Source organism: Apteryx mantelli, chromosome 11 (assembly GCF_036417845.1).
Source record: "Apteryx mantelli isolate bAptMan1 chromosome 11, bAptMan1.hap1, whole genome shotgun sequence".
Taxonomy (NCBI): domain Eukaryota; kingdom Metazoa; phylum Chordata; class Aves; order Apterygiformes; family Apterygidae; genus Apteryx; species Apteryx mantelli.
In genome coordinates this window covers 18,481,763-18,553,195 of record NC_089988.1, presented here as the reverse complement: position 1 = coordinate 18,553,195, position 71,433 = coordinate 18,481,763, and positions in this window count along the sequence as shown.

Sequence of the window (71,433 nt, the reverse complement as noted above, 5' to 3'; positions counted from 1 at the left end):
GGGGAAACACAAGGTCAAGGGCAGATGGATATTTCTTCTCCCCAGATTAATACCCTTCCTGAAGATTTCCACTTTTTCATCATGTTCATTGAAGTAGACTAAAATAATCACCAATGGGCCCTCTCTGAGCACTGAAGGAAGACTGATTCCAGCATTACAAATTGTCACATCGGAGCATGGTTATGTGCAAGAGGTGGAAATGTCCGGCTCTGGAAGCCCCAATTCCCATCTCTTAACAAGGCACGACACAGAGAACGGGGCAAGAAGGGAGCTCATTAACAGCAAGGAGGAGGCTGATCTCCCCCCAGGCCAGACCCCGTCAGTGCAGATGTCTCTGTCAAATCCAGGTCTCTGCACTTCCCTTTCTCATCCAAAGAGGGAACTAAGTTGTCTCAACTGACTTGTTTTGAGATACCTTTCCTAAAGATCAGCTAAGGTCCCGCAGGAGCCACCGCCAAAATTTCCAGCACCACATGGCAACGCAGCTACCCCAGGGCATCTCAGGCAGCAATAGCCTCTCTATGTGGTCAAATGAATCAAGCCCCAAAAGGAGATCCTAGTCATAAGTTGAAATCTTCTCAAATAGTAACTCACTGCAACAATTGACAAGAAATCCTCGTTTCCAAAACTTCAAAACACAGTTCTTACCATTGCCAAATAATTTTTTCTTTCTTATGAATTGGCAGCACCATGTTCAAGCACTACAGGAATTAGCCTGTCAATGCGAGTGTATACATACATACATACATATATATACACACACACACACACATATATATACATACGTATAGATACACACACACACACATTATTCATCAGAATACCTTTGCTACCAACGCTCTGAATGGAGAAACTTTGTTCAGAGGAACTGCTTTATTTAAACTGTCATGTTTCAGCTCTCTTCTTCTGCCTCTCTGGCCTTTCTTCTTCCTCAGCCTCTTCTCTCTTTACAGAGCTCTCCAGGGAACGGTTCACTGAATCACAGCACTTAGGGTGGATGAGACCTCTGGATGCCACCTAGTCCCAGCCACCCTGGTCAATGCAGAGGGAACTAGATGAGGTTGCCCAGGGGCTCCCCCCACTTATGCATTCTCCACAAGGGTGCTGAGAGTGCGCTCCATCCATTGTGCAGACCATTCATCAAGGTGTTGAACAGTCCTGCCCCACATGTTGATCACTGAGGAATGCCACTAGGAACTGGTTGCCACTTGGAACTTGTACCACTGATCACAGTGTTTCAGCCTGATGGTCCATCCAATCTTCCACCTGCCTTCTGGTCCATTGATCCAGGGCAGAGCTCAACAATTTGCCTCTAAGGAGACTCTGGGGGACTGTGCAAAAGGCCTGGCTAAAGGGAAGGTTCACAAAATCCCCTGCTTTCCCCTTGTGCACACGGGCATTCATCTGATGGCAGAAGGCAATCAGGTTGGTCAGGCATGCTTTCCATTTCCCCTTCGTCAATGCATGCTGCCTCTTCCAGGCCTTCTCCTTCCTATGCTTGGAGATGGCTTCCAGGAGGATTTGCTGCATCACCTTCCCAGGGACTGAGATGAAGATGACCAGCCTGTCGTTCCCCAGATTCTCCCTCTTGCCCTTCTGGAAAATGGGTGTGATGTCTGCCTTCTCCCAGTCATCAGGAACCTCCCTGATTACCCTGACATTTCACAGACAATTGGGAGTGGTGTTGCAGTGACTCCAGCCACCTCTCCCTGCACCCTGGGGTGCTTCCCGTGTGGTCCCATGGACTTGTGTGTGCCCACTGGGCAAAAGTCCACCCCAGCTGCATTGTCCTCTACCATGGGTGAGGCTTTGGTAACACAGATGCTGCCAAATGACTCGGGGGCCAGGGAGGCCTGGCAGTATACAAGACAAGGAAAAGACAAGGGAAAAGAGGCAATGAGCTCCTCAGCCTTTCCCCTCTCTTTGTCACTACTTCCCCTGCCCCACTGAGCAGGGTGACGACATTTTCCTTGGATGGCTGCCTTGTGTTGCCCATGTACTTACAGAAGTTCTTTTGGTTACCCTCCCCATCCCTTCCTAGATCTTTCTCCAGCTCCAGCTCCAGCTGAGCTTTCGCTTGCCTAACTCCATCCCAAACAAGATGAAATCCTCTCTGCTGCAGTCCAGGGTGGTGACTCTGTTATTCCTCTTACTTCTCCACCATCTCACAGTCACTGCAGTGACAGACAACCTCCACATTCACATCCCCATCCAGCCTGAGCTTCAGGCAAGAAACCAAGGGGAGGATGGCACCATCTACTTAGAGGCGCAAACTACAGAGGTACAGAAATCACACTGCAGAAAAGCTTGATCTTCTCCCCTCACCGCTGAGGGGATCCAGGCAACGGCCTTTCAGGTGGTTAAAGGGGGATGCAAAGAATTTCCATTGTAATGTAGATATGCCTGAGGCAGTGCCTCCCAGGCTGCCCTTACAGTCAACAGGAAAAAGAGGTTGCTCACCTGCCTTCTTTTAGATGGTCACATAAAGCACAAAGGACTCCTGTCCCAGAGACATTTACTCTGTGCTTGAACTGGGGCCTGAGATCATAGGTGTTCAGGATAATTCAGGTTGAAGGGACCAAAGGAGGCCAGTAGTGTAACGTGCTGCTCAAAGCAGGGGCAGATATAGGGTTAGAAACCAAAAAATGCCCCTGCCACAGGACTTTCGTCAGTGATACAGCAGGAGAAGGCAGTAGAGGGTGGACGGGGTGATCCCATGGACAAAAGGGTTTCCTTCTTCCCCTTCTCCCGAGAATGAAATCCTCAGCTCTCCAGAGAGAAGAAGCTGGGAAACAAACTTTGCCACTAGCATGGAGGTGGAGAATCTCCTGAATCCCTTACAGACAGAGGCTGATCCAAAGGCCACCACCACAATGGCACCAGACCCCCAGGCATGCCTGCCTTGCTGCTGGGCACCCTGCAGCCCCAGGCAGGAGGTGTGTGGGGAACAGAGTGGTGTCTGCCCCCTGCAGCCCTGGCCACCCAGCAGGTGTGGTGGGACCCTGCTCCTCTAGATGAGACTGGGCTCTCCTGCATTACCCCAGTGTGGAGCCTGTGTCCCCTCCAGCCGGGAATACAGCCCGGCAGGGAGGACCAACATGGGAAACACAATCTCTGTTCTGGGGTGTGAAGAGAGAGGGCAGGTCAGAGGGGGATCTGCTCATGCCCTGGGCAGTGATTCCCTCCCTGCAGCCAGGACAGCCCTCCTGATGCCCTGTAACCTGTGGGCCCAGGATGGGTGACTCCCATCTGCTCTGGCTCTAAAGATTTCTCAGCCCTTCAGAGCCAGGATGCAAAGCACCAGTCTGGGGACACCTCAGCAGTCGAAGGGTCTGAATGCCTGGTGTGTTCCTGAGAACTTCTCTACAGTCCCCCAGCACTGCTTTGACTCCTGTGCCCATGGAGCAGAGACTCCTTTTGAGGATGAACTCACTCACTGTGTAACTCTGAGGACAGGCTTGACCAGGCAGTCCAAATACCAGCAAGGCCTCAACCCCACAACAGTGTCCCCTGCCCAGCACTCCACTTTCCAGCCCCTTCCTCCTAGAGGATTTGGGTTGGGAAATACCACCAGAGATCTGCAGGACCACGATCTGCTCTGAGCTGGGCTAACTTGATAGTTAGATCAGGTTGCTAGGTGCTTTCTCCAGGAGAGTTTTTTAAAGATTTCCTGTCCCCTGCCCCAGTGCTGCTCAACTACCATGGTTGTTTCTTTATTTTTCCTTCAGCTCATTTGAAATTTCCCTTACTGCATCTTCTCCTTGTTGTCTCTTGTCCTTTCCTCCCCTTGGCCCCCACACAGACCATCCCACCAACTTTGACTGAGGACAATCACAGCCTCACCTACAAGCACAGCCTTGCTGGGATCTCCTGGGACCACGCTGGCAGGCCATGGTGGCCATCTCCAAGCTGAGCTATGTGCTGCAGATCCCTATGTGGTCTTAGACGAGAACATATGGAGACATAACACGACCCAGGTCAGAGCCTGTTGGCTGATGCAAGGGCTGAGCCAGGGGCATCAGGCATGAGAAGAGAAGACCTCCAGCAGCTCCTGTCCACAACCTCGCAGGGAGTTATGCAGCCAGTGGTGCTCCTGAGAGAGAATGGTGACAAAGGACGGGGACACTGTGAGCTGCAGTGCTGGGCACCAACCATCTGTGCTGGGTCTGGGAGTCCTGGCAGGTGGTGCTGGTAGCTGTAGCCCTCGAGAAACCCCTGATCCTGCTAGCAGCTGTGAGTCTTTTCCGTGACCATTGGGAACTTCCTGGAGTGTCGTGGCTCCCATCAGCACCTCATCCCTCCCCTGGCCCAGCCCTGCTGCCTTGCACATGTCCCCACAGCCCCACTGTGCAGGCACAGGAGAGGGTGTGTTCTGGGGTGGGGAGACATCCCTCCAGCATGGCCCCCTTGACAGCCCTTGGTGTCCTGTCCCCCTCCGCCCTCCTGCCTGGCAGCATCACACCACTCCCTGGCCCCTGCCCAGCCCTGGTCCTGTCCCCCTGGGCTTAGCAGAAGGCCATGCTCCAGGGTTTGCTGGGGTCTGGGCTCAGAGAGATGCCAGGAAGTGTGGCCATTCCCTCCATACAGGTGCTGAGCCCAGCAGGTAGATGAAATTGGTCACATTCCAAGATCACCCCTCACCAGGACCATGGGGAATGGCCAGTGCTGGAAATAGCTGATACGAGGGGCTGGGTGTGTGAGGAGTTTCCAAGGGCAATTTCTACTCTCTTTTCAAGCAAAAACAAGATCTTTGTTCTGACAGACCCTGTTTGAGGCCCACCATGGGAGGAGGATGGTCTACAGGCCCTGTAGATGTCCCCAGGACCTCCTCTGCATGCTCCCTGTCAGCACTGCAGAAGACCCAGGAGAGGGCTCATCCTCCCAGGAGTCATGGCTGGACATCCAATCCTCCAGCTGAGCACAGAACCCTTTCTGGATGTAATTTTTCATGTAATGGCCAGCATGCAGGGTGGGTGTGATTGTCTCAAGGCCATGAGCTGGAGACAGGGCCTGAGGGGCAGAAGCAAACTGATATGGTTCCTGGATCCTGCTTCCTTCAACTCAAGCCCCCACAAGGGGTCGCAGCCTTCTTTTTGGTGCCACCCCTCAGGAGGGACAATGGCAGTATGAGGTGGGAGGGTGGGGAGCATTCATCCTTCTTCAGCCACTTCCCAGGCCATGTGGAGGGCCAGGACAGCAAGGACTTCTGGCTCTGCACCATGAACTTCCTTTAGTGTATCCACACTCTGCATGTTTTCTTTGAATTATGTATCAGCATTTTTCTCTAACGGTGCTGCTCTGCAGAGCGAGCAGACTGTGGGGCCACAGGACCACAGGGTGACTCTGCACTGGTCATGCTGGTCAGGGTGAAAGGCAGATCCAACCAAATGGCTATCATGGCCTCTAATCCCTCCAGGGGACTGCACATGTGGCAAGTGCTTGGAGGGACTATGGTGTATTTCCAAAGGTACTAGTTGTGTCCAGGTGCACCTCTAGATCCTGCCCCTGGTATTTCACAGAGGGTGACAGGAATCAATCTCCAGTCTCCCTTCCCCATGCCAGCTGGGTCCTCACTGCCTCTCCTGGGATTGCAAAGTCCTCCTTTCTCCATGGATACCTGGGTTTAGTGCTTTACCTTTAGGTGACTCCACCTTGGAGGACCTCTCCCTCTGTGAGGCTCTACTCACTACCTATGCCAGGCACACACTGTCCCAGGAGATGCCCTGTGCTCTCCTGGCACCTCCAGCTTCCCCTCCAGAAGGATGGACATCTGACATTGGGCCTTAAAATGTGGGACAGCTGTGGGTATGTAAATCCATGACCATTCATCCCCTCCACTGTCACTGGACACTGATGGGTGAGTTCTAAATCCAGCCCTTGGTGTCTAAGAGCTCATTACATGATTAAGAGCTTTTTGCTCCTGAAATCATGGAGAACCCTGCGTATTAGGCCTTTCTGGGGTGCAATTCCTTGGGCCTATTCTTGACACCATCTTTGGAAAAGAAGTCCAGGCTTCAAGCACTGCACTGGGTAGAACCTACTTTATTTCAGAGATACTGTGAGGGAGTCAGCTCTGACCCACTGTTGGGCACAACTTTATATGGGCACCAGGTGAGACAGAGCAGTCTCAGTAAAGGTGGAATGAATCCAAGCATTTGTGTAGCAACATAGAATCACAGAATCACAGAATCGCTGAGGTTGGAAGGGACCTCTGGAGATCATCTAGTCCAACCCCCCTGCTCAAGCAGGGTCCCCTAGAGCATATTGCACAGGATTGCATCCAGGTGCGTTTTGAATATCTCCAGAGAAGGAGACTCCACCACCTCTCGGGGCAACCTGTTCCAGTGCTCTGTCACCCTCACAGTGAAAAAGTTTTTCCTCATGTTCAGATGGAAGTGTCTGTGTTTCAGTTTGTGCCCGTTGCCTCATGTCCTGTCGCTCGGCACCACTGAAAAGAGTCTGGTCCCATCCTCTCGACACCCTCCCTTCAGATACTTGTACACGTTAATAAGATCCCCTCTCAGCCTTCTCTTCTCCAAGCTAAACAGGCCCAGCTCTCTCAGCCTTTCCTCATAAGAGAGATGCTCCAGTCCCCTAATCATCTTTGTAGCCCTTCGCTGGACTTGCTCCAGTAGTGCCACATCCCTCTTGTACTGGGGAACCCAGAACTGGATGCAGTACTCCAGATGGGGCCTCAGCAGGGCTGAGTAGAGGGGGAGAATCACTTCCCTCGACCTGCTGGCAACACTCTTCCTGATGCACCCCAGGATACCATTGGCCTTCTTGGCCACAAGGGCACATTGCTGCCTCATGCTTAACTTGGTGTCCACCAGCACTCCCAGGTCCTTCTCCGCAGAGCTGTTCTCCAGCAGGTCAACCCCCAACCTGTACTGGTGCATGGGGTTATTCCTCCCCAGGTGCAGGACCCTGCACTTGCCTTTGTTGAACTTCATAAGGTTCCTCTCTGCCCTGCTCTCCAGCCTGTCCAGGTCTCTCTGAATGGCAGCACAGCCCTCTGGTGTATTGGCCACTCCTCCCAGTTTTGTATCATTGGCAAACTTGCTGAGGGTGCACTCTATCCCTTCATTGAGGTCACTGATGAAGAAGTTGAACAAGACTGGACCCAGGACTGACCCCTGGGGGACACTGCTAGCTACAGGCCTCCAACTAGACTCTGCGCCACTGATTCCCTCCTGCTTTCCTTAGAAAACTAGCTGCAAGCAGACACAGAAGGGTTTGTCTTAATTGCAAACGAACAAAAATAAAATTTGGAACAGCTTAATAAAAGATACAAGACACTCCTCAACTGTATCCAAGTCCAAGCTGCCTCCAGTGAGGTCCACTGTCCACAATTAATAAAATTCCTTGAAATGTTTTCGACAGATATATTGGAAGGGATAGACCAAAACACAACAAAGGGGGTGGCTAAAGAGACAAGGAGACTGCTGAAAGAAGAGGCAAGCCTTAGACTCCCAGCATCTCAGAGCAGCAAATGTAGAGTTGGGAGGTACCTGAAAGGATAAAGAGCAAGGGGAAAAGGAAAACTGGGAAACTATGGAAATTGCATATGTCCAGAGAGTCTGATGCAAAGATGCCTTTAGAAATGACCAGTTTAATCAGGACATGTGGAAATATGTGAGAGAGCACTGAGATTTTATCCACAGCCAAATAGAGCAGGGGAAACACAAGGTCAAGGGCAGATCAAGATTTCTTCTCCCCAGATTAATACCCCTCCTGAAGATTTACACTCTTTCATCATGTTCATTGAAGTAGACTAAAATAATCACCAGTGGGCCTTCTCTAAGCACTGAAGGAAGACTGATTCCAGCATTACAAATTGCCGCATCAGAGGATGGTTATGTGCAAGAGGTGGAAACGTCCGACTCTGGAAGCCCCGATTCCCATCTCTTAACTAGGCAGGACACATAGAACGGAGTAAGAAGGGAGCTCACTGAGAACAAGGAGGAGGATGATCTCACCCCAGGCCAGACACCCTCAGTGCAGATGTCTCTGTCAAATCCAGTTCTCTGCACTTCCCTTTCTTGTCCAAAGAGGGAACTAAGTTGTCTCAATGGAGTTGTTTTGAGATACCTTTCCTAATGACAAGCTCAGGTCCTGCAGGAGCCACCTCCAAAATTTCCAACACCACATGGCAACACAGCTACCCCAGGGCATCTAAGGCAGCAGTAGCCTCTCTCTGTGGTCAGATGAATCAAGCCCCAAAAGGAGATCCTAGTCAAAAGTTGAGATCTTCTCAAAAAATAACTCACTGCAACAGTTGACAAGAAATGCTCGTTTCCAAAACTTCACACTATTTTTACCATTGCCAGATATTTTTTTCTTTCTTATGAATTGGCAACACCATGTTTATGCACTACAGGAATTAGCCTGTCTATGTGAGTGAATATATATATATGTATATACAGACATTATTCATCAAAATACATTTTTTACCAGCACTCAGAATGGAGAAACTTTGTTCTCAGCAACTACTTTATTTTAACTGTCATGTTTCAGCTCTCTTCTTCTGCCTCTCCGTCCTTTCTTCTTCCTCTCACTATTCTGTCTTTACAGAGCCCTCCAGGGAAAGATTCACTGAATCACAGCACTTAGGGTGGACAACACTTCTGGACATCACCTAGTCCCAGCCTCCCTGGTCAATGCAGAGGGAACTAGATGAGGTTGCCCAGGGCCTCCCCCCACTTATGCATTGTCCGCAAGGGTGCTGAGAGTGCGCTCCATCCATTGTGCAGGCCATTCATCAAGGTGTTAAAGAGTCCTGCCCCAAATGTTGATCACTGAGGGATGTCACTAGTAACCGGCTGCCACTTGGAACTTGTACCACTGATGACAGCGTTTCAGCCTGATGGTCCAGCCAATCTTCCACCTGCCTTATGGTCCGTTGATCCAGGGCAGAGCTCAACAATTTGCCTCTAAGGAGACTCTGGGGGACTGTGCAAAAGGCCTGGCTAAAGAGAAGGTTCACAAAATCCCCTGCTTTCCCCTTGTGCACACAGGCATTCATCTTATGGCAGAAGTCAATCAGGTTGGTCAGGCATGGTTTCCATTTCCCCTTGGTCAACACATGCTGCCTCTTCCAGGCCTTCTCCTTCCTATGCTTGGAGATGTTTTCCAGGAGGATTTGCTGCATCACCTTCCCAGGGACTGAGATGAAGATGACCAGCCTGTCATTCCCCAGACCCTCCCTCTTGCCCTTCTGCAAAATGGGTGTGATGTCTGCCTTTTCCCAGGCATCAGGAACCTCCCTGATTACCCTGACATTTCATAGAGAATTGGGAGCAGCAATGCAGTGACTCCAGCTATCTCCCTGCACCCTGGGGTGTTTCCTGTCTTGTCCCATGGACTTGTGTGTGCTCACTGGGCAAAAGTCCTCCCCAGCTGCATTGTCCTCTACCAGGGGTGAGGCTTTGCTAACACAGATGCTGCCAAAGGACTCAGGGGCCAGGGAGGCCTGGCAGCAGACAAGACCAGGAAAAGACAAGGTAAAAGAGGCAATGACCTCCTCAGCCTTTCCCCTGCCTTTGTCACTACGTCCTCTGCCCCACTGAGCAGGGACATCACATTTTCCTTGCATGGCTGCCTTGTGCTGCCGACATCCTTGCAGAAGCCCTTCAGGTTATCCTCCCCATCCCTTCCTAGCTCCAGCTCCAGCTCCAGCTCCAGCTGAGCTTTGGCTTGCCTGATTCCATCCCAAACAAGATGAAGCCCTCTCTTCTGTACTCCGGGGAGGTGACTCTGTTATTCCTCTTACTTCTCCACCATCTCACAGTCACTGCAGTGACAGCCAACCTCCACATTCACATCCCCATCCAGCCTGAGCTTCAGGCAAGAAACCAAGGGGAGGATGGCACCATCTACTTAGAGGCACAAACTACAGAGGTACAGAAATCACACCTCAGAAAAGCCTGTTGTTCTCCCCTCACCACTGAGGGGATCCAGGCAATGGACTTTCAGGTGGTTAAAGGTGGATGCAAAGAGTTTCCGTTGTAATGTAGCTTATGCCTGAGGCAGTGCCTCCCAGGCTGCCCTTACAGTCAACAGGGAGGAGGAGGTGTTCACCTGCCTTCTTTTAGGTGGTCTCATAAAGCACAAAGGACTCCTGTCCCAGAAACATTTGCTCTGTGCTTGAAAAGGGGCCTGAGATCATAGGTGTTCAGGATAATTCAGGTTGAAGGGATCACAGGAAGTCTGTAGTGCAACCTGCTGCTCAAAACAGATTCAGACAGAAATGTCAGAAAGCAAAAAAATGCTCCTGCCAAAGGATTTCCTTCTTCTCCTTCTCCTAAGAATTAAATCCTCTGCTCTCCACAGAGAAGAAGCTGGGACACAAACTTTGCCACTAACATGGAGCCAGAGAAGCTCCCTACTCCCTTACAGACAGAAGCTGGTGCAAAGGCCACCACCCCAATGGCACCAGAGCCCCAGGCATGCCTGCCTTCTTGCTGGGCACCCTCCACCCCCAGGCAGGAGGTGTGTTGGGAACAGAGTGGGATCTGTAGCCTGCAGGCCTGGCCACCCAGCAGGTGTGGTGGGACCTCACTCCTCTAGATGAGACTGGGCTCTCCTGCATTTCCCCAGTGTGGAGCCTGTGCCCCCTCCAGCTGGGAATACAGCCCAGCAGGGAGGACCAACATTGGAAACACAATCTCTGTTCCAGGGTGTGAAGAGAGAGGGGAGGGCAGAGGGGGATCTGCTCATGCCCTGGGCAGTGATTCCCTCCCTGCAGCCAGTACAGCCCTGCTGATGCCCTGTAAGCTGTGAGTCTGGGAGACGGGACTCCAGTCTGCTCTGGCTCTGAAGATTTCTCAGCCCTTAAGACCCAGGATGCAAAGCACCATTCTGGGGACACCTCAGCAGTCAAAGGGCCTGAATGCCTGGCGTGTTACTAAGAACTTCTCTGTAGTATCCCGGCACTGGTTTGACTCCTGTTGTCCATGGAGCAGAGACTCCTTTTGAGGATGAACTCACTCACTGTGTGACTCTGAGGACAGGCTTGACCAGGCAGTCCAAATGCCAGCAAGGCCTCAACCCCACAACACTGTTCCCTGCCCAGGACTCTGCCTTCCAGCCCCCTTCTCCTAGAGGATTTGGGTTGGGAGGAACTGCTGGAGATCTCCAGGACCACGGTCTGCTCTGAGTGGGGCTATCTTGACAGTTAGATGAGGTTGGTAGGTGCTTTCTCCAGAAGAGTTTTTAAAGATTTCCTGTCCCCTGCCGCAGTGCTATTAAACTACCATGGTTATTTCTTGATTTTTTCCTTCAACTCTTTTGAAATTTCCCTTACTGCATCTTCTCCTTGTTGTCTCTTGTCCTTTCCTCCCCTTGGCCCCCAGACAGACCATCCCACCAACTTTGACTGAGGAGAATCACAGCCTCACCTCCAAGCACAGCCTTGCTGGGATCTCCTGGGACCACACAGGCAGGCTGTGGTGGCCAGCTCTAAGCAGAGCTATGTGCTGCAGATCCCTATGTGGTCTCAGATGAGAATGTATGGAGACATAACATGACCCAGGGCAGAGCCTGTGGGTTAACACCAGGGCTGAGGCAGGATCAGCAGGCATGAGAAGAGAAGACCTCCAGCAGCTCCTCTCCATGCCTGGACAGGGAGTGATGCACCCAACAGTGCTTCTGAGAGAGGATGGTGACACAGGACAGGGGGCACTGTGAACTGCAGTGCTGGGCACCAACTATCTGTGCTGGCTTTGGGAGTCCTGGCAGATGGTGCTGGAGCCTGTAGCCCTTGAGAAGCCCCCAACCCTGCTAGCAGCAGTAAGTCCCCTCCATGACTGTCAGGAGCTTCTGGAGTGTTGTGGCTCCCATCAGCACCTCATCCCTCACTGGCACAGCCCTGCTGCCCTGCATGTGGCCCCACGGCCCCACTGTGCAGGCACTGCACAGGACAGGGTGTGTTCTGGGGTGGGGAAATATCCCCCCATCATGGTCCCCATGACAGCCCTTGGTGCCCCATCCCCCCCGCCCTCCTGCCTGGCAGCCTCCTCCAGCCCCTGCTGAGCCCTGTCCCTGTCCCCCCGGGGTTAGCAGAAGGACATGCTCCAGGGTCTGATGAGGTCTGAGCCCACAGAGAGGCCAGGCAGGGCTGGACATTGCCTCCATGCACCTGTTGAGCCCAAGAAAGAGATGGAGTTGGTGACATTCAAAGATTACCCCTCACCGGGACCATGGGGAATGGCCAGTGATGGAAATAGCTGGTACGAGAGGCTGGGTGTGTGAGGAGTTTCCTGGGGCAGTTTCTCCTCTCTGCTCATGCAGCAACAAGCTGGTCTGCATCTTTGCACTGCAGCACCCTGCTTGAGGCTTTCATGGAAGGAGGATGGTTGACAGGCACAGGAGATGGCCCCAGGACCTCCTCTGCATGCTCCCTGACAGCCCTGCAGAGGACCCATTCCAGGGCTTGTCCTCCCAGGGCTCACAGCTGGACATCCGGTCCTCCAGCTGGGCATGGAGCCTTCTCTGGGGGAGACTTTTGGGGTAAGGATCAGCATGCAGGGTGGGTGAGATTGTCTCAAGGACATATGCTGGGGACAGAGCGTGACAGACAGCAGCTTTGGAGGAAGAGCCCAGCCTTCAGGCACTGCACCTGCAAGAACCAACTTTATTACAGAGCTACTGTGATGGGGTCAGCTCTGACCCACTGTTGGACACAATTTTATATGGGTACCAGGTGAGACAGAGCAGTCTCAGTGAAGGTGGAATGAATCCAACCATTTGTGTAGCAACATGGTGACAAATAATAATAACAACAGCAATAATAGTCATAATAGTCATAGTCATAATAATCCATAAAATAAAGTGAAAAAACAAAGCTCAGTCCTGGAATGGGATGCAGGGGGAGTCATTTGTGGAGAGCAATGGCAATGTTACCACTGCTGAAAAATGTCCATGAAATCACTTTCCTCAGGGCATCTTTGAGCTCCTTGTTCCTCATGCTGTAGATGAGGGGGTTCACTGCTGGAGGCACCACCGAGTACAGAACAGTCACCACCAGATCCAGAGCTGGGGAGGACAGTGAGGGGGCTTCAGGTAGGCAAAGATGACAGTGCTGACAAACAGGGAGACCACGGCCAGGTGTGGGATGCACATGGAAAAGGCTTTGTGTTGTCCCTGCTCAGAGGGCATCCTCAGCACAGCAGTGAAGATCTGCACGTAGGACAGCACAATGAAAACAAAGCACCCAAAGAATAAACAGGCACTAACCGCAATAAGCCCAATTTCCCTGAGGTAGGAGTCTGAGCAGGAGAGCTTGAGGATCTGGGGAATCTCACAGAAGAACTGGTCCACTGTGTTGCCTTGGCAGAGTTGTACTGAAAATGTGTTCCCAGTGTGCAGCGCAGAATAGAGGAAAACACTGCCCCAGACAGCTGCTGCCGTTTGGACACAAGCTCTGCTGCCCATGATGGTCCCATAGTGCAGAGGTCTGCAGATGGCAACAAAGCGGTCATAGGCCATAACAGTGAGAAGAAAATACTCTCCTCCTAAAAAGAAGACAACCAGGAAGACCTGAGCAGCACATCCTGAGTAGGAAATGGCCCTGGTGTCCCACAGGGAATTGGCCATGGATTTGGGGACAATGGTGGAGATGGTGCCAAGGTCAAGGAGAGAGAGGTTGAGGAGGAAGAAGTACATGGGGGTGTGGAGGCGGTGGTCGCAGGCTACGGCTGTGATGATGAGGCCGTTGCCCAGGAGGGCAGCCAGGTAGACGCCCAGGAAGAGCGAGAAGTGCAAGAGCTGCAGCTCCCGTGTGTCCGCAAATGCCAGGAGGAGGAACTCATTGAGGGAGCTGCTGTTGGACATTTTGCTATGTCCAGGCACGGGGGACTGTGTAAAGAAGAAAAGGCATTGAGAAGTTAGGAGAGACTTTACAATGAAAGAAACCCCCAAATGTTGCAGTTCTCACACAGCCCCCCACATTGCCTCTCTCTTTACTGAGAAGATCTTTGTGCAGCTCCCATGCTTGGGCTCCGCTTTAGCATGGACAGGAGGAGAAACAAGGAGCAGCACCATGATCCTTCTGTCAAGGGAGGCAAGAAGAGAGAGACAGACAGGAACTCAGGAAAGCCTTCACCTTACCAGCTCGGCATGCCGCCTCACAGGCAGTGGCATCGCAGGACTGTCACTCTCAGTCCCTTCGTCGGGCACCTCTCCTCTGCCAGAGGGATGGCTGCAGAGAAGGCAGCTCATGCCCTGGACCCCATGGCTGTCAGGGCAGAGGCTCTGCTGGCAGGGAGAGGAGACACAGGGAGCTTGCTCAGAGGAAGGTGTCTGCATCGGAGGGACTGACCACTTACCATGACTTGCCCAAATCTGTCCTCCCATGACAATTCTGTTGGCACTTCCCTCTCATTCCCTGCCCATCTCTGCTTCCTGGAGATGTTCCTGCTGCCTGGAGTTTTCTCTCTCCCAACGTCTTTTCCCTATCGATACTCACAGACCCTGTCCCACCCTCCGTGTGCGCAGTTCTGCCCTACAGAAACCTCCCGGATCAGGGCACTGTCCAGGGCATCTCTGTGCTCACAGGTCCTAAGCAGCAGGTCACATAAACCCTGATAATTCCATAAAGGTGCTGCTGGTGCTGCTGTAGGTGGAGGTGGGGCTGAAAGGGTTTGCTGAGCTTTCTCACAGACCTACTGATCTCTGAGACGGAAGGTCAGTGAGTCCCAGGTCCTTGTCAAACCAGAAAACTCTTTCCTTTTTTCTCCCTGCCAACATTAGGAACCTGGAAGCCCTGGAAGTAAAGCTCCTTCCCTTTCAAGTAGCCTTTTTTGCACCTTCCTCTGCGGTGCGGGGACACTGCTCTGAATCACAGCCCTGCGCAGACCTGGGTGCGTATCCCAGCTTCACAGCACTGCACCATCCTTGGGAGAAAGTAGCAGCAAGCCCTGTCCCTCTGACAGCATGGCAGGGAATGCCTGCTCTGAAGCATCTCCCCCTCCTCTGCAAAGGAGAGTTATCCTTTCAAAAAACAGTCATGGGATGGGATGGGTTCAGAAGACCCCTCCAGGAACCTCAGTAGCATTGCCCTGCAGCCAGAGACTTACCGTGTGAAGGGCTGTGAAGATTTCTCCCACAAGGAGCTCTCCTCTCTCCTTCCTCTCCACACTGCCTTGCACTTCTCTCTGCCTTGTCTCCTCTCATGTCAGCAGCAGCAGGCAGTGCCCAGAGCCCTGCTGCTCTTTGCAGAGGAGCTGCTCCTGCACACAGCTGTCTCTGGGCAGTGCTGCCTGGTTGCCATGAGCTCCCTCCATCCCCGGAGCCTGGCCTCACTCAGGAGCAGAGGCCCAGCTGAAAACATGACTTTCTCTGTCCCTTGTGCTCCCTCCTCCTGGGAAATGTTTACTGAAACTAACTAAAATAATCACTAATGGTCCCTCTCTAAATGGTATAGAGTGACCAGTTACAGCATTGTCACTTGTTTCATCAGAGGATGGTTTTCTGAGAGGATGTTCATCTACGAGTGGTAGAAATGTCCAGCTCTGGATGCCCCGATTCCCATCTCTTATCTAGGCAGGACACACAGAACAGGGCAAGAAGGCAGCTCATTGACAACAAGGAGGAGGCTGATCTCACCCCAGGCCAGACCCCGTCAGTGCAGATGTCTCTGTCAAATACAGGTCTCTGCACTTCCCTTTATCGTCCAAAGAGGGAACTAAGTTGTCTCAGCTGAGTTGTTTTGAGATACCTTTCCTAATGACAAGCTAAGATCCCACAGGAGCAGTCTCCAAAATTTTGAGCACCACATGGCAACACGGCTACCCCAGGGCATCTAAGGCAGCAATAGCCTCTCTCTGTGGTCAAATGAAGGAAGCCCCAAAAGGAGATCCTAGTCATGAGCTGAGATCTTCCCAAAAAATAACTCACTGCAACAGTTGACAAGAAATCCTTTTCCAAAACTTCACACTATTTTTACCATTGCCAGATATTTTTTTCTTTCTTATGACTTGGAAGAACCATGTTCATGCACTACAGGAATTAGACTGTCGATGCGAGTGCACATGAATATATACACATATTATTCATCAAAATACATTTGCTACCAACACTCTGCATGGAGAAGCTTCATTTGGAGGAATTGTTATGTTTCATCTCTCTTCTTCTGCCTCTCTGGCCTTTCTTCTTCCTTGCCGTCTTCTCTCTTTACAGAGCTCTCCAGGGAACGGTTCAGTGAATCACAGTACTTAGGGTGGGGGAGACCTCTGAACGTCACCTAGTCCCAGCCGCCCTGGTCAATGCAGAGGGAACTAGATGAGGTTGCCCAGGGCCTCCCCCCACTTATGCATTGTCCGCAAGGGTGCTGAGAGTGCGCTCCATCCATTGTGCAGGCCATTCATCAAGGTGTTAAAGAGTCCTGCCCCAAATGTTGATCACTGAGGGATGTCACTAGTAACCGGCTGCCACTTGGAACTTGTACCACTGATGACAGCGTTTCAGCCTGATGGTCCAGCCAATCTTCCACCTGCCTTATGGTCCGTTGATCCAGGGCAGAGCTCAACAATTTGCCTATAAGGAGACTCTGGGGAACTGTGCCAAAGGCTTTGCTAAAGTGAAGGTTCACAAAATCCCTGCAAAATCCCCCTTGTGCACACGGGCATTCATCTGATGGTAGAAGGCAATCAGGTTGGTCAGGCATGCTTTCCATTTCCCCTTGGTCATCCCATGCTGCCTCTTCCAGGCCTTCTCCTTCCTATGCTTGGAGATGTTTTCCAGGAGGATTTGCTGCATCACCTTCCCAGGGACTGAGATGAAGATGACCAGCCTGTCATTCCCCAGACCCTCCCTCTTGCCCTTCTGCAAAATGGGTGTGATGTCTGCCTTTTCCCAGGCATCAGGAACCTCCCTGATTACCCTGACATTTCATAGAGAATTGGGAGCAGCAATGCAGTGACTCCAGCTATCTCCCTGCACCCTGGGGTGTTTCCTGTCTTGTCCCATGGACTTGTGTGTGCTCACTGGGCAAAAGTCCTCCCCAGCTGCATTGTCCTCTACCAGGGGTGAGGCTTTGCTAACACAGATGCTGCCAAAGGACTCAGGGGCCAGGGAGGCCTGGCAGCAGACAAGACCAGGAAAAGACAAGGTAAAAGAGGCAATGACCTCCTCAGCCTTTCCCCTGCCTTTGTCACTACGTCCTCTGCCCCACTGAGCAGGGACATCACATTTTCCTTGCATGGCTGCCTTGTGCTGCCGACATCCTTGCAGAAGCCCTTCAGGTTATCCTCCCCATCCCTTCCTAGCTCCAGCTCCAGCTCCAGCTCCAGCTGAGCTTTGGCTTGCCTGATTCCATCCCAAACAAGATGAAGCCCTCTCTTCTGTACTCCGGGGAGGTGACTCTGTTATTCCTCTTACTTCTCCACCATCTCACAGTCACTGCAGTGACAGCCAACCTCCACATTCACATCCCCATCCAGCCTGAGCTTCAGGCAAGAAACCAAGGGGAGGATGGCACCATCTACTTTAGAGGTGCAAACTACAGAGGTAGAGAAGTCACACCGCAGAAAAGCCTGTTGTTCTCCCCTCACCACTGAGGGGATCCAGGCAATGGACTTTCAGGTGGTTAAAGGTGGATGCAAAGAATTTCCAGCATAATGTAGATATGCCTGAGGCAGTGCCTCCCAGGCTGCCCTTACAGTCAACAGGCAGGAGAAGGTGTTCACCTTCCTTCCTTTAGATGGTCACATAAAGCACAAAGGACTCCTGTCCCAGAGACATTTGCTCTGTGCTTGAAATGGGCCCTGAGATCATAGGCGTTCAGGATAATTCAGGTTGAAGGGACCACAGGATGCCTGTAGTGAAATGTGCTGCTCAAAGCAGAGCCAGATAGAGGGTCAGAAAGCAAAAAATGCCCCTGCCAAAGGACTTCTGGGGGTGATAGTGATGGAGAAGTCAGTAGGGGATTGACGGGGTGATACAAGTCCCATGGACAAAAGGGTTTCCTTTTTCCCCTTCTCCTGAGAATGAAATCCTCAACTCTCCAGAGAGAACAAGCTGGGACATGAACTTTGCCACTAACATGGAGCCAGAGAAGCTCCTGAGTCCCTTGCAGACAGAGGCTGGTCCAAAGGCCACCACCCCAATGACACCAGACCCCCAGGCATGCCTGCCTTGTTGCTGGGCACCCTGCAGCCCCAGGCAGGAGGTTTGCGGGGAAGAGAGTGGGGGTCTGCAGCCTGCAGGCCTGGCCACCCAGCAGGTGTGGTGGGACCCTGCTTCTCTAGATGACACTGGGCTCTCCTGCATTTCCCCAGTGTGGAGCCTGTGCCCCCTCCAGCTGGGAATACAGCCCGGCAGAGAGGGCCAACACAGGAAACACGATCTCTGTTCTGGGGTGTGAAGAGAGAGGGGAGGGCAGAGGGGGATCTGCTCATGCCCTGGGCAGTGATTCCCTCCCTGCAGCCAGTACAGCCCTGCTGATGCCCTGTAACCTGTGAGCCCAGGAGATGGGACTCCGATCTGCTCTGGCTCTAAAGATTTCTCAGCCCTTAAGACCCAGGATGCAAAGCACCGGTCTGGGGACACCTCAGCAGTTGAAGGGTCTGAATGCCTGGTGTGTTCCTGAGAACTTCTCTGCAGTCTCCCGGCACTGGTTTGACTCCTGTTGTCCATGGAGCAGAGACTCCTTCTGAGGATCAACTCGCTCACTGTGTCATTCTGAGGACAGGCTTGACCAGGCAGTCCAAATGCCAGCAAGGCCTCAATCCCACAACAGGGTCCCTTGCCCAGGACTCTACCTTCCAGCCCCTTCCTCCTAGAGGATTTGGGTTGGGAGGGAGCACCAGAGATCTCCAGGACCACGATCTGCTCTGAGCTGGGCTAACTTGACACTTAGATCAGGTTGCTAGGTGCTTTCTCCAGGAGAATTTTGAAAAATCTCCTGGCCCCTGCCCCAGTGCTGCTCAACTACCATGGTTATTTCTTTGTTTCTTCCTTCAACTCTTTTGAAATTTCCCTTACTGCATCTTCTGCTTGTTGTCTCTTGTCCTTTCCTCCCCTTGGCCCCCAGACAGACCATCCCACCAACTTTGACTGAGGACAATCACAGCCTCATCTCCAAGCACAGCCTTCCTGGGATCTCCTGGGGCCACATAGGCAGGCCAAGATGGCCATCTGCAAGCACAGCTATGCGCTGCAAGTCCCTATGTAGTCTCAGAGGAGAGTGTATGGAGGCATAACATGACCCAGGCAGAGCCTGTGGGCTGACACGAGGGCAGAACTGGGAGCATCAGGGGTGAGAAGACCTCCAGCAGCTCCTCTCCACTCCTGGGCAGGGAGTGATGCACTCGACAGTGCTCCTGAGAGAGGACAGTGACACAGGACGGGGGTCTCTGTGATCTGCAGTGCTGGTCACTGACCATCTGTGCTGGGTCTGGGAGTCCTGGCAGGTGGTGCTGGTGGCTGCAGCCCTAGAGAAAACTCCTATCCTGCTAACAGCAGTGAGTCCCCTCCGTGGCTGTTCGGAGCTTCTGGAGTGTCGTGGCTCCCATCAGCACCTCATGCCTTCACTGGCCCAGCCCTGCTGCCCTGCATGTGGCCCCATGGCCCCACAGTGCAGGCACTGCACAGGACAGGGTGCATTCTAGGGTGGGGAAATATCCCACCATCATGGTCCCCATGACAGCCCTTGGTGCCCCGTCCCCTTTTGCCCTCCTGCCTGGCAGCCTCCCAGCAGTCCCCAGCCCCTGCTCAGCCCTGATCCTGTCCCCTTGGGATTAGCAGAAGGCCGTGCTCCAGGGTCTGCTGAGGTCTGAGCCCACAGAGAGGCCAGGCACGGCTGGCCATTTCCTGCTGCTGAGGCCAGCAGGCAGACAGAGCTGGTCACATACAAAGATCACCCCTCACCAGGACCACGGGGAATGGTTGGTGCTGGAAATAGCGGGTATGAGAGGCTGGGTGTGTGAGGAGTTTCCTGGGACAGTTTCACCTCCTTGTTCATGCAGTGACAGGCTGGGCTGGATCTGTATTCTGGCAGACCCTGTTTGAGGGCCCCCATGGGAGGAGGATGGTCTACAGGTCCAGGAGATGGCCCCAGGACCTCCCCTGCATGCTTGCTGCCAGCCCTGCAGAGGAGCCAGAAGAGGGCTCATCCTCCCAGGGATTACAGCTGGACATCCAGTCCTGCAGCTGGGCATGGAGCCTTGTTTGGGGGTAACTTTTGGGGTAACGATCAGCATACGGGGTGGGGGACATTGTCTCAAGGAAATGTGCTGGGGACAGGGCCTGACAGACAGCAGCTTTGGAGGAAGAGCCCAGTCTTCAGGCACTGCACCTGCAAGAACCTACTTTATTAAACAGATACCGTGATGGAGTCAGCTCTGACCCAGTGTTGGACACAAGTTTATACGGGCACCAGGTGAGACAGAGCAGTCTCAGGAAAGTTGGAATGAATCCAACCATTTGTGTAGCAACATGGTGACAAATAATAATAACAACAGTAATAATAGTCATAATAAAAATAAAGTGAACAAACAAAGCTCAGTCCTAGTACAGGACACAGGCGAAGTCATTTGTGGAGAGCAATGGCAATGTTACTACTGCTGAAAAATGTCCAAGAAATCACTTTCCTCAGGGCATCCTTGAGCTCCTTGTTCCTCATGCTGTAGATGAGGGGGTTCACTGCTGGAGGCACCACTGCGTACAGAACACTCACCACCAGATTCAGAGTTGGGGAGGAGAGGGAGGGGGGCTTCAGGTAGGCAAATGCGTCAGTGCTGAGAAACAGGGAGACCACGGCCAGGTGAGGGAGGCACGTGGAAAAGGCTTTACACTGGCCCTGCTCAGAGGGCATCCTCAACACAGCATTGAAGATCTGTACATAGGACAGCACAATGAAAATGAAACACCCGAAAGCTAGACAAAAACTAACCACAATAAGCCCAACTTCCCTGAGGTAGGCGTCTGAGCAGGAGAGCTTGAGGATCTGGGGAACTTCACAGAAGAACTGGTCCACTGTGTTGCCTTGGCAGAGTGGTATGGAAAATGTGTTAGCAGTGTGCAGGAGAGCATGGAGAAAACTAGTGCCCCAGGCAGCTGCTGCCATTTTGACACAAGCTCTGCTGCCCATGAGGGTCCCATAGTGCAGGGGTCTGCAGATGGCAACAAAGCGGTCATAGGCCATGACTGTGAGAAGAGAATACTCTCCTCCTAACAAGAAGACAAACAGAAAGACTTGAGCAGCACATCCTGAGTAGGAAATGGCCCTGGTGTCAGAAAGGGAATTGGCCATGGATTTGGGGACAGTGGTGGAGATGGTGCCAAGGTCCAGAACAGAGAGGTTGAGGAGGAAGAAGTACATGGGGGTGTGCAGGCGGTTGTTGCAGACTATTGCTGTGATGATGAGGCCGTTGTCCAGGAGGGCAGCCAGGTAGACGCCCAGGAAGAGCGAGAAGTGCAAGAGCTGCAGCTCCCGTGTGTCCGCAAATGCCAGGAGGAGGAACTCATTGAGGGAGCTGCTGTTGGACATTTTGCTATCTCCGGGCATGGGGGACTGTGCAAAGAAGAAAAGACATTGAGAAGTTAGGAGAGACTTTTCAAGCAAAGAAACCCCCAAATGTTGCAGTCCTCATTCAAGCCCCCACATTGCCTCTCTCTTTCCTGAGAGGAGTTTTGTGCAGCTCCCGTGCTGGAGCTCTGCTTTGCACTGGCTGAGTGTGCTGTGAGGAGCAGAGATCCCATGGGCCGAACAGGATTCAATCCTTCTGTAAAGCTGTGGGCACAGAATGGGGATGATTAGTTCTGACAGTCAAATTTTGGTCAGGTGAAATCCACTCATCGTGTAGAAGGGCTTTTCAGCATCTTCACTGTGAATTCTAAAGAATGAGGTTTGAGGAAGAGAGTTTCAGGGACTTTTTATTTTCTTTCAGATGGTCTTTTTACCGCTGGGGAGTTTTTCTCAAAGGTAGAAATCCTTGGCATTTCCACTATGAGTCCTGAGAAAAAAAGATGCACTGTCCCTTGTTGCAGAGTGAGGACAGCTAGTCTGTCTAAGAGTCTCGTTCCCAGCTGGCCAGTGCTTCCACCTCTTTGAGCTGGAGGATGATCACACTCACATGTTGCCCTAGAAAGAAACCAGCCCCTGCTGAGAGCACACGAGTCCAGTTTCAAAGTGCACAGCTCCAAACTTCTCACCCTTTATCCGGGCACCTGAGGGAGCTCTCCACACTCCCCTTGTAGCCAAGGACACACAGGACTCTTTTCAGCTGCCTCCCACCGCCATCTCCATACTCTCAGCATCTCTGCACCTTCCTTATTTGTCTCTCAGATATCACAGAGGTGCTATGAGACAGCAGTGCCTTTCTAGAGGGCAGCACGCAGGCTGCCAGGACACTATAAGGAAACGGTCAAAGGACTGTTAGGACTGGAGATGGGCTCTCCCTAAGGGAGAGTCAGCTCATTTCTCAGCCCCACTGACTGCATTTTCTGGAGCTCCAGAAGTCAGAAGGGGGCTGGGACAACCGCATTCCCACGCAGACCCCTCTGTTCCACAACTCGCAGCATCAATGTCTGACCTCCAGCTGAAAACATCCAATCCCAGAAAGCCCAAGAGCAAGAACAGGAGCAGCATGGACAGGAGGGGAAAAAGGAGCAACACCATGATCCTGCTGCCAAGGGAGGCAAGGAGAGAGACAGGGAGGCATTCTGGAAAGCCTTCCCCTTACCCAGCTGGGCATGCCACCTCGCAGATGGTGACATTGCAGCACAGTCGCTCTCAGACCCTTTGTCAGGCAGCCCGAAATGGGCCCATAGCAGGAGAGATGCCCCTCTCCTCTGTCAGAAGTCTGGCTGCAGAGGGGGTGGCTCATGCCCTGGAGTTCTCTCTCATTCCCTGCCCATCCCTGCTTCCTGGAGCTGTCCCTGCTGCCAGCTCTTCCTCTGTCACAACATCTTCTCCCGGTCAGCGCTCACAGACCCCATCCCACCCTCTGTGTGCTCAGTTCTGCCCTACAGAAACCTCCCGCATCAGGGCACTGTCTAGGGGCATCTCTGTGCATGCACGTCCTAAAGAACAGGTCACATAAACTCCTATGAGGTCACAAAGGTGATGTTGATGCTGTCTGTAGGCTAAGGTGGGGATTAAGTGGCTTCCTGAGGTTTCTCACAGACCTGTTAATCTCTGAGAGTGAAGATTTAGGACTCCCACTTCCTTGCCAAAACAGAAACCTCGTTCCTTCATTCTCCCTGTCAAAATTAGGAACCTGAAAGTGCAGACACCTGAAGGAAAGCTCCTTCCCTTTCAAGCAGCCCTTGTCTTGATCTCCTCTTGAAAAGACCCCTTGCACATCTCCTGCGCATGAGCTAGAGCTGTGAGCAGCCCTGACACACGCAGCACCCTCTCAGCAGGGGAGAATGAACCTGCCCTGCTGAGGGTCACTCCTCTCACCCAGAGTTTCTCCCCATAGTGCTGTGGGGAGCTCCCTGGGCAGGCTGAGGGCTGACCCTCGCCGGCAGCAGAGTCACTGCCCTGGGCACACAGCACCCTGGGGCACAGCAACACTGCTCTGAAACACAGCACTGCACAGACCTGTGTGTCCTCCCTGGCTTCACACTCCTGCAGCCACCCCTGGCAGAAGGGAGCTGCACGCCCTGTCCCTGTGATGCTGTGGCAGAGGATCCCTGTTCTGAAGCATCTTCTCTTCTGCCTATGCACTGAATGTGCCGGGAGAGCGATCCTTAAAAAGCCTATCAGTTATGGGATGGGAGGGGTTCAGAAGACCCCTGCAGGAAGCTCAGTAGCATTGCCCTGCAACCAGAGACTTACAGTGTCAAGGGCTATGAAGATTTCTCCCACAATGAGATTTCCTCTGTCCTCCCACTCCACACTGCCTTCCACTTCTCTCTGCCTTGTCACCTTTCATGTCAGCAGCAGCAGGCAGTGCCCGGAGCCCTGCTGCTCTTTGCAGAGGAGCTGCTCCTGCACACAGCTGTCTCTGGGCAGTGCTGCCTGGTTGCCATGAGCTCCCTCCATCCCCAGAGCCTGGCCCCACCCAGGAGCAGAGGCCCAGCTGAGCTCATGAATTTCTCTGTCCCTTGTGCTCCCTCCTCCTGGGAAATGTTCACTCCAGTAAACTAAAATAATCACCAATGGGCCCTCTCTAAGCACTGCAGGAAGACTGATTCCAGCATTACAGATTGTTTCATCAGAGCATGGTTATCTGCAAGAGCTGGAAATGTCCCACTCTAGAAGCCCCTATTCCCATCTCTTAACTAGGCAGGCCTTTTAGAAAGAAGCAAGAAGGGAGCTGATTGACACGTGGTTCAGGTGCTGACTCAGATGAGTCAATGTGGGCACCTCATTCTGGTTGGGACGGTCCTGGGCTGGAGGGGGATTCAGATCCCTCCTGTGAACTTCACAAACACACAGAAGGTGGGATTCCCCTTCCCAAGCTGAAGTGAGCATAACATAGATGTCTGCACACAAGCTCCTTCTCTAAGCTCTGGCTATAATCCCTGGAGATGGAGGGTGGGAGTCAATTCCCCACACACAAACATCTGATGACATTGGAAGAGACAGAGGTGATCCAAGGCATGTGCCAGTGTCTCTTTGCTCTCATGGAGCAACTGGGAGACCCACATCCTTCTAGAGCATGAGGTGGGGGCCAGGTAGAGAATTTCCTTGGCCATCTCAAATGACACTAGATGCTCACTACTGTTAGAGCACCCCTCACTATGATGCTGAGACACATGGAGATGCCTACAGTGCAAACTGCTAATGCAATTCAGTGCAGACACTTGATGTAATGACATAGAAATAGGCTGGCAGGGCCATGCCAGATGCCTGGGGTTTCTAGCACAACCGCCTGGGACCTATGGGAAAACCATGCCCCTCTGGAGTGGTTGCTGGGCAGACAACACAGGTTATCTCAGGCTTTCCTACCTGTGCCCAGACAACTGGATCCCACTGCTGCCTTTAGGGAAAGTCCATCCCGACTGCATTCAAGTGTGCTGCATAAATGTGAGGCACATCACACCAAGGTCTCTGCTCTAGTCTCTGCACTCTCAAACCCTTCTTGCTCCTCTCTGCCTGAACCTCTTCTCACACCAGGACGATATGGACCAGGACTGGGCTAATGATGACCTCAGGGTGCCAAATCACAGGCTGCCCAGGCCCAGGGTCTTCTTCAGTGGCACCTTGTCCTGCCTGGAGATCGGTTCACTTCTGCCACAGGCTCCAAGGTGCTACAAATCAGCTCAGGCAGCCCAAACCCTCTCCTGTCATTCCTGCACAGTCCTGCTCTGTTTCTCGCTGGCCTTGGGCACTGCAGGCTTTGCTCTCTCAGTGGGAACCTCCTTTCACCATTACATTGCCACCTGCTATCTATGCCAGCATGTCTCTGCTCTGAAGTGGGGCCATTGCACACACAGTGTCTTTGGCTCTTGGTAACAGGTTTCACCATGATCAGTTTGCTCTCTGTGCACAACTGGTGTTCTGCGACCCTAATATATGCAAATGTATGCAGCCTGGGGTAGAGACAGGAGCAGATGGAGATGTACAAGCTTTCACAGGACTGAAACATCACTGGAATGACTAAAGTGTGGTGGGATCACTCACATGACTGGAGGGCAATGCTTGTGGGGTACAATCTCTTCAAGAGAGACTGTCAGAGAAGATGAGGAGGGAGGATGCCTTTTGTGTGAAGGGGCAGCTCAGATGTGTGGAGCTCTTCCTTGGGAGAGGCAAGGGTTTGGGTGAGTGCTTGTGGGCGAGCACCACAGTAGGGGTGACATCATGGTGGGAGCTAAAGACCACCTAGTGAGGGTATGGAGGTGGATGCAGTCTCCTTTAAGCAACCTGAGCAAGTCTGTGGATCACAGGCCCTGGTTCTTGTTGGAGGGACTTTAATCCCCCTGACATGAACTGGAAGGGCAAACAGCAGAGTGCAAGCAGGCCAGGAGGTTTCTGAAGGCCATCAAGGAGAACTTCTTCACACAGCTGACAGATGGGCCGATAAGAGTGATGCTTTCTTGTATCTGGAAATTTCAAACAGGAGGAACTGATCAGGGATGGGATAGTAGGAGAAAGGCAACTGTTACAGCCATCTTCAAAAAAGGCCACAAGGGCAGCCTGGGGAGCTGCAGGCAGTTCAGCCTCACTTGGGTGAGGAGTGAGTCATGAGGTGAATCCTCTCAGATCACATTACTGGGCACATGAAGGGATAGAGACTTCCTGAGGTCCCTTCCACCCTGAAGATGTCCATGGATCTTCCCACTCTCAATCGTCTCTTGTGGATGTCAGGGAAAGCATGCAGGTGCCCTGTGACAGTGGAAGAAGGCCAGCTTTCTTGTCCTCCTCCAGTCAGAACTATTCAGATGCAGGGCTTCTTGGCAGGAATCCCCAAGACAGCCCTGACCAATCCTTGACTTCACTTTTAATTTCCTTGTTCTTTTCTTCCATTCCTTCTAAGTCCGTCTTTTTTACCACCCTGATCCTGTTCAATACAGCCCACCCCACCCCTGCTCACCCTTACCTCATTGGCACGGGATGGTTTGTTTGTTTATTTGTTTTCTTTTTTTGTTTGTTTTATTTTGACACATATGAGCTTCAGTCCGAAAGGAACTTGAGAAATTCAGCTGATTTGGACAACAAATACCTCATGAAGATTTACAAGAGAAGTGTCAAGTCCTGTGCCTAGGTGGAAATAACCCCATCCATGAGGAGAGGTTGAGGGACCTGGGCTTCTTTAGCCTGCTGAAGTGGAGGCAAAGGGCAGTATAGGAGGAGCCTGTGACTGCTTGAAGGGTGGTTTCAGAGATGATGGAGTTTTTCTTGGCAGTGGGAAACAGCATGTGAAGGAGAAAGATCCACAAACTGCATCTTGAGACGTTCAGAATGGACTTCAGGTCCAAAGAAGGTCACTTGTAGGGCAGTGCTGAGGTGCAACAGGTCACCCAGAGGGAGTCTGTGATCAGCCCCTGCCTTTGTGTTTCAAGGAAAAGCAAGCGAGGACAGGAAGACATCAGGAGAGGTGGGGAGATCGCAGGGTGAGAACAAGGTGGGGAAGCAGCTTGGGTGTGTACAGTCTGCAGGGAAAACAGGCACAGGCATGGGAAAGCATACGACAGCCTATGGTGGAGATGGCCGAGGGCACTGTCAAGGCTGAAAGCTCCCAACACAGCTAGGTGTTTGTCCTTTTGGCTATGGCTGGTGCCTCTGACACCAAGGCCCACAAGAAGACAACATTCCTTAAAGCACTGTGGCCTTGCTGCCTCCTTGTCCCTTGGCAGCCCAGGCAGTGCCATATCATGATCTTGCCCTTAGCATTGTGCACCCACACCTGCAAATTGCCCCGAGGAAGAGACCTGAGCAATGCGTGAGGGAAAGCATCACCCTACCCAGGAGCTGTCTGTCGGTGCCTGGTTGCTCTGCTTGATAACACACTTCAAGGATGACTTGGCATCAGAGCCACCCTCACATTGCCTTTGCCTACCTGCAATCAGGGCCTCCAACTTTCTGCTCTAATCAGCCCCTGGGGAGCCTTTGTTGGTAATGGTCCTCAGTGGGACCCGTTATCTTTCCAAGAAACTTGGGATTTGCTTCTTGAGAGGTTGCTTCAGTCTCTTCTCTGCATCTGAGCTTCATGGGCTTAGCACCAAATTCAGCTGAGGGGTCATTAAAATGCAAAAAAACCCTAAGGAACCGTGCCTGTTGCCATAATTTTCTTCAGCTCTTTAAATCTTGTGTCGCTAATTGGAAAGTTTGCAGGAGTGTATTGAAATTAGGCAAATTTCAATGAGCACCTGAAAAGAAAGAGGTCTGCTTCTTAAGCTTTCTTCATTCTTCACTTTTCAGAATAAGTCACACCCACATTCCCCAATTCATACTGACCCACAGTGTCTCCTAATGAAGTCAGGGCATGTAGGCAAAGCAGTATTTTTGATAGGAGACATGTATGGAGAACCTTCCTCCCCAGCTCCCCAGCCCTCCCATTGCCCTCATCAGCCACGGGGGACTTCACATCACTCTTGTGAAAAGCGAACCTTTTTCCTCTCAAGGCTGTAGCTGAATGGTACAGCTCATGTGCACTAATTCCCACCTGCTTTCCTTCGAGAACTAGCTGCAAGCAGACACAGAAGGGTTTTTCTTAACTGCCAACAAACAAATTATAATTTGGAACAGTTTAATAAAAGATACAAGACTCTTGTCAACTGTATGTCAAGTCCAGGCTGCCTCCAGTGAGGTCCACTGCCCACAAGGCATAACCTTCCTTGAAATGTTTTCCACAGATAGATAGGAAAGGATACACAAGAAACACAACAAAGGAGGTGGCTAAAGAGACAAGGAGACTGCTGAAAGATGAGGCAAGCTTCAGACTCCCAGCAGCTTAGAGCAGCAACTAGAGAGTTGAGAGGTACCTGAATGGGTAAAGAGCAAGGGGAAAAGGAAAACTGGGAAACTATGGGAAGTGCATATGTCCAGAGAGTCTGATGCAAAGATGCCTTTAGAAATGATCAATTTAATCAGGACATGTGGAAATATGTGAGAGATCACTTACACCACATCCACAGCCTACTAGACAGAGCAGTGGAAACACAAGGTCAAGGGCAGATCGATATTTCTTCTCCCCATTTTAATACCACTCCTGAAGATTTCCACTCTTTCATCATAGGAAAACACTGACATTAAAATTGGCCAATCATTTGAGCTGATGAAAGTGTGTTCTTATTTTTGAAGTGTTGAAAACAGTTCTTCACCTTTCCAGGCAGAGCCCTGGTGTCCAACCACAAGCACTCAGTGGCACTTGGAGAGGCCGCGGTGTCTGTGAGGGACCTGCCTGGACCTGGCAGCTCTCACAGGGGAGCTGCAGAAGACCAGAGCCCCTCAGAGTTGGAGGGGAAGGCTGGGCAGAGGGGACCAGGGCACCTGCAATGGCACCAGCAGTCTGTGACCCTGTGATTGCATCCAACTCCAGCTCTGAAAATCACTTTCCCTTTCAAAATAAAAAAAAAACTCCCCAAAAGATCGGTGTATCAAACAAGAACCAAACAAAAAAGGGCAATAAGAACACAAAGAAGTTTGAAATAGTGAAAAGTGTAACAAAACCTTTTTTTTTGCTTTAGATAATTTATCCAATTTCTTTATTCTTTCATTTTTATTGGCAGTTTCTAAAGATTTATTTTATAAGAAGGCCTACACTATTAAAAAATATATTTTTGTGTCTCACACAATTCCCGTCCCGCTCAAAACACTCGCTGCCCAGGACCTTCCTTGCCGCTCCTCAGTCTTTGCACACAGCAAGTCACACCATGAGGTGTCAAGCTCTCACTACTGATAGAGGAAGCAGCCTGATCAGCTTCAGTGAAAATGCTCTATTTATCGATGGCAAAAATGCACCAATCTCAACGTACCTCTGTTACAGTGATGCCTTAAAGGAGTCCCTACACATCTAGCCACTAACCCTTTTCATTCCCTGCATGGTCATGAAGTGCGACTCCATTTTAGGCAACAACAGGGATGGGAATTATTTCACCTGATGACAGACCCCTTCAGTGCAGATGTCTCTGGCTAACCCAGGTGTCTGGACTTCCCTTTCTAGTCAATGGAAAGAAAAAAGTTGTCCCAGTCAGAGGTCTTGAGATGCTTCTCCTGGAGACCAGCCAATGCTCCAGAAAGTTCCCATACTTCCTGGGTCACATTTCCTAGCACCACATGGGAACACAGCTACACGGGGCATCTCAGGCAGCAATGGCCTCTGTACATGTCTATAAAGGCCTTTATGTAAAGTTCTTGACATTGGGTGAAATCTATGCAAAAAATAGCTCTATGCAAGAGTAGAAAAAATCTTCATTTTCAGAACTTTAAACCTTCTTTATCAATTGCAATGAATATTTTCTTTCTTTTTGATTGGCAGCACCATATGCATGCACTACAGAAATTACTCTGTGTGAGTGTATATATTTATATAGATGTACAGTTAGTCAATGCGATACCTTTCCTACCAACACTCTGAATGGAGCATTCTTCTTCTGAGAAACTACTGTATTCCAATTGACATGTCTTCTCTCTCTTCTTCTGGCTCTCTGCCCTCTCCTCCTCTGCCTAGTCTGTCTTTACAGAGGCCTCATGGCCCCTCTGCCCTCCAGGGAGGTCTCCTGGGGGATCCTGACAAGCACATCCTGAATGAGCTGAAATCAGCTCTTCAGCAGCCCTGGGCTCTGCTTTTTGTCTTACTTCTCCACCATCTCATGATCATTGCAGCCATGGCTGCCATCAGCCTTTACATCCCCATCTATATCTGTTTTGCTTGTGACTGACAGAGTCCAGCCATTGTTGGCTCGTTGATTGCCTGGGCCAAGAAATTGTTTTCAGCACTCTCCAGGAATCTCCTGGGCTGCTTGTGCCCAGGCCGACTGCCCTGCCAGCAGATTTCAAGGTGCTTAAACTGTCCTGTGAGAACCAGGATCTGTGACCAGAAGGCTTCCCCCCGCTTCCTACACAAGGTTTCAGCTGCTTCCCTTCCCTCCTCCGGCAGCTGTTAGCAAACACTACCAGAATGTTACCCACACTGGTGTGTCCTCTTGTCCTTACTACAAGGTCTCAATTGGCTCATCACCTGCTCCAAGGCAAAGCCCTGTGCACTCCTTTGCACAGAGCACACCTGCACCTCCTTGACATCCTGGCCTGCCTTCCCCAGGAGCCCAGTTTCATCCTGACACATGAGCTGTCCCACCACGTGTGCATAATTCCATGGCGACAGAGAGGCGGAGGTGCCAGTAAAGGCGACATGACTGGGATGTTCAATGTGGGGCCCAGAAGAGGGGAAGGGGAGAAAATCATAGAAGTGACGCATGTGCAGTGTTGATGGTGAGGTCACCTCTTGTACAGCAACCTCATGGGCTGCGTTCTGGTAGGAGCCATTCTGAGGACAAGAAGAGAATCACAACACCGCTCATCCCACCAGAGATGATATACAGGCAGGAGGATGGGGAGAGGCAGGCAAAGGGGACATGGCTGCAGTGTTGATTGTGAGGTCACTTCCGCTGCAGCTGCCTGATTGGCCCTCAGCAGATGTGCTGGCCAGCAGGCTTTGGGATGTCACCCAGCGCCTCAGAGAGTCCACTCAGCAGAAATGACTGCTCTCAGGAGGGGAGGGGTTGACGCAGGTAACAGGGACCCGTCTGGGTGCTGACTGCGAGGGCAAATCTGCTGCATCCACATCACCAGCCCGTGGCCGGCAGGCCATCAGGCACGGCTCATGGCCACCCTGCTCAGGACTAGGCCTCTGGGGCAGACCTGCCACCAAGCAGTGCACAGCTCCTCACCTAGGTCTCCTCCGAGCACAGCGTGCTGCCCCTGTCGGCCAGAGATACCATGGGCATTTATTTATACAAGTAGTATCTCCACTTAGCCTTTGTTAATAGGAGAGGGAGGCAACTGCTTTGCCTCCAACCTAAAAACCTCGTGGTTGGACAGATCTCAGAAGTGTTAACTTCAAGAATCTCCGACAAGGAATCCTTTCTGAATGATGACCTCCTTATGCTCCAAATACTGTAAGCTGCATATTTCTATGCATTTCACAGCATATGTGGGATATCTGGCTGCACATCCTGAAAAGAGCTGAGGAAACGCAAGGCCTGAACCTCAGCGCACAGAGGGCAGCAGGCTGCCAGCATCCCTGGCTCACACCACCAGGGCAGCCTGGGCCCTGTGAGCCAAGGCACCTCTTCACCTCGCAGCGCTCCCCAGCTCCCCAGCCTGGCAGGGCTTCACACGCACAGCACTGCTCTCTCCAGACAGGTCTTTCTGTGTGCAGCACCAAGACACTGGGGCCATCGTCTGTCCCAGGAAGCAGACCCACAGTACTCTCACAGGGGCTCAGCAGGACAGCTCTTGCCTCTCGCTTTTGCCTCACATGCCCTCAAGGCACTCACCCCACCAGCCTCCTTACTGAGGGGCCCTTTGGGGCTTCAATGGAGATGAAGCAGTCTCTTTGGTACCACTCTCCCTCTCTCTGCATTTGCTCCGGGGGCTCAAAAATGAGCACATGATGGCATACACACACACACTGACCAGCAAGCACAGGGCCAGGGCACCAGTCCCACACAAGCAGGCTTCCAACAAGGAAAATGGCACAAGGCTTCTGCTGCTCTCAAGCTTTTGCATTCCCCTGTCTCAGCAAGGGCTGCCATTTCTCTCCTGGGTAAAGCCTTGAGACAAGACAGGAGGTTTCAGCAGTGCACGTGACACATGGACAAGCCAGCCAAGGCTTGGCCTCCAGGGTGCCACATGGCATGGCCCAGGGAGAGTCCGAGAGCACCAGCAAAGTCACCCACTGAAGGAGCTTGGTTGTGGCAGAGCAAAACTTGTTAGTCCTCAGTTTTGGCACAAGGAGCTCTCCTCTAAACCAGCAGCAGGGGGCAGGCTGCAGGAAGGACCACTGCTCTCTCTTTCCTTAGCAAGCAATTGACCCCCAACACTCCACTCATTGGCACCTGGATTTTTCAGGGCTTCAGGAGATGATCCCATCAGGGACTCAGGGGGCACGAGTCGGAGAAAAAGAGTGGTCACAATGAAAACCTCTAGGAATCTCCCCTCAGTGTGGCGGCACTCCCTGCGCACATCACTTCTCTCTCCAGACAGCTCTTCCCACATGCAGCACCAAGACACTGGGGCCATCGTCTGTCCCCACCTCAGCCTACCCCACCACTGTGACACACCACACCCCTGTCACACGCCTCATAGAGGGTTGCCAGAAAACATGCAGCTGTGCATCGAGGACACACTGGGGACATGACCAGACAAGGCAGCAGCCAGGACACCCCCTGGGTCAAGTGCTTCAAGCACTCAGGGTGAGCAATGGTTTCAAAAAGCCATGAGCTTCGTTGAAGAATGGCTGTGCTCACCACCACTCCCTTGGCTCCAGCTACTCGCAGCAATGCATCTAGAGCTAAGTGGGGCTCCTCACACCCACCCCAAGATCAGGCAAAAAAAAACGCTCCTTGCCCTTGGCAACAGTGCCAGCACCTGATGACACCACACCTAGCACACTCATGCCTGCACATGGGGTGCTCTCTCACTGCCCTGCTGTGGCACAACAAGGTCGCACCACAGCAGGATGGTGGAGGAACTTGCAGAGATTGCAACAGGAAGGCAGAGAGACCTGAGCTGCACATCCCTTGCAGGGCACTCTGGCCTTGCCTTGCCTACTCAAAGAGACTCCTTGTCTAGGGAGACTGGGCACAGGAAGGCATCAGTCTCCCTTAGAAGGCATCTCCCAAGAACACACCTGCCCATCTCCAAAGACCATCTTTCCCCAAGGCCTTCACTCCTCCAAAGAGCTGCAACATGCTAACACCCAGCCAGCAATGAGCAACCCCCAGAGCCTCCTACTCCATCAGCAAACTCTGCTACAGAGGAAAGCTCTCACTAGGAAAAGTAAATGAGATGAAAGCAGGGAAAAAGCATGCTAGGTTTTCTTTGCGGAGCAAGGAGAAAAACTCCTTCGCCTTTAATCAGCATCCTGGCTGCAGATCCTGGCAAGAGCTGGGGAGACTCAAGGCCTGAACCTCAGCACACAGAAGGCAGCAGGCTGCCAGCACCCCTCCCTCACACCACCAGGGCAGCCTGGGCCCTGTGAGCCAAGGCACATCCTCACCTCGCAGTGCTCCCCAGCTCCCCAGCCTGGCAGGGCTCCCCACGCACAGCACTGCTCTCTCCAGACACCTCCTCCTGCATGGAGCGCCAAGACCTTGGGGCCACCACACGTCCCCACCACAGGCCACCCCCCACCACTGTGACACACCGCACCCCCTGCCACTCGTGTCATAGAGGGTTGCCAGCCAACAAGTGGCTGTGCATCAGGGACACACAGGGCACACGAACAGACATGGTAGCAGATAGCAAAACACACAATGACCTACTCTCCAGCCCTTCCAGTTGCTTCTAGTCCTCCAAGGACTGGCAACAAGGACTTCCTCTCAACAGCCACTCACAGCCCGGGTCCTCTTCAGTTCCCCCGTTGAGGAATCAAAGCACAGAGATGCCATTCAGACCTTGAAGGAAAATCTCACAACCTGTGGGGTTTTGATGGGGCAGAATTTCTACAGCACATGGACCCTGGAAATCAGAGATTACTAACTTCACTGCTCACACAGGTGCTAGATTAGCAGCCTAAAAATTTGAGCTGAACTCCCGGGCCACCCATAGCAGGTTGTAAGAACTGCAAAGTCAAACTCCATGTCTACCTTTACCAGAGAACATCATTCTCAGTTTAAATGTAGCACTACGAACTCATGATGACGGAGTGCAATAACATTTGTGTCACATGATGTGGAATATTATTTCGGCTTGATTTGTTAGTTGCATTTCTGTTTTGCTGTAGAGCTCTGCAGGTGTCACTCCCTCCTCTGGGCACACTCAGGAAACCCAGAAGTGACCTCACCACCAACATCCAAGCCATGTGCCTTCTCCTGGCCTATCAGCTGCTCAGATAAAGCGACCTCACAAGCATGTACCCCCAGCATGTGCCCACTACCGGCCAGTGGGCTTCAGAGCTAGAACTTTCCTCAAGCTACCTTCCCCAGCCATTTGCTATGGCAACACTGTGGCCCTGTGTGACCCCTCAGGCAGCCCCCTCCCCTCCCTCGCGGTGGGGCGCCATGTTATGGGTGGTAGCATGGGGCAGTGCAGGGCGGTGCGGGGCGGCGGGGCAGTGTGGCCCCATGTGCCTGGCCAGTGTGAGCAGTGCGGGGCCCAGCCGCTGCCCCGCCGGGGCTAGGCTCTGCCACAGAGACTTCTGGGGTGGCGATGGCACCCCCACCTGTTTCCAAGCTGCTCCCCCAAACAGGCTGTCTTTTGGGTGCACAGGTCTGACCTCAGTTTGCAGGAGGACAGGGTTGCAGCCATCTGAGGACAACATCTCTGAGCCCAAAACATGCTCTGTCAAGTGGGAAGCATAAATGGATCCACAGGGAAGGAGCAGAGGTTCTCCCAAACAAGTAGATGCCTTGGGGTTGTTACAAGGTGAAGGATCCATTTCCAACATGGGCATTTCCAGCAGGCTCTTGAGAGCCCCACAGGAGCTGCAGGACACCCCAGGCTCCAGGACGCAGGACCCCTTTCCTGCTAGAGCCAGATCCCAAAGGGGGACTCCCAGGGAAACCTGGACCTGGATTGCCCCCTGCCATGAGGGGATGGAGCCAGCCTGACAGGAGCCTTGGGGCTCAGGGCAGCCCCAGCCACAGGACGCAGGATTCCTGGCTGCCACATTGTCCCCTGAGCCAGGCAGGACCCTCAGGCAGGGCTCTTGTGGCAGCCCCCAGCACTGTCCAGCCACCCCCACATCCCAGGATCCACCGCAGTTTTTGCAGTTAATAGTCTCTGTGCAACACCTCAGGAAGGAGCTCCTGAAGCCCTTACCCTTGGTGGAGAGCCCCAGAAGTGCTGGGCACAAGGAATTGCGGTGCAGGCTGACAGTGTCAGTCCAGCAGTCCTCCATCTTGCTTGCCCCCTTGCCCTCGGCTCTCCTGTCCATCCAGGAGAAAGGACACTCTTCCCGTCTCTTCACCCAAAACTCTTCAAAGCACCCCTGCTCCTCTGCCTGTTGGCAAGAGGCCCCAACTCAGCCCCACTGCCTCCTGTCTCCACTCCTTGCCCTGGAGTTACTCCAAAGGGCAGCAGTGGGGAGTGTGTGAGCAGTGCCCAACAGCGCCCAGGCCTCACAGGGAAGTGAGGACACCGCTGCAGCACTGGGTAGTCCTCCCTGTGATGCAGCACATGCCACTGTGACCTCAGCTGGTGTCATCCGGGGGCTCAGTAGGTCACTGCCATGGAGATGGCAGAGCCAGGGAGAGAGCTGAGAGATTTCCCCTCATGTCCTGGAAAGCAGCCACCTCCCTTCACCCCCAGTTATTTTCCAAAAAATTTTGATAACTCCTTCAGGAACATCTCCAGATGGTGCCAAAGGCTGTGAAGTATCTAAAACGGGGTCCCTGGAGAAGTCACTTCTGTGCCCCTGCACTGTCAGATGTCTGCACTGGGCAGACCTGTGTGGGAAGCAGGGGGCTGGCGGTTGCTTTGGGATTTAGTGTTTTTCACAGATGAGGTCAAAGTCATGTGGGATGAAACAGCACAAAGTATGGCCACAGGCTGAGATGCTTTGTAAGTCTCAAAACTGGTTTCTCCTGTGGGTCGCTCTTTTTGTAGAAGCAGGATGTAGGACAATCTGGGACAGGACGCAGCCTTCCTCCTTGAGGCACCGAAGCAGGCTCTTTGTTTTTAAAAGTCCTTGGCAAGGCTTTTTGGTCTGGAGTGCTTAAGATAGAGATGATACTCCAGAAAAGAGCTAATGCCCTTAACACACATCCTCTGGAAGGCTTTCACCAGTTCCCTGGTCCCTGCCAGGCTCCAAAGCCATGGGCAAGGCTAGGTATCAAATCTGGGGAAGTTCTCCCATTTCCCATGACTTTTGCCCAGCTTTCCTTTGGGCTGAGCCTGGGGAAAGCCGTTTCTCATCTTGGACCTTAGTTGGTCCTTGGGCTTTTCCGTGTCACCTTGGGGCAGTGCTTGTCCCCTGGGTACAGTGCCTGGCACCCTGGATCCCCCCAGCATCCTGGCTCTCCCCGGGGGCTGTACAGCCCTGGCTCCCTGGATCTCCCACAGTTTTGCCCCTGGGCTTCTCAGGACCTGCCCACACACTGCAGGGCTGCTGCCCAGGCTCTGGTGCAGAGCCTATAATTCATTGCAGTGCCTCACAAGCATTTTGGCTTGTTCAGAAATTTGTGAGACGAAGTTTGAGGACATCCCCACAACCAACCTTCCTGCTCTTCCTAGTCTCTGCAGAGTCACGGGGTGACTCTTGCAGAAGGAAGACTATTCCCCTTGCATAATGTCGAAGACGGGGCTTTCCAAGTCACTGCAAAAGGAAGGACTCGTTGGCTTCTTTGGGTTGCTTATTCAGCCTGTGACATCCCCTCTGCAGCACTGGGAGCCCCAGCTCTGCACCCTGCGGTCTCTGCCGTTTCTCTCCCCTGTCTCCTGTGTGTCTACCCCAAGTCTTCTCTACGCACCAGGGGCACGGCTTCAAATTATGGAAGTGTTGCCTTAGAGAGCTCCCTTGAAGCTGTGACACGTGGAGTTGAAGGGCTGATGGGGACTAATCTGGGACGTGGTCATGTCCCCACATCCCCTCCTACTCCAGGCTAAGGTCCCAGGAAGGTCTCTGGGGACAGCAGCAGGTTTGGAATATGTGGGACGCGTTTCCCTCCAGATGCCCGAATCCTGCATGGGTTGCTTTGAACACCCGTGAAAATCCTTCTTCTCTAGGGCCTCATATCAAGGCTTTTCCAATCCTTTGTACAGAAACATAGCCCAGTCCGGGATCCCCAAGAGCAGCACAGCCCTCAGTACAGCCCGGGCCCCCCAGGAGCCCTGATTAAATTGAGAACTTCTGCCATCACCTTTACAGCACACTAGCTGGACATTGTAACTTTCCATTTTTTCCACTTTTCCTCCTCCCCTCACTCTTGGTTCATTCAGGTACCTAGTTGCTGATTTGCACTTCAGGATGTTTCAAGCTTCCTCCAGCTTTCACTAGTCTGTCCCTTTAGCCAAGTCTTTACTTGTGTTTCTATCTACTCTTTCCTATCTATCCAAAAGGTTTCTAGTAGGACTATCCCATGGGGAAAGTGGACCTCGTTGGAGGCAGCTGGAACTTAGCATACTGTTGAGGAGTGTAATTATTTTTTAAGAAACTATACCATGCTTTATTCTTTGCTTGCAGTTAAAAAAACAAAACCCAAACCGCTGTGTCTATTTGCAGGTAGTTGTCTATGGAAAGCAGGTGGGAATTGGGCATGTGAGCTGTGACATTCAGTTGCAGATTTCAGAGGAAGAAGGTTAGCTTTTAACAAGAGTGATGCAAGTCCCAGGTGGCTGATGAGAGCAACTGGGGAGATGGTGAGGAAGACTGTCCATAAGATGTCTGACCTCCAGGGCACTGCTTTTCCTACACATCCAAACTTCATTAGGAGACACTGCGGATCAATATCAATTGGAGAATGTTGCTGTCACTTATTCTGAAAGTTGAAAAATCCTTAAAAAAAAATCTTTCAAAGCAGAAGTACTTGTATATTATTGAGTCTGCATCTTTCAGCTACACTCCCAAAGCCTCTCCAATCAACCTACAAGACTTGAAGAAAATTGTAGGGAGAGACATGGTTCATCAGGGCTTTTTGCATTTTAATGAACCCCATGATGTATTTGGTGCTGAGTCCATGAACCTCAGCTACTGAGAGAAGCTTGAACAAAACATTCAAGAAGTCAAAGTCAGAAGCAGAGCCCAAGTTACACATAGCATTAATGGGTCCCACTGAGGGCCATTAGCAACAAAGGCTCCCCAGGGGCTGATTAGAGGAGAAAGTTGGAGGCCCTGACTGCAGGTTAGCAAAGGCAATGTGAGGGTGACTGTGATGCCAAGTCAACCTTGATGTGTGTTATCAAGCAGAGCGACCAGGCACTGACAGCCAGCCCCTGGGTAGGGTGATGCTTTCCATCCTGCATTGCTCAGGGCTCTTCCTGGGGCCAGTGTGCGGGTGGGGGTGTGCAATGCTGAGTACAGGACAACGACAGGACACCTCCTGGGATCCCCTGGTGGGCAAGGGGACAATGAGGCCCCGGTGTCTCTTGGTAGGCCTCGGTGACAGAGACGACAGCCATAGGACAAAAACCTCTGTTCTTTCGGGCCCTTCAGCCTTGCCAATGCCCTCAGCTGTCTCCACCACAGACTGTCTTACACTGTCCATGCCTGCTGCTGGGTGCCTGCAGACTGTAGGCACCAACCTGCTTCCCCACCTTGCTCTCACCTCCGGATCTCCCTCCCTTCACTGATGTCTCTCCATGCTCACTGGCTGTTCCCTGAAACACAGAGCCAGGGGCTGATCACAGACTCCCTCTGGGTGACCTTTTGCACCACAGCACTACTCTTTGAGTGACATTGATTCATGTTAATGTCTGGTTTGAACCTCCCAAGCTGCAGATTATGACTGTTTCCCCTTCTTGTGCTGCTTGCCACTACCAAGAAAAGCTCCTGGGAGCCCCTCACTGGGACACGCTACTCCAGCTGTGGCCACCCCAGTGCTGAGTCAAGGGGATAATGGCTCCCCTTGTGTGGGTGGCCACACTCCTCCTAATGCAGCCCACAGTCACTTGGCCTTCTTCGCAATGAGTGTGCCCCACTGGCTCATATGGCATTTCTCATGGCGCCCAGGGCCTTCTCCTCAGGGTCACTCCTCAGCCAATAAGGTCCCAACCTGCCCTGACACATGGAGTTATCCTTCCTCGGATGCAGGACTTGCCCCTTCTCCTTGTAAAACCTCATGAGGTTTCTGTTGGCCAAATGCCCAAGTTTCTCAACGTCCTCCAGACTGAAGCTCTCTTGTGTCAGCTGTTAATGTGTGTGTGCAGATGGCTCACCCTGACTTGTGGTGCCTCTAAGAAGATAACAGCATGCAAAATTGCAGGAAAACACAAGTAATAAAAGGAGGTTCTAGTTTAATGGAATTCCTGGCCGCAAGAGGAATTACCAGGGCAATAATCTCAGAAACACCAAGTGAGGGTGCAAAGCAAGCAAAACCAGGGCCAATGGGGAAAGAATAAACACAGGTGCGATGTTTGTATGGGAAAGTATTGTCTCTTGTCCTCCCAACACGGACCATGATAAAGAGCCTTGCTTCATCTTCTTGATGACCTCCTCATAGGTATTGCAAGGCTGCTGTTAGGCCCCCCCAAAGCCATCTCTTCTCCAGGCTGAACAAGCCCTGTTCACTCACAAAGCTAGTGCTCCAGCAATGCAACCATGTTGGGGGCCCTCTGCTGAACCTGCTCCCAGTTATCAACATCTTTCTTGTACCAGTCAGCACCAAACTGTATGCAGTAGTGTCCATTTGTCTAAGGAGTGAGTAGTAGAGGGGGGTCATCACTTCCATGGATCTCCTGGCCATGCTCCTGTTCACACGGCCAAGGATGCTGTTGGCCTTCCTTGCTGCCTGGGCACACGGCTGTCTCATATTTTGCCTTCTGTCCAGCAGGACCCTCAGGTCCTTTGCAGCAGAGCTGCTCCACGGCAAGCCAGTCCCTGGCCTGTATCTTTGCAGGGTGTTGGTCTGTCCCAGGTGCAGGAAGCTGGCATTTGCCCTTACTGAATTTCACGAGATTCCTGGCAGCCCTTTCCTCCTGCCTGTCCAGGGCCCTCTCAGTGGCAGCCCTCAAGCATAAGACTGGTGCCCCTCGCCCACTTTGGAGTCATCTACAAACATGATGAAAGTTACCTCCTCCAGGTCACTCACCAAAGTGTTAAAGAGGACAGGTCCCAGGAGAGAGAGACCCTGTGGTGCTCCATTTCTCTTCTGGCCTCCAGGAAGAGAATGACCCTATTCACCACAACCCTCTGAGCCTGATCATCCAACCAGTTTTTAGCCATCTGATTGTCTACGCATGCAGTCCTTAATGTCCAAGCTTCTATGTAAGTGTATTGAGGGAGACAGTTTAAAAAGCCTTGTTATAGTCAAGGTAACTTCTGCATTGTTCTCCGATCATCCACCAATACAGTTCTTTTAACACAGAAGGCGATGAGGTTGGGGAGGCATGTTTTACCCTCAGTAAATCCATGCTGACTGTTCCCAGTGGCCTTCTTCTGCTTCAAGGACCCAGAAATGCAATCAGAGAGGACTCACTCCGTGACACTCCTGATCCAAGTGAAGCTGAACAGCCTGTAGTTCCCCAAATTGTCCTTTTGGTTTTTCTTGAAGTGGAATACAACATTTGCCTTTCTCCTGTCATTGGGACCTCCCCCAGTCTCCACAGCCTTCCAAAGACAATAAAGAGTGACCTTGTGAGATAGCAGCCAGCTCTCAGCATCCTCGGCTGTAGCCCATGCAATCCCATACACTTGTATGGGCTGAGTTCTCCCAAATAAACCCTGACTCAACGCTCATGCCCTGCTGGTTGTTTTTCACCTTGGCATTCCTGACTCTAGGACAATGGCCTGGGAGACCTTGTTGGTGGGGAGTGAAGCAAAGGCTTTGAGTTCCCCAGACCTATCTAACATCTGCTGTTACTGAAGCAACAGCAGTTCATCTCTGTGCCCTTGACATCCCTTGCAAATGTCAGTCTTAGAGGGGCTTTGGCTTTCCTATCCGCTTCCCAACTTCCTTGGACAATCTTTCTAAACTCTTCCTTTGCAGCCTCTCCATGCTTCCCATTCCCTCCTGTTGCTCAGTCGTGAGTTCCCTGTTCAGCCACCCTGTCTCCTGAGACATCTACTTGTTTTCTTTGGTAACAGCATGGGCCATTCTTGAGTTTGGAGGATGCTGTCCTTAAAGACTGGCCAGCTTTCCTGAGCTCCCCTGCCCTTCAGAGCTGCCTCCCATGGGATCCCTCTACCAGCCCCCCCCCAGTAGGCCAAATTCTGCTCCTCTGACATCCTCAGCTTCACAGTGAGTGGAGCTCTTGCAGTAGTAGGCAGCAAGTGTCATTTCAGATGGCCAAGGATATCCTCCTCCAGGTCCCCAGCTGGTGCTCTAGAAGGATGTGGGTCTCACAATTGCTTCATCAGAGCAAGCAGACACTTGCACATGACTTGGACCACCTCTGGCACTTCAAATGTCCAAAGGTGTGTGTGTGTGTGTGTGTGTGTGTGTGTGTGTTTGTGTGTGTAGAGCTGCCTCCCTCCCTCCATCTCCGCTGATTACAGTGCAGGCTTAGACAAGGAGCTCCCATGCAGACAGGCATTTTGTGCACACTAAAACTTGGGCAAGGGGAATCCTATGTCCTATGAGTTTATGGAGTGCATGGGAGGGAACTGAATCCCACTCCATCCCAGGGGCTTCTCAATGGGCATTAGATGTATTGATTAACTCCTCTAAATCAATTCCTGAAGCAGAAGTAAATGAACTCCCTTCCTGTCATTGTGAAGGTGTCCTGTCTTCTTATAAGATGGAAGCAGGGCCTTCTAGAGTGAGATGTTTCTGCCTCTCTTAGAAAACCATCCTGTGATGAGACAAACTGCTGTGCTGGACTGAGTCTCTCCCCATGGTTTAGGGAAGGACCACTGGGGATAACTTTAGTCTCCTTCAGTGGACTTTTCTCAGGGGGGACCCTGCTGCCTTTCAGGAACTGTCAGCCCCGGCGTCCCAGGAACATTTTGAGGGTGTGCAGGGGACAGAGAAAGTAACATCTTCAGCTGAGCTTCTGCTCCTGAGCTGCGCCTGGCTCCTGGGACCACAGGAGCCCATGGCAACCTGGCAGGCACTGCAGAGACACAGCTCTGTCCAGGAGGAGCTCCTCTTAAAAGAGCAGCAAGACTCAGGGCAGTGCCTGCAGGGGCCCGGATGAGATGAGCGACTCAGAAGTTAAAGACAGTTGGGAATGGGAGGATGGCTGAGAGCTTCCTGCAGGGAGGAATCTTCACAGCCCCTTACACAGTAAGTCTCCAGCTGCAGAGCAACACTGCTGTGGTTCCTGGATGGTTCTTCTGCAGCTGGCACCTTCCACAGCTGAAAGGGTCTGTCAGGGCAGCTCTCCCAGCTTCTCCTGTTTGGAGCAGGTGGTGCTTTAGAGCAGAGATTCATTGCTACACAGTCAGAGGGACAGGGCATCACGGCTACCTGCTTCCAGGGCTGGTGCAGGGATGTGAAGCCAGGGAGTGCACCCAAGTCTGCCCAGGGCTGTAATTCAGAGCAGTGTCCCTGCGCCCCAGGGTGCTGTGTGCTCAGGGCATTGACTGTGCCGCCTGTGAGGGTCAGCACTCACCCTGCCCGGGGAGCTCCCCATGGCACTGTGGGGAGAAGCTCTGGGTGGTAGGAGTGACCTCCCACAGGGCAGGTTCATTCTCTTGCTGAGATGGTGGTGTGTGGGTCAGGGCTGCTCTCAGCTCCAGCTCACCCCCAGGATGAGTCCAAGGGACCTTTTCTAGAGGACAGTCAAGGCAGGGACAGGGGTTACCTTAAAGGTCAGGGGCCCTCCTGAGTCAGTGCTTTCATTTTCCTCCTGTTTGCAGAGTGCTGGCAGGGAAAAGACATGGGAGAGAGAAACAGTTCCCAGGAGGAAAAGCTCTGAGCAGTGAAGAAATGATCCGTGAATGAGAGGAAACTAGAACCATAAATGCTGTGGGAGGGGGAATTTGGAGACCTCCCTGTCATGCCCTTCAATGCAGACATCTTCCTCTAAGCAAGTCCCACTGTGTCTCCTCTCCCACCCAGTGGAGCCTCTGCCCTCAAGGCCAGGGGGTCCAGGGCATGAGCTCCCTCCTCAGCAGCCTGAGCTCCAGCAAAGAGAGGGGCATCTCTCCTGCAACATGCCCATTTCTCACTGTGTGACAAAGGGGCTGAGAGCAACTGTCCTGTGATGTTGCCATCTGGGAGGTGGTGTGCACCTTCTAAGGGTGGGTGAGGGGAAGGCTTTCCTGAGCGCCTGTCTGTCTCTCGCTCCTTGCTTTCCCTTTGGTAGGAGCATCACAGTGTTGCCCTTGCTTCTTCACCTCTCTGTGCTGGTCTGGTTCTTGCTCTTGTGTTCTCTGGGCTGAAGGAGGGGGGTTCAGCTGCAGTTACGGCATTGACCCTGTGGGTCCTGCATGGATTTGTCTTCATGGTAGTGACATGTTCAGTTCCCCTTCCAACCTTCTAGGCAATACATTTCATCTGGTGGGGGAATGATCTGACTCTCCCTTAAGGAGAAGCCCCATCTTTAGCACTCTTGACTGTTTCTCTGGGGTGTCCTGCCAGGCTGCAAGCCGCCCTCCAGAAGACCACAGCTCTCCTCTAACATCCTTGTGGTAGCTGAGAGTCTTTGTGCTGGTCATGTGAGTCAGACAAGTCATCAAATGCTCTGAAGAGCTCTTCATAGCACTCTCTCCGTATGTGGGCTGAGAGAGAAGAATCTGGAAATCTTCACTTTGAAACGGAACTCCTCCACTCTCAGTTCCATCCTGTTTCTTTCTTAAAGTAATTTGTGAGTGTGATTGTCCTTTAGCTGGGAGAGGTGAGAAGACAGGGCAGTGGGGAGCAAGATTCATGGACAGACCCGATCCCCTGACTCCATACAAGGTCACCATGAGCACTTTTTCCTCTTGGGGTGCACAAGTGCTCATGCTGAGAGCAACTGAAATGCCAAAGATTTCTACCCCATCAAAAAATGTTCCCACAGTGTGATAGAGGCATCTAAAAACAAAAGAATGTAGAAACAGACCCCTCCACTACAGCCCATTTTCTGGAGAAAATCAGTGTTTAAATGTTCACACCTTTCTACCAAACAAGTGGACATAATCTGCTGCAGGATGTGTACTGCAGAGCTAGTCACTTCCCACGCCCACTACAGTATCTGGAGAAAGAGTGACGATGGCAAATTGACATGAGGACAGGGTCCATCTCATTGGGACAGAGACATCTAGAAAGGGTCGGGTCACCCCCTGCCTTCACTGCACTGTTTCTCTGCCTTGCTGGAGTGGCAGCTGGTGTGACTGATTCAGATACAGACACCTCTGTTCAAGAGGGCAAGGCTGGGGCAGATGAATCCTTCACAAGTATCTTCTCCTTCAGACACAGCTGCCAGCAGTGCACAAAGATAAAAAGTGAACGTTCCCGCTGCGTCACTGGACCAAATCACCTTCACTCAGTTCATGGCACCCATCCCCAGTTCTTCCCGCCAAATACACAGGGCAGTCTGACCCATCCATTTACACACACCCCCCCCCCGGCAGAGCAGGACTCCTCTGGAGCCCCTGGGCAGAGGCCCCTGTGCTGGATGCCACACTCAGCACAAGCCGGAGGTCAGAAAAGGAGCTGAACAAGGTAAAGGAGAGAGGTGATGTGGGGGGTACTTTGAGGACTGGGATGGGTTTTGCTCAGAGAAGCCTGTTCTAACTGGTCATTGCCTTTTCCTCCTCGGACAGTGCCCTGAACCAAGACAAAGCAAATGTCCAACAGCAGCTCCATCAACGAGTTCCTCCTCCTGGCGTTCACGGACACACAGGAGCTGCAGCTCTTGCACTTCTCGCTCTTCCTGGGCATCTACCTGGCTGCCCTCATGGGCAACGGCCTCATCATCACAGCCGTAGCCTGTGACCACCACCTCCACACCCCCATGTACTTCTTCCTCCTCAGCCTCTCCCTCCTCGACCTTGGCTCCATCTCCGTCACTGTCCCCAAATCCATGGCCAATTCCCTGAGGGACACCAGGGCCATTTCCTACTCAGGATGTGCTGCCCAGATATTTGTATTTGCCTTTTTCATGTCAGCTGAGTATTGTCTTCTCACTGTCATGGCCTATGACCGCTTTGTTGCTATCTGCAGACCCCTGCACTACAGCACACTCATGAGCAGCAGAGCTTGTGTCAGAATGGCAGCAGCTGCCTGGGCCAGTGGTTTTCTCAATGCTCTCCTGCACACTGCTAACATATTTTCCTTACCGCTCTGCCAAGGCAACACAGTGGACCAATTCTTCTGTGAAATCCCCCAGATCCTCAAGCTCTCCTGCTCAGACTCCTACCTCAGCGAAGTTGGGCTTAGTGTGGTTAGTGGCAGTTTATTCATTGGGTGTTTCATTTTCATTGTGCTGTCCTACGTGAAGATCTTTACAGTTGTGCTGAGGATCCCCTCTGAGCAGGGACGACACAAAGCCTTTTCCCTGTGCCTGCCTCACCTGGCCGTGGTCTCCCTGTTCATCAGCACTGGCATGTTTGCCCACCTGAAGCCCCCCTCCCTCTCATCCCCAGCTCTGGATCTGGTGGTGGCTGTTCTGTACTCGGTGGTGCCTCCAGCAATGAACCCCCTCATCTACAGCATGAGAAACAAGGAGCTCAAGGACGCACTGAGGAAACTGATTCAGCTGGTACTAGTTCAAGAGCAATAAGCTCCACATCACTCTTCATAAGTGATTTCCCATTCATCTCAGACAACTCTTATGCTTTCGGCAGTCTCTCTGTGATAATCATGTTTGTGCAGAAGTGTTTGAATTCATCCCACTTCTCCAGCGACACAAACCCAGTCTATCTTACCCAGAGGCCTTCTGTGAATGTGTCTATCACTGTGTCAGAGCTGGCCTCTCTCTAATAAAAGGGGATTTCCTCAGTGCAGTGCTTGAAGTTTGGGCTCTTCTTCCAAAGCAGGAGCCAGGAATGCACTCCAGGACTTTCACCTTGGAGGGGACTCTTACTTTTCTGGGGCTTTCCTTGAGCTCAAGGCGATGAGCTCATAGGTGATGTGTTAGGGAAGGAGGGCTGGATTCAGCTCTCACTTGTGGGTGCCCAGTGCTCCTCGAGGTGGTGAATTGTCAAGCGGTATCTCCCATATGACAGGGCTGGAGACTGATGCCCGTCCTTCTCAAAGGGAATATGGAGCCCCCAGGAGAGCACAGGGCATCTCCAAGGTCACCATGTGCCTAGGGGAGAATGGAGCTTCACAAAGTGAAGTGGAGTCACCCAAAGGTAAAGGGCAAAAGCAATGAATATCCAGGCTAGTGAGAGCTCTGCAATCCAATGAGAGGCAGTGGGAACCCTGCAGGCAGAGGGAAGGGAGCCTGGAGAGTTGTTCGTGTCACCTTCAATGAAAACCATGGGCTGGATCTTGCGACATGCCTGAACACAGCCCGAGCCATTGGAAATGCCCTGTGATTGCTCAGAGTATTGTCCATTGCCACAAACCCCTTGGTAGGGGTTGTCAGGTACAATGATGCTCATCCAGCTGGGTCTGCTTCCCTCTGTGACCTCCATGGCTGGTGTGGAATCACCTTGTTGCCCCGGGGCCCCACAGCCCACTTGCTCTGCAGAGCAGTGCCAACAGCTTGGGGCCCTGTAGGGAGCACAGGAGAGGGTCCAGGAACGGCTGACCAGGCCGGCATGGACACACTGACCTGGGGAAAGACTGCCTGGAGAGCAGGGATGTCCCTGGAGAAGAGGAAAGGAGCAGTTGTGTGCTGGCCAGGAGAAATAAATGAGAAAGAGAAATCTGTTTCTAGACAGGTCAACTAAGGGCAGGCTGCTGTGCCCCTGGGGCAGCAGGAGCTGCCAGAGGAGCCCCAGGGCAGGGACTCCTGTGCTGTCCTGGAGAGAGGGGCTGGCACAGGGGTCTGCAGGCAGCCTGGGGCTAGGGAGTCTCCTGGACACCAGAAGAAGGGGCACAGAGTGTCACTGTGCTCTGCCTCCTTGTGCCACTGGGACCAGTCCCAGCTTGGAGGCTGATGGGGCAGCTGACACACATCTCCCTGATCCCCAGAGCTGCTGTGCCCTTCAGAGGGTCTGGGGCTGTGGAGTGAGTGTCCAGAGCTCTGCAGCCCCCTGCGGTGGGCACTGCTGGGGGCCACTGCCACCACTGGGTGGGCTGAGGAGAGGGCAGGGGAGGTCGGGAGAGCCAGGGAGGGTCTGGGCTGGTCTGAAAAGGGCGCAGGAGAGGAAAGTGCCAATGTCAGCTCAGCCGTGTGAACGGGCAGGGTGAGGACACACACCAGGGGCTTGTGGTGCAGAGCCAGGTCTCATGGAGGGGAGCCAAGACATGTTGGGCGCAGAAGAGAGGAGGTCGGTCTGTGCCCTTGGTTGCCAAAGCAGGAGACCTGTGGGGGGATGGGTCACCGAGGTCTGTCGTGGGGACCATGCCAGGGGGACGTTTCCCCCACCCTGAATGCACCCTGCCCTGTGCGGTGCCTGCACAGTGGGGCCATGGGGTCATGAGCGGACGCAGGGACGGGTCACAGATGGGAGCCATGATGCTCCTCACCGCTCCACTGCAAAAGAGAAACTCCCAGGAGAGCTCTCCCAGCCCGGCCCCACGAGCCCTTGTCCCTGCTCCAGTCAAGCCACAGCAGAGCTGAGGACCAAGAGGTCCCTCAGGCAAAGCTGGGCCAGCCTCCTGGACCTGGCCTGAGAACCAGGACAAGCAGAGCACCCTCCTCCTATGTCCCCGTCCTGCTGGGAGGGTGGCACGGGCACCAGGGAAATGGCCTGTTTCTGCCTGAGGTCAGTGCAGGACTTTTGCATGCAAGGTCAACGCGACAGCTATCGTGCTGCAGAAACACAGACCACAAGCCCTTGCTGCAGCCCCCACTGCCCCCAGCCCCTGCCTTGCCAACCTGCTGCCACCCCCGTGCTGCCCCATCTCCCATTCCCTCTCCGCACACCGCAGGGACCGGTGGTGTAGCAAGAGCTGGCACAGCCCCACAGCCACTGCCCAGCCCACAGCCCTCCCCACCTCCCCCTATGCTGGGGCTCCAGCCCCTGCCAGGCAGTGGGTCTGGCCTCTCCCCACAGCTCCCAGCCTGGCAGGGCCATCGCTGCCCACAGCCCGCTCCCCCAGCCCACTGCCCCCATGCTTCTTCCCCCTTTTGGGGAATGGAGATGCCCCAGGCCAGGGCAGCCAGCTAGTGCCAGGGCTGGGATGGGGCATGGAGGGGATGGAGACCATGGGGGGAAGCGGGGCAGGGGGAGCAGCTCTGCTCATGCCTCCACAGCTGGGCCAGGAGGGACAAGGCCATGGGACCAGTCAGGCTCCAGCTGCTGCTTTGACATCAGCTCCGTGCTGTGAACATCGGGGTTTCCTCCCTTTGCAGGGGAACGGCTGGTGGAGGAGACTTCAGATGGGCCCGGTCCAGACCTGGGCTGTGTCCCATGGCAGAGGTAGAGGGGGATGAGGGAGTGTGGGGCTGGCAAAGGGCTCTCCCCATCATCTGCTGGGAGGGCAGCCTGCACGAGAGGCAGAGCCTGTCTCTGTGGCTGGGGTCTTTGCACTCATGAAGTCACAGAGCTATTCAGGTGGGAAGGGACCTCCAGAGGTCTCTAGTCCAACCTCCCATGCAAAGCAGGGCTGGTTAGAGTGGGGCGTTCAGGGTGGTGGCCCAGTAAGCTTTGAACATCTCCAGGAATGGACATGGCACCGCCACCCTTGGTCCAGTATTTGAACCCCCCTCATGATGAAAACTCCTTTGCTTCTCCTGAGTTGCAATTTCTTGGGTTACTGAGGGCACTGGCCAGCATCATCGCTAGGCTGCTCGCTATCATCTTTGAAAGGTCATGGATATGAGGGGAGGTTTCTGAAGACTGGAAAAAAGGCAAATCCATCTTCAAGAAGGAGAGGAAAGAGGATCTGGGGAATGATAGACTGCTCAGTGTCACCTCAGTCCCTGCAAAGCAAATCTTCCTGGAAGATTTGTGGACAGAGGAGGACAGTGCATGTTGTAGACCTTGAATTTCGGAAGGCCTTTGCCATGCTCTTCCACAACCTCTTTGTAGCCAGCCTGGGCAGATGTGGAATGGAGGAGTAAGCAATGGAGGGTATGGGAAATTAGCTGGAGGCTGCCTGGTTCAAAGGGTAGAGAAGAGAGGTACAAAGTCCAACTGACTAATGGTTACCAGTGACATTCTTCAGAGGTCAATACTAGAGGATACCAATGAGGAGGGAAGACAAAAAAAAAAAAAAAAAAAACCTTTCCATTGTCTTCAGGGGCTGCAGAATGAAGCCTGATTTTACTCTGAAAGAGAAAAGGTTGGGACTGAATGTCCTGAGGGTGATTAGAAACTACTTGATGCCTTCTATCCCCCTCAGCAATGCTTCCGCTAGTCACACCTCAGTCTGCCCTGAACTCCATTTTTCCCCTTGCATCAGGACTGCGGAGCAAGAACTGAATCTAGGGTAATGCTATGCTGATAATCTGGGCAGCCCATTGAAAAAGCAAGTGTGTGTGCAAGACCTCACAGCACAGGCCTGGAAAAGCCAAGTGGCTGTGACCCTCCTGAGGTGCCAAGGATCCCAAGCCCTGAGCCACGGGGCTGGATATGGCTTCCTCCACTCGTGCCAGGGGCTCCTGACACACCTCGCTGAGTAAGATAAATTTCTGTGGGAGAGGTGGAGGAAGAAAGAAGAAATGAATCAAAAGAGGAGGAATTCAGGCCAGGAGTCCCACCAGGAAACACCTCCAAATATGGGTGGATTTACCCCCTCTCTGGCAAGGCCATTTCTTCCATGACCAGCAGCACCTGAGGGCATGCTCCTGATGGACTCCCATAAGCACTCAAGGTGTTCCCTGAAGCCAGGTGGATGGGCATAGGTGGGACCTGGCCCTTCCTGTTCCTCCCAAGCATGTTGTTTGAGGAAGTGCTGGAAGAACAGGCCTGGCAGGATCCTCATGGCACTGCACTGCCTGGCGCTGTGATAACTGATCAACCCTCTTCTGCAAACGGTTCCTTGTCAGGTACTTGGGGAAAAGAAGCCACACTGCTTATGGGAGTCCATCAGGACTGTGCCCTCTGGGTGGGCAAGGAGACCTCAGGCTCTTGTCACCCTGTTGGAGAGCAGCTGGCCACTCGAAGGACTGAGGGGAGGAGGGACAGGTCCCACAGCTCATGAGGAGAAGGTGCTGATGCATGCCTGGGGCCAGGGCACTGCTACCTCCTAGGCCCTCTCCCAGCTCCTGGGAAGCCCCTGCAGGAGCAAGAAAGTCCTGGAGAACAACCTTCCCCATGTTCCTGGGAGCCAATGACAGGGTCACTTCTGTGTGAGAAAATGACCGTCCAGCAGCAGGCACATGACTCAGATATGGGCCTGCAAGGCCAGTGCTACTTCAGTACCTGATAGACAAGAACCAGGCACATGGCTTCGATGCTGACTGTGAGGTCACTTCTGCCTCAGGACCTGATAGGCCTTCAGCAGGCTCTTGGTTGGTGTAGGTTCTTGTGAAGTCACCTCTGCCTGTGCTGCTGTTAGGCCAGAACCAGGTAAATGGCGTCATTGTTGTTTGTGAGGTCACTGATGCCTGAAGAAATGACAGGCCACTGGCAGGCACAGGGTCAGCGAAGTGGCTGTGATGTCATTCCAATATGAGCAGCTTATAGACCGACAGTGGGAACATGGGTGTGAAGTGTCTTGTGAGGTCACTTCTGCCTGAGCACCTGCTAGGCAAGTAGTAGGAAGGTGCTTGGGATGTTGATTGTGAGGTCAGTGCTGCTTCAGTACCTGATCTGCCAAAAGTGGGGACATGGCTCTGATGCTGCCTGGGAGGTCACTTCCTTCTCTACAGATTGTATGTCATCAACAGACCCTTGGTTGCTGTCGGTTCATGTAAGGTCACCTCTGCCTCTGCTGCTGATAGGCCAGAAGCAGGTTTATGGCTTGAGTGTAGACTGTGAGAAGCACTCTGCTCCTCATAGAAATGAACTGCAGGCAGCACAGAGCTATGAAAACAGAGTTCATGACATTGCATTGGGAGTCTGTTGTTCTACACAAGTGCTCTGTCATTAAATATATATGTATTAAATAAACACACACACACACATACATACACATATATGTGGATATATATATATATGTATATAAATTCTATATATTGTTTAGGTGTCTAGGAACTACAGAAGGCATTCTTGATCATCATCTATTGTTTTTCTTGGCAGAATAGGTGTTTTCACCTATACTGGAGAAATACACTGAGCCACATCCGGATATTCAGGAGAGCTTTGCAGAGACTTGTGCAGTATCCTGTGCTGTGTGGTAGGACGAAGACTTAAGAACGTAGCATGTTCCCATTAAATCACCAAATGCAAGAGAATGCATTTCAGCTGTACTTTGGAAGCTGTACTAGTGCAAGTGAGGCATACGGACTCTTCAGGGAAGTTAACAAACATCCCTTGTCTTTCAGATGGTATAAATCATATGTTAACAAAAGATGCAGTGTGTAGTGATGAGGAATCACCTTCAGGGTGCTGAGGCTGAACTGTCACATCAAATGCCTACTAGACAAGAGGAACCATTCCTTAACTGCCACAGGTAAATGTCTGTGTCCTTTGGCTTCAAACTGCTGGGTCCTTGTAAACAGCCCTGGCTGTTGTAAGAGTGAGGGGAGGGAGAGGAGAGAGTAAAGAAAAGTTTGTCGGGGAGGGAGCCTTTATATCAATACATGGAAGAAGTAAGCATGAAGCTGAAACTCGGTACTAGAGTTCCAATAAAGTACGTTGTTCTTACTGATCAAGTTCAAGGACCAAGCCTGCACCAAAAAGATCCACAGACTCATAGTCATGTTGATTTGAAACACAGTATTCCTTAAGTGACTCAAAACCAAGGCAATGTGTTGTCCATCCTTTTAGGTTAAAAAAAAAAACAAAAAAGTTATGTGATGGTTGCCTCTGTGGTCATCTACCAATAATGTCTAGTCAGTGCCCACATTTGCTGCCAGCACTTTCCCCCTGGGGACCAGAACTGCTTGAGTGGTGCTCATCTGATCAGACGCACAGAGAAATGCATCCTGGGAAAGGATGCTGGCTGCTTTGGTCATGGGGTAGAGGCTTGTCTGCTTATGTGCTTGAGGTACCACCTGCAGGCAATGGCTTTTGATCTTCCCCAGCAAGGAACCTGGTCAGAAGGAGCCTCTGGAAATGAGACAGCAGCTGTGGGCTGGGGAGCTCTTCAGACAGGCAGAAGGTTGTCACCTCTTATAAAATGAACTTTGAAATTATGATTCATAACCAGGCTCCTTTGACAGTGCCTGCCCTCAGCTTTCCTGACTGTGTGGTGCTGCTTGTGCTCCAGACTGACTTGGACACCAGCATCCGGGAAGCCCAAAGGACAGCACCAACTATCATTTATATTCCACATGTCCGTATATGGTGGGAGAACATTGGAGTCTCATTGAAATCTACATTTACCACACTATTACAGAGCAGTCCAGCATAGGCACCAGTTTTGTAGCTTGCAACACCAGCTGGATGCCATGCAAACCTCCCCAAAGAGCTCTTCCTATCAGTAGTTCTCCTTTTTCAGTTTCCTGTTCAGTTATGTATCCTTGAAGCACCTCAATGCTGGGCTTTCCCAAGCAAATGGATACCGTTATCACAAGGGCACCCTACCTGAACCTTCTAGAATTTGCTGTGGCAGAAAACAACACGGAAAATGTTTGTCCAAAAGGTTTTCTGAGTCAAGAGATTCACTCAGACCCAACCATCCCCCCATTCCCACACACAGGCTTTTTAGACAGATGAATAATTTTGCCTGGCACAATAATTCTGGCGATTTTGAGATAGTTATTTGTATCCTGAGTCAAGTGTATGCAATGTTTGCCATGTACAAGGCAATCAAGATCCACTTACCACTTGCATACCTTCTGACAGTCTGCCATTGCAAAAGATAGGGGTTACAGTGTTCGTAATAGAAATGGATTTAGCATTTCAATGCCTTAACTACAATATCATTTCTTTCTTCATAAGGGACAAACCTTAACAAATAAGGAAGCTAAATTGCATCTTGTGTTTTGGTAACTTTGGGAAGACAACTACACCAATTTCCATCAGCAGACTTCAGTAGGAGTACGTCCTCCACTTTCTAGGCTTCTGGGAGTTGGCATTTAAGGAAGGTGCTTAAAAGATGAAGCAGGTTACTCTTCTGGTGATGATGTTTTCCTGAATACTGGAAACCCATTCCTCTCTCCTGCTGAGATTCATCTGGATGGCAGCCCTCAACAGTACAAGTCCCAGTATAGAGCCCTGCATCCTCCACTTGTCGCTGGCTTCCAGGTAAAGCACAACCCATTCACAAAAGCCCTCTGAGCTTGATCATCCAAGCAGCTTTTTACCCAACCCGTTGTCTACCCAGCCTACTCTAATGCCTTACTCGTATGGAAGGATATTCTTGGAGACAATGTCCAACACCTTGCTAAAATCATGGTAAATGACATCCACTACTCTCCTCTCCTCCACAAGTACAGGTCTTTTATCATGAAGGCAATCAGGTTGCTCAGGAATGATTTACGTTCAGTAAATCCATGCTGACTGCTCCCAGGCACCTTCTTCTCCTCCATGTGCCCAGGAATGTGATGCAAGAGGATTCACTCCATGAAACACTCCTCACCAAAGTGAGGCTGAACGGCCTGCAGCTCCTTGGGTTGTCCTTGTGGCCTTTTTTGAGGATGGGCACAACATATTCCTTCTTCTAGTCCTTGGGACCTCCCCTGATCTCCACAACCTTTCTAAGATGATAGAAAATGGCCTTGTTATAGCGCGATAGCAGTCAGCCTCCTCAGTGTCTTCTGATGCAGCCCATCCAGACCCATAGACTTGTATGGGTTGAGTCCATGTCACTCAGTCATCACCCACCTGTGGTTGTTTTTTTTTTCCTTTGGAGGCCTGACTCTAGGCACAACAGTCTGGGAGACCTTGTTGGTAAAGACTGAAGCCAAGAAGGCACTGAGCTCCTCTGACCTACCCGTACATTCTGTTACTAGATTCCCTGCCCGATCCATCAGTGAGCCCACATTTTCCTTTTCACCCTTTTACTGCAACTGAAGCAGCAGCAGCTCTTCTTCATGCCCTTGACATCCCCTGCAAGTGTCTACCCTTGGGGAGCTTTGGCTTCCTGAACATCATCCCTGCTTTGCTGGACAATGGTTCTGAAGTTCTCCATTGCAGCCTCTCCCTCCTCCTGCTTCCTCCATGCTGCCTTCTTGCCCTGGAGCTCATTCCTGAGCTCCCAGTGTAGCCAAGCCAATCTCCTGAGATGTCTGCAAGTTTTACTGAGTATTGGGATGGACCATTTTTGTGCTTGGCAGGTGCTGAAAATAAAGACCTGCTGACTTCTGGGGAGCTTCTGGGCCCTTCAGAGCTGCCTCCCATGCCATCCCCCATCAGTCCCTTCAACAGGCCAAAGTCTGCTCCTCTGAAGTCCAGGGTCTGTGCTCCACTGCTGTCCTTCCTCACTCCCTTCAGATTCTTGGACTCCACTTTTTCATGGTCACTGTAGGAAAGTATGACACTGACTATCCCACCACCGATCAGTTCCTCTCTTTTTGAAATTCTGGATAAAAGAAAGCATCATGATTATTGGCCCATCATGCAGCTGTGCTAAGAAGTTGTTCCTGATGCCCTCCAGAAACCTCCTGGCCTGCTTGCACTCTGCTGTTTGCCCTTCCAGTTCATGTCAGGGGGATTAAAGCCCCCCCTACAAGAACCAGGGCCTGTGATCCACAGACTTGCTCACGTTGCTTAAAGGAGACTGCATCCACCTCCCTACCCTCATTAGGTGGTCTGTAGCTCCCACCATGATGTCACCCCTACTGTGGTGCTCACCCACAAGCACTCACCCAAACCCTTGCCTCTCCCATGGAAGCACTGTGCACATCTGAGCTGACCCTCCACACAAAGGGCATGCCCCCTGCTTGTCTTCCCTGGCAGTCTCTCCTGGAGAGCTTGTACCCTACCAGCACAGCTCTCCAGTCGTGTGAGTGGACCCAACACATCTCAGTTATTCCAACGATATTGCAGTCCTGTGACAGCTTATGCTCCTGGCTGTGCCCCAGGCTGCATGCATTTGCATATATTTGGGTGGTAGAGCCTTAGCTGTGGCTCACAGAGCACACTGGTTGTGATGAAACCTGTTACTGAGAGTCAAGCGCACCATGTGTACAATGGCCCCACCTCAGAGCAGAGCCATGCTGGCCTAGTTAGCAGGTGGCAATGTAATGGTGAAAGGAGGTTCCCACTAAGAGAGCAAAGCCTGCAGTGCCCAAGGCCAGCGAGAAACAGAGCTGGGCTGTGCAGAAATGGCAGGAGAGGGGTTTGCTGCCTTAGCTGACTCTGCGGCACCATTGTGCCTGTGACAGAGGTGAAACAATCTCAAGGAAGGACAAGGTGCCACTGAAGAAGTCCCTGGCACTGGGCAGCCTGTGATTTGACACCCTGTGGACATTGTTAGCCCATTCCCTGTTCATATCACCTGGCGGCGTGAGAAGAGGATCAGGGTGAGGAAAGCTAGAGGGTTTTAACAGTACAGAGACTAGAGTGGAGCCCTTGGTGGGACGTGCTTCTCCCATTTATGAAGCACGCTTGGCTGTACATCGGAAGGACTTGGCCTAAAGGCAGTGGTGGGATCCAGTTGTTTGGGCAGAGGTAGGAACCCCAAGATGCCCTGGGGTGCTTGCCCAGCAACCACTCCAAAGGGCCATGGTTTTCCTAGAGGTCCCATGGTGTATCTGCTAGAGACATGTGCTTGTGCTGGACCCACCAGGCATCCAACATGGCCCTGCAGGCCTATTTCTGTGTCACTGAATCAAGTGCCTGCACTGGATGACATCAGATCTTTGCGGTGTCGGGATCTGCATGTGTCTCGGCTTCCTAGTGAGTGCAGCTCTGGTAGCAGTGGGCATCTAGTATCATTGCAGGTGGCCAAGGCAGTTCCCCTCCTGACCCCATCTCATGCTCTAGAAGGATGTGGGTGTCACACTTGCTCCATCAGAGCAAGTAGACACTGGCACATGCCTTGAACCACCTCTGTCTCTTCCGATGTCACCAGGTGTTTGTGTGTGACCAGCTGACTCCCACCCTCCATCTCCAGTGATTAAAATGGGAGCATAGACCAAGATCTTGCATGAAAACATCCATGCTGTGCTCACTTCTGACTGGGACAGGGGAATGCCACCTCCTCTGTGTTTTTTGTGGAGCTTATGGGAAGATCTGAATGCTATGTCAGCCCAGGGCCTTCTGAACCAGCCTGTGAAGCCCAAACTGACTCATCTGAATCAATTCCTGAACAATGGGAAAAGGAGATCTATTCTTATGCTCATCTAGGTGTCCTAGCTAAGAGACGGGAGTAGGGCCTTCCTGAGTGGGACATTTCCACTTTTCATAGATAACCATCCTCTGATGAGACAAATTGCAATGATGGAATCAGTCTTCCTTCAGTGTTTAGACAGGGACCACCAGTGATTATTTTAGTTTATTGGAGTGAACATTTCCCAGGAGGAGGGAGCACAAGGGACAGAGAAAGTCATGAGCTCAGCTGGGCCTCTGCTCCTGAATGGGGCCAGGCTGCAGGGATGGAGGGAGCTTATGGCAGCCTGGCAGCACTGCCCAGAGACAGCTGTGTGCAGGAGCAGCTCCTCTGCAAAGAGCAGCAGGGCTCTGGGCACTGCTTGCTGCTGCTGACATGAGAGGTGACATGACAGGGAGAAGTGCAAGGCAGTGTGGAGTGGGAGGAGAGAGGAGAGCTCCTTGTGGGAGAAATCTTCACAGCCCCTGACACGGTAAGTCTCTGGCTGCAGGGCAATGCTACTGAGGTTCCTAGAAAGGTCTTGAAATCATTCCAGTCTCACCATTACATTTTTAAGGATGTCTCTCCTGGCTTCTGCAGTGCAGAGGAGGAGGAGATGCTTCAGAGCCAGGATCCCTTGCCACACCATCACAGGAACAGGGCATCTTGCTACCTTCTCCCAGGGATCCTGCAGGGTGGTGAAGCCTGTTTGTGCACACAGGTCTGCCAAGGGCTGTGATTCAGAGCAGTGTCCCTCTGCCTTAGGGTAATGTGGGCCTGGGGCAGTGACTCTGCTGCCTGCTGTGATCAGCACTCAGTCTGCCCAGGGAGCTCCCCACGGCAACATGCGGAGAAGCTCTGGGTGAGACGAGTGATACCTGGCAAGGCAGGTTCATTCTGCTGCTGAGAATGTGCTGCGTAGATCAGGGCTGCTCACAGCTCCATCTCACTCGCAGGACATTTCTGGAGGAGACTTTCAAAAGGAAAGTCAAGGCAGGGGACACATGAAAGGGAAGGAGCTGTCATGAATCTGTGCTTTCAGTTTGATTCTCTTTGGGCGGGGTGAAATGGGATTGCATCTGTCCGGTTTAGACATGGGACGGAGGCTCCGAAACAGTGACAGTGAGAGAGGAGCAGTTCTGGGAGGGACTCAGCAAATGCCTTCATCCACCCCTCCGCCTAAGGACAGAACCAGCATCACCTTTCCAGCCTCACCAAGGTTTGTCTCACCTGCTCCCACAGCACCTGCAAACACGGAGGTGCCCTGGGCAGTGTCCTGCCCCTGGGAGGTTTCTGCAGGGCAGAGCTGAGCTCTCAGCAGGTGGGATGGGGTATGTGAGCACTGAGAGGGGAGAGATGTGGGGACAGAGAAACAGCTCCCCGCGGGGACGGCTCCAGGCAGCAGAGTCATGCTCAAAGTGGGAGAGGAAACTTTCAGCTCCAAGGTCTCCTCTTCTCTCCCAGCCAGCACAGCCCTCTGCTCTCAAGGTTATGGGGTTCAGCTAAAGGAAACAAAAGAAGCCTTAAAACTACTAATGACCCCACATTATTTAGAAGTGGGAGTGAAGATGCTGAAAATCCCTTCAACAGTATGTGTGGATGAAGTCTGACTCGAACTGGGAATTTAGATTTTAGTCACCTCTCTTCCCATTTACACAGTGCTCTAGGTCAGGGCTGACTCCTCTGGAGCTTGTGGGCAGAAGCCCCTACACCTTGTGTCAAACTCGGCCAGCACAAACCAGAGTTCAAGCCATGGAGCTCAGTGACACTGCTGCTGAGATGGGGAGATGTAATGTGTGTGTGTTTGGGGGAGGTTATGAGAAAACTTTCCTCAGAGAAGTCTGCCCTAACTTGTCAATGTATCTCCTTCCTCAGACAGTCCCCCTGTGCCCCAAAGGAGCAAATGTCCAACAGCAGCTCCCTCAACGAGTTCCTCCTCCTGGCATTTGCGGACACGCGGGAGCTGCAGCTCTTGCACTTCCTGCTCTTCCTGGGCATCTACCTGGCTGCCCTCCTGGGCAACGGCCTCATCATCACAGCCGTAGCCTGCGACCACCGCCTCCACACCCCCATGTACCTCTTCCTCCTCAACCTCTCCCTCCTCGACCTTGGCACTGTCTCCACCACTGTCCCCAAATCCATGGCCAATTCCCTGTGGGACGCCAGGGCCATTTCCTACTCAGGATGTGCTGCCCAGCTATTTTCCTTCTTTTTCTTCATTTCAGCAGAGTATTATCTCCTCACTGTCATGGCCTGTGACCGCTATGTTGCCATCTGCAGACCCCTGCACTATGGGACCCTCATGGGCAGCAGAGCTTGTGTCAAAATGGCAGCAGCTGCCTGGGCCAGTGGTTTTCTCCATGCTCTCCTGCACACTGCTAACACATTTTCAATTCCACTCTGCGAAGGCAACACAGTGGACCAGTTCTTCTGTGAAATCCCACAGATCCTCAAGCTCTCCTGCTCAGACTCCTACCTCAGCGAAGTTGGGCTTCTGGTGGTTAGTGTCTGTTTAAGCTTTGGGTGTTTCATTTTCATTGTGCTGTCCTATGTGCAGATCTTCACTGCTGTGCTGAGGATCCCCTCTGAGCAGGGACGACACAAAGCCTTTTCCATGTGCCTCCCTCACCTGGCCGTGGTCTTCCTGTTCATCAGCACTGGCTTCTTTGCCTACCTGAAGCCCCCCTCTATCTCTTCCCCAGCTGTGGATCTGGTGGTGGCTGTTCTGTATGCGGTGGTGCCTCCAGCAGTGAACCCCCTCATCTACAGCACGAGGAACAAGGAGCTCAAGGAGGCACTGAAGAAACTGATTCAACTTCTTCTAGTTCAGCAGCAATAAGCTGCCCATCTCTCCTCACAACCAGCTCCCAGTTTATCTCAGACAACCCTTGTGCTTTGGGAGTTCTGTCTACGATAGTCACATTTGTGAACAAATGTTTGAATTCATCCCACCTCTCCAGAGGCGCAAACCCCATCTGTCTGAATCAGAGGCTTTCTGTAAATCTGCCGAGCACTGTGTCAGAGCTGGCCTCCCTTGCAGCATCTCTGTAATAAAAGGGGACTTCATCAGTACACTGTCTGAAGACTGGGCTCTTCTTCCAAAGCGGGAGCCAAGAATGCACTCAGGGAATTGTACCCGAAAAGCCCCTTTTGCTTTGCCTGGGTTTTCTATGAGCTAAGGGGGATGTGTTGACAGGGTGATATGTGAGAGAATGAGGGCTGGATTCAGCCCTCACTTGAGGGTTCCCCCTGGTCCTGGAAAGGGTGAGTGCTCAAGCGGTGTCTGCTGGGGGCTGTCTCAAATATTAGAGGGCTGGTGACAGATGCCCATCCTTCTGGAAGGCAATATGGAGCCACCAGGTGAGCACAGGGGATTTCCAGGGATAGCATGTGCCTGGGACGGGCAGTGAGTGGAGACTCCCAAAACTAAGTGGAGTCACCCAAAGTCAAGGGCCAAACCAAGGAATGCACCAAATCAGGCTCTGCAATCTCAGGAGAGGCAATGGGGACTCCTCAGACACAGGGAAGGCAGCCTCAAGAGCGGTTCATGTCACCTACAATGAAAAACCATGGCTGGATCTAATGACCCACCTGACCCCATCCTGAGCCATTGGAAATGCCTTGTGATTGCTCTGAGCATCTTCCACAGCCACGGATGCCTGGGGAGGGAGTTGTCAGGTGCGGTGATGCTGGGCCAGCTGGCTCTACCCTGACCATCCCAGCCAGTGTGGAGTCACCCTGGGGTCCCACAGCCTGCTTGCCCTGCAGAGCAGCACCGGCAGCCCAGGGAGCACAGTGGAGGGGTGCAGGAGTGGCTGGGCAGGCCAGCACGGACACACTGACCTGGGGAAAGGCTCTCTTGGGAGCAGGGACGTCTCTTGAGAAGAGCAAAGGAATAATTGGGTGCTTGCAGGGAGGAAGAAATGAAAACCTGTTTCTACGTGTGTCAACTCAGGGCAGGCTGCGCTGTTGCTGGACACTTTCACTAACTGAATCTGTTCATTGTATCATACATTATCGTTCCTTCCCTTTCCTCTAACCATTTTCCAGTTTCCAACCAATGTTGAGGAACCTTGGTGTTGTGTTTGAGAAAGCTGTCGAGGTGATGCAGGGTTACTCCAAGTGATACTGAGGTATTAAATGGTGCAAAAAAAGACATTGTTTGTTCAGTCATATGAAAAGTTAACCACAAGTCTGCATGGTGATTTGGGCAAAACCATAGGTCCCATCACAATGGCTTTTGTTGCCTTCCATGTCTGGAGTACCCATCTCCCTCTGTTGTCAGAACCACGTGCAGCTTCCAATCCAATGCGTTACTACATAGAGCTACATTTAGACTAACTCTAGATCTTAGGGTTAGTGTAACATGATTGCCTACAATCAGTCCTTAACCTCGTGCTATTACAGATGGTGTTTCTCTTGTAACTACAGTTTTGAAGATGGGTTGTGACTGATCTTCAATACCCGAGTTGTCCCATGGGCAACGTGAAAAGACAGAACCTGTTAGGGACACGTTTCAGGTGTTTTTTCCAGTTATCAGTGTTCCCACAGTTAGCAGGTAACACCACATCTCCTGCAAGAGAAGACACCAAGATCTTGCACATAACCCAGACCTCGCTAATGGTTAACTTACTCCCTTCAGTGTCTACAGCATCCCATGCTCCTTTTCCATGGGAAAAAAGCAGTCACCCAGACTGATCCCTGAGCTGGATGTTTAGCCACAACCTCACCTCCAGGACTTTGATGGGGTTTTATTTCTGTTTTAACAGGAATTCAGGCAGCCACTGACACAAACCCCTTATCTATGGGCCTTCCCATAAGAGTTTGTCACTTATTTAGCCACCTTACAACTTCTCACAAGTGGGATCCCCACTTTGAAGTATTCTATGAGAGAAGAGTCACTCTTGTGCAGCTGTTGTTTCTGTCGGCCACTCCATCTTTCTACTACCCCATTACTTGGAGGTTGATACCATAGGCGAAAGGTCTACTGATGTTTGTTTGAAGCACACCGCGTTTGCAGTTCTTTGTTCTTCAAATGTGTTCCATTACCAAATTGCATTTCTCTGGGAAAGTAGCAAACCAGTGGTTCAAACCAGCAAGGCTTGCTAGTCCAGTTGCAGCTCAGGTGGGGTGCATGTTCCCTCTGCCGATAAATATTTCTGCTCCTGCAAGGATTTATTTCCAGCCTTCAGGTGTTTGCATGAGTCTGGAGGGTGGCCTAAAAAAAAGGCCACCCTCTGGTTCTCTTTGTGCTGAGATAAATTCTGCTTGCTTTGCAGCAGCTGTGGTCCATCACAGCCTACGTTCTTCCCTGAACCTTCTTCCATGGTAGGAATTGGTTGGTCACAACACGAGATGCAAGTAGAGTTCAATTTCTCAGAAGATGTTCTAGGCTGTCAGACTAGAATGCACACAGGTGCCTTTGTCAAAATAAACACCTGTAGGTATGAAAAGAGGCTTCTGGGCTTAAATAGGGTCAAGTATGAAATTCAAAGAACACAAAGCTCAAGGGATTGAAAAGGAAGGATTGCTTCTACCCTAAAAAAAAAAAAAAATCTTAATTTTAATAGTCATCTCAGAGAAATTTCTTTTTGAGTTCACATGAGACTAACTGTTTTACTTTTGTAAAGCATGGGTAAAGTTTTTTTAAGTTTTACAACAATTTTTGTAGGCAATGGACAGGCATCTTCTTCCAATTCTAACCATGCAGGGCCAGGTACAGCCCTTTCCACCCTGCTCTCCCCCCAGCACCTCTTCTCTGAATTTGGGGTGCCCTGCACAATGTCCTTCCTTGTGGGTGAAGGGGGACCCCAGCTCTCCAAGAAAGAGGCTGCAGCCTCAGCACTTGTGGCAAGGGTTCGCACAGCAAAATGGCCATGGGAGCTCCCTGCCCTGTTGCTGCTCATCTTTGAGAGCTGCTGGGGGGAGCATTTGGTGTTAGGAGTTGTGAGAGGGGGTCCCTCGCAGGAGTTGTCCCCTCCCAGAGAGCTGGAGTGCCCTCCTGTGGGGCCTGGACTACCATCACAGAGAGCACTGGGGACCGTCTGCCTGCAGCACCACCAAGGACAGAGCCCCAGGAAAGGTGCAAGATGCACAGAAGAACACGGGAAGGGCCCAGGGGGACAGGAATCCAAAGGGGTCGGGAAATGGGATGTGTGGGAAGGCCATGACTTCCAGGTGGGAAGGGTGTTTCTCTGGTCTCCCACCAAAAGGAACCTGATGATGACTGACCCTGGATTTCCAATGGCAAAGTGTGGTAGGGGAAGAGCAGCCTCCATGAGCAAATGCCACCGGCTGCTGTAGCTGCGTGCCAAGTGCTGTGTGCCAAGCACTGCCTTGGCCTGCCTTGCCCTGTGCTGGGGGGAAATGGCTCGAGGGGGCAGAGCAATCCCAGAGGAGGTTTGCCTGCTCAGCTGAGAACCAACACTGCCTTCTTCCTGCTGCCAGGCTGGTGAGGGGGGCTCCGAGACACCTGTGTCGCTGGATCTTGCACCAGCTGGCAAGGCCGCTGAGAAGGGAGGACTAGTTTTGTCAGATGCCCACCAGGGCTTTCTTCATTGAGGTGGGCCTCAGGGCAAGCAGTGGCTCTCTGGAGGTGCCTCTAAATGCTCTGCTGGCTTGTGCACATGGCTGTGGGGTGATGTTGGTCAATGGAGCTGGGGCAATGGAGCTGGGGCACTCCTCTGAGTCGCCCTGACATTGGCTCATTTCTGCTGGGCTGCCACTTGTAAACACTTGGATTTCGTGCCTCCTTTGTGGCAGCTCTGTGTTCAATTGCTCTTCCAAGGGATGGGAACCAGAGGCTGCAGAGGGTTCAGAGGACGGGAGGAGGAGGCGAGCGGTGTGTGCAGTGTGCCGTGAGGCCCAAGGCTGGGAGCAGGGCCTGGGGGTGTTTCCACAATCCCTGCTGCCTGTGCGCTGAGCTTTGTCAGGGCCTGGTGCCCTTGCCCTGAAAGGTGGGTGTGATCCAGGGCTGCCCGGTGCAGGCAGTCCTGCCAGCTCTGCCAGCCTTTCACTGCTGTGTGCATTTCAGCTGCTGGATTGCCCTGACCTTTCCCATATAGATGATGCCGTCCTGCCGCTCCTCCAGAGCTATGTCCAAAGTCAGAGCCTGAAGATGCGTGGGCTGGCATTCAGAGGCCTCATGAGCCTGTCGCAGAGACCCGAGATGGTGAGCAGGGGGCAGCTGGGTGAAGGCATGCTGGCAGCCTGGGGCTTGACAGGAGGTGTTCATCTGCCCTGAGTCTTTCATGCCAGGCACTTGGCTGGGCTGCACAAGCAGAAAGGCACCAGAGCCCACCAGGAAGAGCTCCTGCTGCTGGCACGTCTTGGCTGTGCTAGGCAGAGATCCAGGACCAGCACCAAGCAAACCAGCTCCAAATGGCCTCAGTCATGGAAGCGCTGCGGCCAAAGTCACGCTACAAGAGGGACAATGAGCCAGAGCACAGGGTCAGGCTAACGTAGCCAGCTGCTCCTGGGCCTCGAGGCAGCAGCCTTCCTCCAAATAGAGGCCATAGCATGCTGAGGGCCCCCTGGGAGATCTCTGCCCTGCACTGCAGCCTCTGTGCTGTGGGTGTGTGCAGAGCCCTGGCCCTGGACGCTGAGCCCTGATTGGAAGTTGGCACCCAGAGCACTTTTGGCAGGGCGGTCTGGCCTTGCTTCACTAAAAGGAAGTTGTGTGTTTCACACAGGCAAGGAGAATGCAGAGCCTGCTCCCAGACATCCTGGAGTGGCTGCAGGATGCTGGCAGGGACATGCGTGTGGGAAGCCTGATGTTGCTGAGAAACATCCTCAGCCCCCTGCACCAGAAGGGCTCCATCCCTATTGCTCTGCAGCTGGCTGAGAAGCTTCTGCGAGCTTTGATGATGGATGGCTGGTAGGAGAGTCAGGGACTCTCCTGGCATGTCCAGGGGTCAGTATGCATGGCTATGGGTGCTGTGTGTCCCTCTGCACATGTGCCCATTGACATGTCAATTTGCGCCTCCTGCCACAGGCCCTGCTGCCTGTCAGGAAACCTTTTGCCCTGCTGTTCTCAGGCAATTCCCTGTGCTGGCCTTGGTGTCCTGTGCTGTGCGACTAGATCAAACCAGCCCCCTCCCTGCCCTCAGCTGCTCTGTCTCATGCTTGACTCTCTGTGGTGCTTGCCTGGCCTGGGGCAGAGATGAACAAAGAGGCAGGAGCAGGCTAGAGAGTGAGGGAGAGGCCGTGTCTGGGGCTATCCCCTTTCTCATCCTCTCCTGCAAGAGGGCCCTGATGGAGTCTTAGGGAAATCCAGAAAGTTCCCTCCAAAGGCAGAGGGAGACAGAGGCCAGGGAAGCTTGCCCTGCTGCTGCCGACAACCCTCATTCTCCAGGCTGCCTCCACAGAGGTTTGTCCCCAGTTCTGACCTCTGCCTGGGGTGGGGGACAGTTGTGCCTGGAGAGGGTGAGGCCTCACAATGGCAAACCCTCTTCTCATGCCCGCTTCCTGGAGTCATTGCTGAGGCCTCCCCTCCTTTCCTCCCTACCCACAGGAAGACAGCCCAGTGCGAGAGCTCTCCATCCTCCTCTGCAAAGACCTGATGGAGACTGTGGTGGGGAAGAACAAACGGTGCATGAAGCAGCAAGTGCAGAGGAGCCTGGTCCCACTCTTCCTCCACATGAGTGACCAGATCCAAGGAGTGGCCCAGGTATGGACCAGCAATTTTGGGAAGCAATGGTGACATCCCTTGGGTGACATCCCTGAGCAGCAGGGCAAGAGCTGCTGACAAGTGTCCCTTTGAATGCATGTCAGCATGAGGTCCAACTTCTTGTGTCCCCAAGGACAAGGCAGAGCTGCCTCTGCCTTCAGGAAGGGACAAACCCAACCTGCGCCTTCCCATTCAGGCCTGGGAAAGGCTCAGGGCCTTGCCAAGATGAGGGGCACACAGGGTGTCCTGCCCTGGCTGTGGTGGCATCTCCTGGTCTCTGCTGCTCTGCAGGCCTCTCAGGAAACACACACTCTGTCCTCTGCTCCCTCTGAACCTCGGTACCACACAGCTTCTAGCTGGGAGTCATGAACAGAAAGGAAGAGGAGGCTGGTCCTGCGAGGAGGAATAGGCCTGGCCTTCTGGGGAGACTCGGTACCAGCCCCCTGGCTTTGTGCTGTCTCCAGCTGCTGAGGGAGAGGAGCAGAGCAGAGCAGTACCTGCACCAGAGCCTGCCGTACTTAGAGAACCCTGAAGCATCGTTGCTGGAGGCAGCTGTGAGGTTCATTGGTGAGCCACAACCCCAGACCCATCCCTGCCCACACAGATGGGCTGACAGGAGGTTCTTCAGTCCCTCACACCATCTCTGGATCCTGCACCCTGGGGACTGTGCTTGGCCTCATAGGCAAGCTCAGGAAGTGCAGGATAGATGAGCAGACAGTGAGGTGGATTGAGAGCTGGCTGAATGACAGAGCTCAGAGGGTTGCGTTCAGCGGTGCAGAGTCTAGTTGGAGGCCTGTAGCTAGCGGTGTCCCCCAAGGGTCAGGACTGGGTCCAGTCTTGTTCACCTTCTTCATCAGTGACCTGGACGAAAGGACAGAGTGCACCCTCAGCAAACTTGCTGAGGATCCAAAACTGGGAGGAGTGGCTGATACCCCAGAAGGCTGTGCTGTCATTCAGAGAGACCTGGACAGGCTGGAGAGGTGGGCAGAGAGGAACCTCCTGAAGTTCAACAAAGGCAAGTGCAGGGTCCTGCATCTAGGGAGGAATAACCCCATGCGGTAGTACAGGTTGGGGGTTGACCTGCTGGAAAGCAGCTCTGCTGAGAAGGACCTCAGGTTCCTAGTAGACACCAAGTTAAGCATGAGGCAGCAATGTGCCCTTGTGGCCAAGAAGGCCAATGGTATGCTGGGGCGCATCAGGAAGGGTGTTGCCAGCAGGTCGAGGGAGGTGATTCTCCCCCTCTACTCAGCTCTGCTGAGGCCACATCTGGAGTACTGTGTCCAGTTCTGGGCTTCACAGTACAAGAGGGATGTGGCACTACTGGAGCAAGTCCAGCGAAGGGCTACAAAGATGATGAGGGGACTGGAACATCTCTCTTATGAGGAAAGACTGAGAGAGCTGGACCTGTTCAGCCTGGAGAAGAGAAGACTGAGAGGAGATCTTATCAATGTATACAAATAACTGAAGGGAGGGTGCCAAGAGGATGGGACCAGACTCTTTTCAGTGGTGCCCAGCGACAGGACAGGAGGCAAAGGGTACAACCTGAAATTCAGGAAGTTCCATCTGAATATGGGGAAAAACTTCTTTTCTGTAAGGGTGACCAAGCACACGAACAGTTTGCCCAGAGAGGCTGTGGAGTCTCCTTCTCTGGAGATATTCAAAACCCACCTGGATGTGATCCTGTGCAATGTGCTCCAGGTGACTCTGCTTGAGCAGGGGATTTGGACTAGATGAGGAGGTGCCTTTCAACCTCAACCATTCTGTGCTTCTGTGAAGGACCAGAAGGGTCCCGAAAATTGCATCACTCCTGGAGCAGAGCAGGAACTGAGCGCAGTGCATTGATTGCTGTGAGCAAAGGAGTTGGCCAACAAGACACTGGAGACAAGAAGGTGTACCGCTATCAATCAGATGAGTTTTCCAAAGGAGGAAAAGGAAGTACAGGGGGCCTTGCATCTGGCCGTATATACATAGAAATGCCAGGACTAAGGAAGATGCAGAACAGATGCATGGACATCCATCCTGGGTACTAGTCTTTCCTTCTGCACAACAGGAAATTGTTCCCAAAAAAGAAGCAAAAGAAACCCCTCTCACCTCAAATTCTTCCTCCAGATCAGGGTTCCCCCCCAGCAGTCCCTTGAACAGGCCAAAGTTTGCTCCTCTCAAGTCCAGGGTCTGTACTCTACTACTGTCCTTCCTCACTCCCCTCAGGATCTGGGACTCCACTTTCTCATGGTCACTCTAGGCAAGGCTGACACTATCCTATCCCTGATGACTTCCTCCTTATTTGCAATTTCCAGATCCAGGAAAGCATCACCCTTATCTGCCTTGTGCATCTCCATCTGGTCAGGCCTGTGTTCCAGGCTGCATTCACTTGTGTATATTTGGATTGCAGAGCCTCAGCTGTGGCACAGAGCACAGACCAGTCAAGGTGAAAGATGTTACCAAGGGCCGAGGACACCGTGTGTGCAATGGCCCCACTTCAGAGCAGAGCCATGCTGGCATGGATAGCAGGTGGCAATGTAATGGTGAAAGGAGGTTCCCACTGAGAGAGCAAAGCCTGCAATGCCCAAGGCCAGGGAGAGACAGAGCTGGGCTGTGCAGAAATGGCAGGAGAGGGCTTTGCTACCTGAACTGACTTTGTTGCATCTTGGGGACTGTGACAGAGGTGAACCAATCTCCAGGTAGGACAAGTGCCACTGAAACATTCCCTGGGCCTGGATGTCCTTTGATCCAACCAACCTGTGGACATCACTAGCACAGTCTCTGTTCACATGATCTGGGGGTGAGAAGTTGTTCATGGAGAGAAGAGAAAGAAGTGTTTGAGAGTGCAGAGACTAGAGCAGAGACCTTGGCGTGATGTGCCTCCCATCTATGCAAAACTGTTGGATGTAGATGGGATGGACTTTGCCTAAAGCTAAATGGTGGGATTCAGTTGTTTGGGCCCTGGTAGGAAAACTGAGTGGCCCTGGGGTGCTTTGGCAGCAACCACTCCAAAAGGACATGCCTTTCCTGTAGGTCCCATGCTGTATTTGCTAGAGACCTGGGGTTGTGCTGGACACTCCAGGCATCGGCCATGGCCCTGCCTATGGCCTATCTTTATGTCACTGAATCCAGTGTCTGCACTGAATTGCATTCAGTGTTTGCATTGTACAGATCTGCTTGTGTCTCAGCTTCAGAGTGAGTGGAGCTCTAGCTGCAGTAGGCATCTAGGGTCATTTCAGATGGCCAAGGGAATTCCCCACCTGGCCCTCACCTCAGGCTCTAGAAGGTTGGGGGTGTCATAGTTGCTCCGTCAGAAGAAGCAGACACTGGCACATGCCTTGGACCACCTCTCTCTCTTCAACTGTCACCAGGTGTTTGTGTGCAACCAGCTGACTCCCACCCTCCATCTCCAGTGATTACAAGGGGAGCTTAGACAAGGAGCTCCCATGCAGACCTCTATGTTGTGCTCACTTCAGGTTTGGCAAAGGGAATCTCACCTCCTGTGTGTTTGTGGAGTTCATGGGAGGGATCTGAATCCCACTCCAGCCCAGGGGTTTCTAACCTGGCATAAGGTGCGCAGACTGACTCATCTGAACCAACACCTGAACCATGGGTAAATGGACTCCCTTCTTGTACACTTCAAGGTGTCCTGCCTAGTGAAGGCATAGGAATAGGGGCTTCCAGAATGGGACATTTCCACCTTTCATAGATAACCATCCTCTGATGAGACAAATTGCAATGCTGGAATCAGTCTTCCTTCAGTGCTTTGAGAGGGACCATCAGTGATTATTTTAGTTTATTGGAGTGAACATTTCCCAGGGGGAGGGAGCACAAGGGACAGAGAAATTCATGAGCTCAGCTGGGCCTCTGCTCCTGAGCAGGCCAGGCTCCAGGGATGGAGGGAGGTCGTGGCAACCTGGCAGCACTGCCCAGAGACAGCTGCGTGCAGGAGCAGCTCCTCTGCAAAGAGCAGCAGGGCTCTGGGCACTGCCTGCTGCTGCTGACATGAGAGGAGACAAGGCAGAGAGAAGTGCAAGGCAGTGTGGAGTGGGAGGCCAGAGGAGAGCTCCTTGTGGGGGAAATCTTCACAGCCCCTGACACGGTAAGTCTCTGGCCGTAGGGCAACGCTACTGAGGTTCCTGGAGGGGTCTTCTGAACCCATCCCATTGCATCACTGATAGGATTTTTAGTTTCTCTCTGCTGGCTTCTCCAGTGCAGAGGAGGGGGCAGACGTGCTTCAGAGCAGGGACTCTGTACCATACCATCTCAGGGACAGGGCATCCTGCTACCATCTCCCAGGGATCCTGTAGGGGTGTGAAGCTGAGGTGTGCACACAGGTCTGCCCAGTACTGTAACTCGGAGCAGTGTCCCTGTTCCCCAGGTTGCTGTGTTCCTGTCTAAGTGACTCTGACATCTGCTAGGGTCAGCACTCAGCCTGCTTGGGGAGCTCCCATGGGGCTGCTCTGTCAGGGCAGGTTCATTCTCCTGCTTACAGGGTGCTGTGTGGGTCAAGGCTGCTCATAGCTCCAGCTCATGCACAGGACATTTCCGAGGGGACTTTTCAAAAGGAAAGTGAAGGCAGGGATTTCCTGAAAGAGAAGCCGATTTCCTGAGATGGTGCTTTAAGTTTCCGACCACCTGGCAAGAGGAAAATGGAAAGGGAGCTGTCAGGCTTGGACAACAGACTGAGACTCATTAACAGTTTCCAGGAGCAGCCAATATGTCTGCTAGGAACTTCTGAAAGTCCCTCCAGCCACCCCTTAGTCTACAGACAGCACCAGCTTCCCCTTTGCTGGCCTCATCTGGGTTTATGTGACCTGCTCCTTAGCACTTGCAACCATGGGGATGGCCCTGGGCAGTGCCCTGCTACTGGGAGGTTTCTGCAGGGCAGACCTGAGCTCCCTGAGGGAGGTGTCAGCACTGCAGGGCCTGACCATGACTTGCTCAACTCCATCCACCCATAAAGTTTCTGTTTGCACTTCCCTCTCATTGCCTGCCCATCTCCACTGCCTGGAGCTGTCCCTGCTGGCAGCTCTTTCTCTGCCCCAATGTCTTTTCCTGGTCAGTGCTCACAGACTCCCTCCCACACTCTGTGTGCTCATTCCTGCCCTCCACAAACCTCCCACAGGCAGGGCCCTGTCCAGGGGCATCTCTGTGCTTACAGGTTCTAAGGAGGAGGTCAGGCAAACCCTCACGAGGCCAAGAAGGTGATGCTGGTGCTGTCTGTAGGCTGAGGTGGGGATGAAGGGACTTGCTGAGGTTTCTCTCAGACCTTTTGAGGGTGTTCAGCTGCAGTTAAGACACCGGCCCTGTGTGTCCTGCATGGTGTTCCCTTCCAGGCAGTGAGAAGCCCCAATCCCCTTCCAACCTGTGAGGCTCCTGGCAATGCATTTCATGAGGTTGGGGAATGAGCTGACTCTCCTTTTAGGAGAGTCCATCTTTAGGACCCTTGACTGCTTCTTGGGGCTGTGCTGTCAAACTGCCCTCCAGAAAAGCACAGCTTCCCTGGAGCACTTCTGTAAGATCTGAGAGTCCCTGGTCTGGTCATGTGAGTCAGAAACCTTGTCACACTCTTCATCACTCTCTCCATGTCGGGGCTGAGAGCGAAGAATTTGGAAATCTTCACTGTGACACTGAACTCCTCCGCTCCCAGCTCAGTCCAGTTTCTTTCTTAGAGGAACTTGTGCGTGTGGTTGTCCTTCATCTGAGTGAGGTGCAAGTGCAGGACAGTGAGGGGCAAGACTCATGGACAGACGAGGTCCCGTGACCGCATACAAAGTCACAGCAAGTCCTTTTTTCCTCTTGGGATGCACAAGGGCTCATGCTGAGAGCAATTGAAATGCCAAAGATTTCTACCCCCTCAACAAATGCTCTCACGGTGAGAAGGAGGCATCTAAAATACAGATATATACATGTGTGCGTGTGCATGTGTGTGTGTGCGTGTATATACACATATATATATATATATGTATGTATATATGTATGTATATCCTCAGACTCCTCCAGTGATCATTTTGCAGAGAAAAATGGGTTTCCAAATGTTGAACAGCCCTTCCACATATGCGGTGGACATAATCTGCTGTGGGATGTGTGCATCAGAGCTAGTCACTTCCCATTCCACCTGCAGTGCCTGCAGGAAGGGTGCAGATGGCAAACTGGTGTGAGGGTAGGGTCTATCTCATAGGGACAGAGACATCTAGAAAGGGTCAGGTCACCCCCTGCCTTCACTTGACTCTTTCTCTGCCTTGCTGGAGTGGCAGCTGGTGTGGCTGATTCAG